Genomic DNA, 72,089 nt, shown 5'->3' with positions numbered 1-72,089 from the left:
CCAAAACAGAAGATAATATAGCATGGAGCAATCAAAAATTATAGATACGTTGGAGACGTATCAAGCATCCCGAAGCTTAATTCCTGCTCGTCCTCGAGTAGGTAAATGATAAAAACAGAATTTTTGATGCGGAGTGCTACTAGGCATAATTTCAATGTAATTCTTCTTAATTGTGGTATGAATATTCAGATCCAAAAGATTCAAGATAAAAGTTCATATTGACATAAAAATAATAATACTTCAAGCATACTAACTAAGCAATTATGTCTTCTCAAAATAACATGGCCAAAGAAAGTTCATCCCTACAAAATCATATAGTCATGCTCCATTTTCGTCACACAAGAATGCTCTCATCATGCACAACCCCGATGACAAGCCAAGCAATTGTTTCATACTTTAGTAATCTCAAACTTATAAACCTTCACGCAATATATGAGCGCGAGCCATGGACATAGCACTATGGGTGGAATATAATATGATGATGGGGGTTATGTGGAGAAGACAAAAAAGGAGAAAGTCTCACATCAACGAGGCTAATCAATGAGCTATGGAGATGCCCATTGATTGATGTTAATGCAAGGAGTAGGGATTGCCATGCAACGGATGCACTAGAGCTATAAATGTATGAAAGCTCAACAAAAGAAACTAAGTGGGCGTGCATCCAACTTGCTTGCTCACGAAGACCTAGGGCACTTGAGGAGGCCCATTGTTGGAATATACAAGCCAAGTTATATAATGAAAAATTCCCACTAGTATATGAAAGTGATAAAACAAGAGACTCTCTATCATGAAGATTATGGTGCTACTTTGAAGCACAAGTGTGGCAAAGGATAGTAACATTGTCCCTTCTCTCTTTTTCTCTTTTTTTGGGCCTTCTCTTTTTTTATGGCCTTTCTCTTTTTTTCCTTTTTTTATATTTTTTTAATTCCTCACTTGGAACAATGCTCTAGAAAATGATGATCATCACACTTCTATTTATTTACAACTCAATGATTACAACTCGATACTAGAACAAAGTATGACTCTATATGAATGCCTCCGGCGGTGTACCGGGATATGCAATGAACCAAGAGTGACATGTATGAAAGAATTATGAATAGTGGCTTTGCCACAAATACTATGTCAACTACATGATCATGATAAGCAATATGACAATGATGAACGTGTCATGATAAATGGAATGGTGGAAAGTTGCATGGCAATATATCTCGGAATGGCTATGGAAATGCCATAATAGGTAGGTACGGTGGCTGTTTTGAGGAAGATATAAGGAGGTTTATGTGTGAAAGAGCGTATCATATCACGGGGTTTGGATGCACCGGCGAAGTTTGCACCAACTCTCAATGTGAGAAACGGCAATGCACGGTACCGAAGAGGCTAGCAATGATGGAAGGGTGAGAGTGCGTATAATCCATGGACTCAACATTAGTCATAAAGAACTCACATACTTATTGCAAAAACCTACAAGTCATCAAAAACCAAGCACTATGCGCATGCTCCTAGGGGGATAGATTGGTAGGAAAAGACCATCGCTCGTCCCCGACCGCCACTCATAAGGAGGACAATCAAAGAACACCTCATGTTTCAAATTTGTTACATAACGTTTACCATACATGCATTCTACGGGTCTTGCAAACTTCAACACAAGCATTTCTCAAATTCACAACTACTCAACTAGCACGACTTTGATATTATTACCTCCATATCTCAAAACAATCATCAAGCATCAAACTTCCCTTAGTATTCAAAATGAAAGCTGAATAAAACTATTGCTTATTGATGATTTGGTGCGGCATACAAGAGTATATATGAGGGTACAAACTGACTTGGGGTAGGGGTACAAAACTAATTTGGACTAGAAGTCGTATACCATAATGACTACTCTAACATCCCCCCGCAGTATCAACGGCAGGCTCGACGACATTGAGACTGAAACAGATATCTTGAAACGGCTTAGTAGGCAGTGCCTTGGTGAAAATCTCAGCAACCTTTTCACGAACAAAATGAATATCAATCTCAATATGCTTTGTGCGTCGGTGTTGAACTAGATTGCTGGTCATGTAGACTGCTGATATGTTGTCACAGTAGACAATAGTGGCCTGCTCAATAGGCCTGTGTAGCTCGGAGAGTAACTGCCGAATCCAGATTGTATCTGCAACGGCATGTGCCACAGCGCGATACTCAGCCTCGGCCGACGAACGTGAGACTGTAACCTGTCTTTTCGAAGACCAAGAAATCAAATTGTTACCAAGAAAAACACAAAAACCGGAAGTGGACCTTCGAGTGTCAAGACAACCAGCCCAGTCTGCATCAGAGTATGCGGTAAGCGAGTTTGGAGAAGAATTATTGAGGTGGAGACCATTATTGAGAGTTCCTTTTAAATACCGAAGAATGCGTTTAACATGATTATAGTGAGGAACCCGGGGATCATGCATATAGAGACATGCTTGTTGAACAGCAAAAGAGATTTCAGGACGAGTAATGGTGAGATATTGGAGAGCACCTGTTAGGCTACGATAGAGAGTAGGATCGGAAAAGGGTTCACCGGTAGCCGAAAGTTTAAAACTAGTATCGACAGGAGTGCGAGATGATTGACAGTCAAGCATACCAACACGATTAAGAAGATCAAGAATATACTGGCGTTGGGAAAGAAAAAGGCTGGTGGAATCTCGAACAACAGCAATGCCTAAGAAATGATGAAGGAGTCCTAGGTCAGTCATAGAAAATTCAGATCTAAGAAGAGAGACAATATGATCTAAGAACTTTTGAGAGGAGGCGGTAAGAATGATATCATCTACATAGAGAAGTAAATAGGCAGTATCAGAAGTCTGATGATACACAAAAAGAGAGGTGTCGGAGAGAGATGGAGTGAAGCCTATTGTTTGAATGAAGGAGGAGAAGCGTTGAAACCAAGCTCGTGGGGCCTGTTTAAGACCGTAGAGAGATTTCTGAAGAAGACATACATGAGTTGGAAAGGATGGATTTTCAAAACCCAGAGGTTGCTGGCAGTAGACAGTTTCTTGAAGGGAACCATGGAGGAAAGCATTTTTAACATCAAGTTGGTGAATGGGCCATGAAGAGGAGACAGCAACACTAAGAACGGTGCGAATGGTGCTAGGTTTAACAACAGGAGAGAAGGTTTCTTCGTAATCAATTCCTTGTTGCTGAGAAAAGCCACGACAAACCCACCTGGCTTTATATCGTGAGAGGCTCCCATCGGAGTGGAACTTTTGGCGGAAAATCCGTTTGCCAGAAACAATATTTGTATTGGGAGGACGAGGAACAAGTTGCCAGGTGTTGTTTTGAAGTAAAGCATTATATTCTTCTTGCATGGCAGCGGCCCAATTGGGATCAAGTAGAGCAGTTTTGTAATTCTTTGGAAGAGAAGTGAGAGATACGGAGGTATGAAGGTTTAGGCGGTCTTGGGGTTGATGAAATCCTGATTTGGCCCTAGTACGCATGCGATGATCATTAATCGGGGCTGCTGTAGGAATAGCACGAGGGGGTAAGGTGGGTACTGGTGAGTCCGGCGCAGCGGAAGAGTCGGACGAAGGAGTAGGGCTGGGTGGTGGAGTGGGAGTAGGGGCCGGGGGTGTTGGGGAGGGAGCAGGGGTCGGGGGTGTTGGGGACGTCTTGGGTGGGGTGAGTGTATGGTTGGGATTGGCTATGGTGGGTGTTAATGGTGGTGGTGAAAAGTTGTGTTCGGCAGGTAGGGGAGTATATAGTTGGAAAGGACGGGGAGAGGGGGTGTTTGCGAAGCTAGGGGTGTTGGATGGTGTAGTAGTGCGTTGTGAGAAAGGAAAAATGTGCTCAGCAAACGTGACATGACGAGAGACATGAACGTGTCCGGTGTGAAGGTCGAGACAGCGATAGCCTTTGTGCTTGTCAGAGAAGCCGAGAAAAGCACATGGGATAGAGCGTGGTGACAATTTATTTGCAGAAGTGGCGTAGGCATTGGGAAAACAGAGATAGCCGAAAACACGAACCGCGGAGTAGTCGGGGTGAAAAAGAAAGAGGGAATAATAGGGAGTAGTGTTGGGTTCAGTTTTAGATGGTCGAATATTTAGAAGGAAGGTGGCCATGTGTAGGGCTTCAGCCCAAAACTTGGGAGGCATAGATGATTGAATGAGGAGAGTGCGAACTATATCATTGAGGGTGCGAAGAGAGCGTTCTGCTTTACCATTTTGAGGGGAGGTGTAGGGACATGAGAACCTAAGCAGGATGCCATGTTGTAAGAAGAAAGTACGATTTTTAATGTTATCAAACTCGCGACCATTGTCACATTGGATAAAGCGAATTGGGAGGAAGAAGTGAATAGACACATAGCGTTGAAAATTAAGGAAAAGAGAATGGACCTCGGATTTGTTGCGTAGAGGAAAAGTCCAGACAAAGTGGGTGAAATCATCTAGGATAACAAGGTAGTATTTAAAACCTGAAACACTTGCAATGGGAGAGGTTCATAAATCACAATGTATTAATTCAAAGGGATAAGTGCTACAAGAACTAGAGGAACTAAAGGGAAGACGCACATGTTTGCCTAATTGACAAGACTCGCAAAACACAGAATTATGAGAGTCCCTATTATGGTAAATTCACTAAGCATAGAAGCAAAGACGGCGGGGTTGGGATGGCCCAAGCGATGATGCCAGAGATCGACGGAGGCCAGCATGGATGTTGGAGGGGTGGCAGCAGGAACTCCATTAAGAGAATAAAGATCACCGGAGCTATTGAAGCGAGCGATCTCGGCCTTGGTCAGGTAATCCTTCACAGATAAACCAAAAGGGTCAAATTCAGCCGAAACTAGATTGTCGCAAGTAAATTGGCGAACAGAGATAAGATTTTTAATGAGGGCGGGTGCAACTAGAACATCGCGAAGTAAAAGAGGTTTGGTGGAAGAGGGAAGTTGAGCCTGACCAACACAATATATAGGAATAGATGATCCATCTCCAAGGATAATGGAAGGGAAAGGAGATTTAGTGCAAGAAGATAACCAATTACTAGATGCAGACATATGACTAGAGGCCCCTGAATCAAAGATCCAATCCGTACCTGAGTTTCCTTGTGCAGCAAAGTTATTCATGGCCTGGAGAAAGGCAGCTTGATCCCAGCTCGGCGTCGCAGGTGAGGGTGGCGTCGGAAGCAGTGCCGGCGGATACGATGGTGAAGGCAGTAGGGCCGGCTGGGGAGTGTAGTAGGCATTGGCCAGCTGTGGTGGGGGTGGCGTCGGGAGCACGGCCGGCTGAGGTGTGTAGTAGGCGCCGCCTTCGGTGCTGTAATGACCATAAGGAGCATACGTCGGGGCGGCGTGATAGGCATTGGCCGGCTGTCGGGGGTTGAGAACCCCGGGAGCACCAGTAGGCGGCCGAAGGCCGGGTTGCCAGGCACCTGAGTATGCCGGCGGAGCACCGAGGGTGGACGGAGCGGACCAGGGCATGGGCCATGCTTGAACAAGCCCCGTCCAAGGATCATGAGGAGGCCGCCATGCAACCGCAGATGGAGCACTGGTGGGTGGTGCAGGACTCGGTGCTGGTGATGTCGTAGGCGGAACCGAACGAGTCGACGGCGGCCTGTAGATAGGGTTTTTGCCGCGGTAGTTCGGACTAGGACTCCAGCCTGGGGGCGGTTGAACAGATGACGATGCGGACGGCCCGGCGGCAGGAGCCGGCCTGTAAGGCGGCGCTGGTGTAGACGGCAGAGGAGGATGAGCCGCAGCATGAAAGACCTTGGGGCGAGAGTCCTTGCGAGCTTGTGTTTCCGCCGCGAGTTGTAGCAAGGAACGAACTTCAGCAAAGGTAGGAAGGGGCCGTATCATCGGTATGAACGAGGCTTGCTTGTCAAAGTCTTCGCTGAGGCCGACGACGACGATATTGATTAGCTGTGAGTCGCTAACTGTATCGCCGAGTTCGCGGAGCTCATCACCAATGGTCTTAACGCGCTGGCAGAACAGGTTCACCGGGGCGTCTCCTTGCACCATATTGCGAAGCTCGGTGTGGAGAGCGTTTTTCCGAGCGTCGGTGTTGCTTTGGAAGAGCTGACGGAGGGAGTGCCAGATGTTGGTAGCGGTGGCGCCGTCGTGATCGAGCATATTGAAGATCTCGATGGTGATGCAGGTGTAGAATGACTGGACGATCGCGAGATCGTCTTTCAACCATTGCGGATCGTCGGCGCAGGGAGGACAGTTGGCGGCGACATGCGAGCGCAGGTTGCAGCGGCCGAGGTGGAGATCGAAGAGATGTCACCAATGGTAGTAGTTGTGGGCGGCGAGATCAAGAACTATGGGGATGTAGGGGCTGACGTCGGAGATTGTGTCAGCAAGAGATATTGGTGCGGCGAGGATGGGTGCAGGGTAGTTTTGTGGAGCTATGGTGAGGGCCGAGAGAGAAGTGGCCGCGGCGTTGGCAGCCTTGGCGATGAGTGCGGCCCGGCGCTCGAAGTAGCCGGGCGGCGGCGGCGGCGGTGGCGTTGGCGGAGCCATACCCTAAACCCTGGGACCGGTATCTGATACCATGAAAGCTGAATAAAACTGTTGCTTATTGATGATTTGGTGCGGCATACAAGAGTATATATGAGGGTACAAACCGACTTGGGGTAGGGGTACAAAACTGACTTGGACTAGAAGTCGTATACCATAATTACTACTCTAACACAAAACACTCATAAGAAAGTTTTTACTAAACTTGAATACCTAGCATATTAGGATTATTTAAGCAAATTACCATGCTATTTAAGACTCTCAAAATAATCTAAGTGAAGCATGAGAGACCAATAGTTTCTATAAAACAAATCCACCACCGTGCTCTAAAAGATATAAGTGAAGTACTAGAGCAAAACTATATAACTCAAAAGATATAAGTGAAGCACATAGAGTATTCTAATAATTTCCAAATCATGCATGGCTCTCTCAAAAGGTGTGTACAGAAAGCATGATTGTGGTGAACTAAAAATCAAAGACTCAAATCATACAAGACGCTCCAAGCAAAACACATATCATGTGGTGAATAAAAATATAGCTCCAAGTAAAGTTACCGATGGAAGTAGATGAAAGAGGGGATGCCTTCCGGGGCATCCCCAAGCTTTGACTTTTTGGTGTCCTTAGATTATCTTGGGGGTGCCATGGGCATACCCAAGCTTAGGCTCTTGCCACTCCTTGTTCCATAATCCATCAAATCTTTCACCCAAAACTTGAAAACTTCACAACACAAAACTTAACAGAAAATCTCTTGAGCTCCGTTAGCGAAAGAAAACAAAACACCACTTCAAGGTACTGTAATGAACTCATTCTTTATTTATATTGGTGTTAAACCTACTGTATTCCAACTTCTCTATGATTTATAAACTATTTTATTAGCCATAGATTCATCAAAATAAGCACACAACACACGAAAAACAGAATCTGTCAAAAACAGAACAGTCTGTAGTAATCTTTAACTAACGCAAACTTCTGGAACTCCAAAAAATTAGCCAAAACAGGACGACCTAGACAATTTGTTTATTGATCAGAAGCAATTGGAATCAGTATTGTATCACGTTCTGGTGATTTTTAACAATTGTTTTCGTGAACAGAAAGTTTCTGGAAATTTCTGCAAGATCAAATAAGTATCATCCAAGAAGATCCTATAGGTTTAACTTGGCACAAACACTAATTAAAACATAAAAAAACATCTAACCAGAGGCTAGAACAAATATTTATTCCTAAACAGAAGCAAAAGCAACAAAACTAAAAATAAAATTGGGTTGCCTCCCAACAAGCGCTATCGTTTAACGCCCCTAGCTAGGCATTGATAATTTTAATGATGCTCGCATAAAAGACAAGAATTGAAACGCGAAGAGAGCATCATGAAACACGTGACAAACACATCTAAGTCTAACATACTTCCTATGCATAGGCATCTTATAGAAAAACGAATTATCATAGCAAGCAAAAACTAGCATATGCAAGGAAGCGGAAAGGAACAATAGCAATCTCAACATAACGAGAGGTAATTTAGCAACATGAAAATTTCTATAACCATATTTTCCTCTATCATAATAATTACATGTAGGATCATAAGAAAATTCAACAATATAGCTATCACATAACATATTCTAAACACGATCCACATGCATGCGAAGTTGACACTCTTCCAAAATAGTGGGATTATCATTAACTAAAGTCATGACCTCTCCAAGCCCACTTTTATCAAAAATTTCATAAGATTGATCAAAATCCAAATATGTGGGATCTAAAGTTTACACTCTTCCAAACCCACTTTCAATATTATTGCAAACACTATTATCAATCTCATATTCATCATGGGGCCTAAATAAATTTTCAAGATCATAATAAGAATCACCCCAATCATGATCATTGCAACAAGTAGTAGACATAGCAAAACTAGCATCCCCAAGCTTAGGGTTTTGCATATTATTAGCATGATTTACATCAAGAGAATTCATAGTAAAATCATTGCAATCATGCTTTTTATTCAAGGAGCTATCGCGAATCTCTTCATAAATTTCTTCATCATAATTTTCAGATTCACGAACTTCAAGCAAAACATCATAAAGATAATCTAGTGCACTCAACTCACTAGCAATAGGTTCATCATAATTGGATCTCTTAAAGAGATTAGCAAGGGGATGAGGATCCATAAACTTTTAGAAAGCGAAGATGCAAGCAAAAAGAAGGCACATGGTAACACAAGATCGAACGGAAGGAGGGCGAAGAAAAGGCAAAGGGTGAAGTGGGGGAGAGCAAAACGAGAGGCAAATGGCAAATAATGTAATGCGGGAGATAAGGGTTTGTGATGGGTACTTGGTATGTTGACTTTTGCGTAGACCTCCTCGGCAACGGCGCCAGAAATCCTTCTTGCTACCTCTTGAGCACTGCGTTGGTTTTCCCTTGAAGAGGAAAGGGTGATGCAACAAAGTAGTGTAAGTATTTCCCTCAGTTTTGAGAACCAAGGTATCAATCGAGTAGGAGGCTACGCGCGAGTCCCTCGTACCTACACAAAACAAATAAATCCTCGCAACCAACGCGATAAGGGGTTGTCAATCCCTTCACGGTCACTTACGAGAGTGAGATCTGATAGATATGATAGGATAATATTTTTGGTATTTTTGTGATAAAGATGCAAAGTAAAATAAAAGCAAAGTAAAAAGCAAAGGAAATAACTAAGTGTTGGAAGATTAATATGATGAAGATAGACCCGGGGGCCATAGGTTTCACTAGTGGCTTCTCTCAAGAGCATAAGTATTTTACGGTGGGTGAACGAATTACTGTTGAGCAATTGAAAGAATTGAGCATAGTTATGAGAATATCTAGGTATGATCATGTATATAGGCATCACGTCCGAGACAAGTAGACCGACTCCTGCTTGCATCTACTACTATTACTCCACTCATCGACCGCTATCCAACATGCATCTAGAGTATTAAGTTCATGAAAACAGAGTAACGCCTTAAGCAAGATGACATGATGTAGAGGGATAAATTAATGCAATATGATAAAAAACCCATCTTGTTATCCTCGATGGCAACAATACAATACGTGCCTTGCTGCCCCTACTGTCACTGGGAAAGGACACCGCAAGATTGAACCCAAAGCTAAGCACTTCTCCCATTGCAAGAAAGATCAATCTAGTAGGCCAAACCAAACTGATAATTCAAATAGACTTGCAAAGATAACCAATCATACATAAAAGAATTCAGAGAAGATTCAAATATTGTTCATAGATAATCTTGATCACAAACCCACAATTCATCGGTCTCAACAAACACACCGCAAAAAGAAGATTACATCGAATAGATCTCCACGAGAGAGGGGGAGAACATTGTATTGAGATCCAAAAAGAGAGAAGAAGCCATCTAGCTACTAACTATGGACCCGAAGGTCTGAAGTAAACTAATCACACTTCATCGGAGAGGCTATGGTGTTGATGTGGAAGCCCTCCGTGATGGATGCCCCCTCCGGCGGAGCTCCGGAACAGGCCCCAAGATGGGATCTCGTGGGTACAGAAGGTTGCGGCGGTGGAATTAGGTTTTTTGGCTCCTCATCTGATCGTTTGGGGGTACGTAGGTATATATAGAAGGAAGGAGTACGTCGGTGGAGCAACAGGGGGCCCACGAGGGTGGAGGGCGCGCCCTGGGGGGTAGGCGCGCCCCCCTACCTCGTGGCCTCCTAGAAGCTTCTCTTATGTAGGGTCCAAGTCTCCTGGATCTTGTTCGTTCCAAAAATCACGCTCCCGAAGGTTTCCTTCCGTTTGGACTCCGTTTCATATTCTTTTTCTGCGAAACTCTGAAATAGGCAAAAAACAGCAATTCTGGGCTGGGCCTCCGGTTAATAGGTTAGTCCCAAAAATAATATAAAAGTGAATAATAAAGCCCAATAATGTCCAAAACAGAAGATAATATAGCATGGTGCAATCAAAAATTATAGATACGTTGGAGACGTATCATGGCGCCGGCGCGCAAACCCCTGGGGCTGACGAGGGTGCGGTGGCCAGATCTGCAGCAGTGCAGGCCGGCGACGAGCCGGCTGCACCGCCTCGAGGAATCAGCGCCGACCTGGCCCTCTTGGGGACCCCGGTCTGCGGCTTCTTCAGGGAGGGGTGAGGGAGTCCTGGATTAGGGGGTCCCCGGACAGCCGGACTATATACTTCTGCCGGACTGTTGGACTATGAAGATACAAGACTCAAGACTTCGTGTCGTGTCCGGATGGGATTCTCCTTGGCGTGGAAGGCAAGCTTGGAAATACGGATATGTAGATCTCCTCCCTTGTAACCGACTCTGTGTAACCCTAGCCCCCTCCGGTGTCTATATAAACCGGAGGGTTTTAGTCCATAGGACAACAACAATCATACCATAGGCTAGCTTCTAGGTTTTAGCCACTATGATCTCGTGGTGGATCAACTCTTGTAATACTCATATCATCAAGATCAATCAAGCAGGAAGTAGGGTATTACCTCCATCGAGAGGGCCCGAACCTGGGTAAACATCGTGTCCCCCGCCTCCTATTACCATCCGCCGTAGACGCACAATTCGGGACCCCCTACCCGAGATCCGCCGGTTTTGGCACCGACATTGGTGCTTTCATTGAGAGTTCCACTGTGCCGTCATCGTAAGGCTAGATGGCTCCTTTGATCATCGGCAAGATGCGATCCAGGGTGAGGTTTTCCTCCCCGGACATATCTTCGTATTCGGCGGCTTCGTACTACGGGCCAACTTGCTTGGCCATCTGGTGCAGATCGAGAGCTATGCCCCTGGCCATCAGGTCAGGTTTGGAAACTTGAACTATATTGCCGACATCCGTGGAGACTTGATCTTCGACGGATTCGAGCCCATGTCAGGTGCGCCGCACAATCACGACGAGCATGATTTAGCTCTGCCGTCGGACAGTGTTCGGGAGATCGCACTTGCAACTACTCCGGCCCTCAATCCGGAACAAATTGCGCCATCTGAGGACGGGTGGATGGACTCCACCATGGAGGCCGCACACTCAGCGGCGATAGAACCGAATACTGACTTCACCTCCTCCAAGACCCGAGTTGCCGGACCATTGGATTCGTCCCCGGCCATGGGCTCCGAGCTGCCTGCGTCCGTGCCTATCGAATCCGATTGGGCACCAATCATGGAGTTTACCTCCGCGAATATCTTTCAGCACTCACCCTTTGGCGATGTGCTAAACTCGTTGAGGTCTCTCTCCCTATCAGGAGACCCTCAGCCGAACTATGTCCGGCTAGAATGGGATGCGGACGACGGAGAAATTCGCTCCCCACCCACCACCCACTTAGTAGCCACTGTCGACGATTTAACCGACATGCTCGACTTCGGCTCCGAAGACATCGACGGTATGGACGACGATGCAGGAGATGAACAAGAATCACCGCCCACAGGGCGCTGGACCGCCACCTCATCATATGACATATACATGGTGGACACCCCCAAAGAAGGGGATGGCGACAAGACAACGGAGGATAATCCCTCCAAGAAGCAATCCAAGCACCGGCGGCGCCGCTCTAAGTCTCGCCATAGCAAAAGCAGAGATACCAGCACAAGAGACAATAACGCTCCGGATAGTGCCGAAGATGATGATAATCCCCTCCAGCCAGACCTCGAGCAGGAGGAGGAACAAGCTAGCCCTCCGGAACAAGCAGCAGACGGAGAATCAGAGGATGACAATTACATGCCTCTCTCCGAAGACGAGGCGAGCCTCGGCGACGAAGAATTTATCTTGCCTGAGGATCCCGTCGAGCAGGAGCGCTTCAAGCGCCGGCTTATAGCCACAGCAAACAGCCTGAAGAAAAAGCAACAACAACTTCAAGCTGATCAAGATCTGCTAGCAGATAGATGGACTGAAGTCCTGGCGGCCGAAGACTATGAACTCGAGCGCCCAACCAAGAGTTACCCAAAGCGCAGGTTGCTACCCCAACTCGAGGAGGAAGCATTGAAACCTACATCACCAGTGTATGATGCGGCTGATCGGCCACCTCGTGGCCGAGACAGAGAGGCTTATCAGCCCGAAGTACAGCCCGCACCCCGCCGCCATTCAAACAAAAATACCAAGGCCCGGGGTAACACGCGGAACCTGCGAGACGAATTGGAAAACAAAGAAAAACATGCAAGATCGATCTACGGATCACGGGGGCGCGCCCCAACGCGGGACGATGACCGTCACGCCGGATATGCTAAAAGCTAATCCGGCCGGGCCGAATACAGCAGACAGGACTCGTATGAACTGCATCGTGATATATCCCGGCACAGAGGCGCCGCACACCCCCTATGCTTCACTGATGAAGTAATGGATCACGAATTCCCAAAAGGGTTTAAACCCGTAAACATTGAATCATATGATGGTACTACAAACCCCGCGGTATGGATAGAAGACTTCTTCCTCCACATTCACATGGCCCGCGGGGATGATTTACATGCCATCAAGTATCTCCCGCTAAAACTCAAAGGGCCGGCTCGGCATTGGCTCAATAGCTTGCTGGCAAACTCCATCGGAAGTTGGGAGAGCCTGGCAGACGCATTCCTGGACAACTTCCAGGGCACTTATGTGCGACCGCCGGACGCTGACGATTTAAGTCATATAACTCAGCAGACAAGGGAATCGGCCAGGAAATTCTGGACCCGGTTCCTAACTAAGAAGAACCAAATTGTCGACTGTCCGAATGCAGAGGCCTTAGCGGCATTTAAGCATAATATCCGCGACGAATGGCTCGCCCGGCACCTCGGCCAAGAGAAGCCAAAATCCATGGCAGCCCTCACGACACTTATGACCCGCTTTTGGGCGGGCGAGGATAGCTGGTTGGCTCGTAGTAACAATACAGCAAGCAAACCTGGCATAGCAGAAGCCAGGGATAGCAACGGCAAACCACGACGCAACAAACACAAGCGCCGCAAATATGGTGAAAACGCCGAAAATACGGCAGTTAATGCCGGGTTCAGGGGCTCAAAGTCCGATCAGCGGAAAGGGCCACCCAAAAATAACAATCCGGGTCCATCCAGTCTGGACCGCATACTCGATCGCCAATGCCAAATTCATGGCACCCCAGGAACGCCAGCCACCCACACCAACAGAGAATGCCGGGTCTTCAAACAAACCGGCAGGGTAGGCGCCAAAGATGGAGAAGGGGGGTCTCAAAGCGATGATGGCGACGAAGAGCCCAGATCACCGAACACAGGAGGGCAAAAGAAATTTCCCCCGCATATTCAATCGGTGAATGTGGTAAATACCACCCAAATTACCAACTCAGACCAGATATGCACTCTTAGGGATGCCGACTTAATGGAACTAGTCGTCCCACAATATAAACTAGGGCCGGTCACCTTCAACCGCAGGGATCGTCTGGTTAACGCCAATCAGGGCAGTCCAGTCGCACTAGTCCTCGACCCAATAATTGGCGGGTTCCACCTCACTCGAGTCCTTATGGACGAAGGCAGCAGTCTAAATCTGCTTTACCAGGACACAGTGCGCAAGATGGGCATCGATCATTCGGCGATCAAACCCACTAAAGCCACTTTCAGAGGCATTATACCAGGTGTGGAAGCCAGCTGTACAGGCTCCATTGCCCTTGAGGTAGTCTTCGGATCACCAGAAAATTACCGTACCGAAGAGTTAATCTTCGAAATCGTCCCTTTCCGCAGTGATTATCAGGCACTGCTAGGACGAACCACGTTCGCTCGATTCAACGCGGTGCCACATTATGCCTACCGTAAGCTCAAGATGCCCGGTCCACGCGGCATCATCACGGTTAGTGGCAAGGCCGAACCTTCCCTCAGCACCAACAAATACACCACTGCCTTAGCAGTAGAAGCAACGAGTAGCACCTTGCAGCCGAACCTCGAGCTGACGTCCAGGCTCCCGGACACCGACAAGGGACTCCAAACTACTTCACGGAAGGATAGCCCGGCTCGTCCAGAGCTCAATTAAACACTCCGGCGAAGACCAGGACAGGCCACATTCAGCGGCTCAACCGCTCTCCGGCACGCAAATATTTCTTACATTTCCTTCGCAGGTTCACCTTCGCGCCGACCAGGACGGGCTATACGGAGACAGCTTGAACGCGCAAGGGAATCCTTAGACATTCCCCGCAATGACCATCCGGCTATATTACGGATCCGCACTCGGCCTCTTCCCCCCTGGTCTCAGCAGGTTCCGCAATCATATTCCTTTTTTTTATCACATTACTTGTACTCATACGCATAGACGTACTATTCAAATACAACATATGGATTCATATGACGTTTACCTGCTGTTATTTCCTATTGACATTCTTTTGTCAAATGGCATCCGTACATAGCGATATGCCTTAAAATATGCCAGGGGCTTCGTTTTACCCATAACACGGCAATAAAGTCCGAACACCTTCATGGAAGTTCGGCACCCTGAACCTATAGCATTATATGCATCAGCTCCGAATCATGTCTTGGGTCAATAGTTGGGTTTGCCCGGCTCCCATGTTTTGGTACCTTACGTTCCGCTATATCGGCTAAGGTAGCACTGGGAGAACTACTGCGATTGTGTCCCGGTTATTCCGGACGAGCACCTTAGTAGAGAAAGCCGAAAACTGACTGTCATGATACGGTGAGAGCTGGTAAGCTGTTCGAGAGGTCACAAAATCTTTAAGGATTTTTCCCGCATAATGCCATAACCAATGCATCATGTGATGAATCGGTTTTTCCTCCGATTAGGTGCTTATAGAGCCCCTAGTACGGTCTTCCGAACACCCGGGGTTGCGCCTACCTTTTTAAAGCTCCTATGGCTAAGTGAGAGTGATAAAGCCCTATAGTCTGATTGCCTGGTTTGTTGTGCTGAGCACCTCCTTCGAAGGACCCAAAACTGGGATAAAGAGTGCTCAGGTTTATCCCGAACACCCCCGTACTTCTTACGTGGGGGCAGAAGCCGACGACTGGCCAACTCTCATGTTTAACATATAAAATGGCCGCACGGGAGGGTAAACATTTATATAACAGGCAACAAATATATGACCTTGTTCAAACATTACAAAGGACAACATGATTGGCATTCATGGAAATATAATGTCCTTGGTGCATAGCTCCGCTGCAAGGTAGGATCCTTTTAGGACACTCTCATAATATAATTCGGGCTTGCGGTGCTCCTTCCCCTCTAGCGGTCCTTCAGTCATCAGCTTTTCAGCATCCATCTTCCCCCAGTGCACCTTTGCACGGGCGAAGGCCATTCGCGCACCTTCTATACAGACCGACCGCTTGATGACGTCAAGTCGAGGACAAGCGCTTACAAGCCGCTTCACGAGCCTGAAGTAGCTGCTTGGAATTGGCTCGGCAGGCCATAGCCGGATAACCAAATCCTTCATGGCTAGTTCCGCTGCCTTATGCAGTTCGATCAGCTGTTTCAGTTGATCGGTAAAAGGCACCGGATAATTCGGTGCCAAATACTGCGACCAGAAGAGCTTATCTGCAGTGTTCCTTTCTTCGACTCGGTAGAATTGGGCGGCATCTGATATGCTGCGGGGTAGCTCGGCAAATACCCCTGAGAAATCCGGATTCAAAATTAGAAACATAGTTTTCCCCTCAAATACTTGCTTTACATGGAAAAAGCCTTACCCGCCGCGATCTTTCTCGCCTCTTGGATCCCCTGCAGGGCGCTTTGGGTTTCCCCCCGGGCATCGCTCGTGGCCTGGGGCGCCTTGGTGAGTTCGGATTCTTTCTCCGTTAAACTCTACTCCAAGGTCTCGCATTTCCTCATGACCTCTTGCAGCTCCTGCTCAGCTTTAATAACCATGGCCTCGTGCTTCTCACGAAGAGCCTGCTCTGTGGCTGCCTTTTTCTCGGCCTCGACCACGACCTTCTTAAGGGCCTCGACTTTGGTCACAATCCCTAGCGCAAATCATGAAGCTTATTTCATACTAAAAATTCATTCGCAATAAACGCGAGCAAGACTTGTGCATACCTTGTTTATCTCTCAACTGCATTCTCAATTGGCCAAGTTCTTCTTTGGCCCGCTCTAGACTTTGATTCAGTCCGGAGATCTCCGCAGTATGAGAGGCAGCAGCCGCTACAGACGCCTGCTTATAACAGAAGAGAAATAGATGTCATTCAATGAGTCTTCCTACGATCATAAATTTGATCCTCTGTCCTGTTCTTTCTTTCACCGAACAGTGTATCAGGGGCTACTATCTATACTATGACACTCTTCGAAAACTCATAAAACATACCTCAAAGCCTCTTATGAGGCTGATACAGGCTTCGTTCAGTCCACTCTCAGCTGACTGAATCTTCTCAATCACCGCACCCATAAGGGCACGGCGTTCATCAACGATGGAGGCACTCTTCAGCGCAACCAACAAAGCATCCGACACCTCTGGCTGGACAGAGGTCGCCGATGGAGCAGGCACGCCCCCTCCAGCCGAGGGAAGCTGCCTGCTTGATTCTGGAGCTGTATAGATCTCCGGAATCGCATCCGGTTGGGAGCCGAACTCAGGATGGCCCCCGCCATCAGCTCCCATGGGAATCTTTTCCCCCATGTGTCCGGCCCCTGAGGTTTGACCTCCAGGCGCCGCCTTCACGGTCTTTTCCTCTCCTCCTCGGCCGGGGTCCTTCTGGGACGAAGCCTTGGTGTTATGCACCTGTTTGGAGGAAGGGGCCTTTGGGGGCGTCCCGCTCTCCATAGCATCTGAGCTCAGCGAATCCTCTGATGAGGATTGTTTGGTACGGGACCTCGCCGGACTACAAAAAATATGGCTTAGGTTAAACTACTATGCCATGATGAGTCTGGACGCCTAAAACGTACTCGGATTTTATATACTTACGAGTTCACCAGGGGCTGGGCCCTGGGATCCCATGTCGGGCCGCTGTCGGCGGTGGCAGTGGACTCCTCCGGAAGAGGAGCCTTTCCCCTTTTGGGCAGCTCGGCCTCCAAGTGTACAGAGGCCGTCCTCTTCCTTCTTCCCCCCGCAGGGGATTCATCTTCCTCCTCCTACTCCTCCTCTCCGGAGGCGGAATGGGCATCAGAGCCTTCGGACATTGTGTCCGAAGTGCCGCGGCGACGAAGGCCGCCCCGGGTCTTTTTGGCCTCCTTCTCGGCCGTCTACTTCAGCACCTTGTAAGGCGCCGGGACCAGCATCTTCGTCAGAAGGGGGACGGCTGGTTCTTCGGGCGGGGTCGGACAATGGATCTGCTCCGCCTTCCTCTTCCAGCCCTGGGAGAGTTGTATAAAACACGTTAAGCACTTCCTTTGGGTTACACGGATAGAAAAGCTTGATGACTTATCGAACTTGTAGGGCGGGACAGTTGGTACCCGCGGTCCTCGGCGGAGTCCGGCCATGATTTGCTGGACTTGAAAAGCACCTTCCAAATGTCCTTGTGCGAGGAGCCGAAAAGCTCTCGCAAGGTTTGATGCCTATCCGGGTCGAATTCCCATAGATTGCAAGTCCGGTGTTGACAAGGTAGGATCCGGCGAACTAACATCACCTGGACTACATTGACAAGTTCAATGTTCTTGTCTCCCATATCTTTGACGCGCGTCTGGAGCACCGACAGTTCGTCGGACGAGGACCAGTCCAGGCCTTTCTTGACCCAGGATGTAAGCCGCAGGGGGGCACCGGATCGAAACTCGGGAGAGGCGGCCCATTCCGTGCCACGCGGCTCAGTGATATAAAACCACTGTTGTTGCCACTCCTTGACAGAATCATTAAAGGTTCCCGTTGGCCATATGACGTTGGGCATCTTGCTCACCATAGCGCCCCCGCACTAGGCATGCTCGCCGCCCACCACCTTGGGCTTCACATTAAAAATCTTCAGCCATAAACCGAAGTGCGGCGAGATGCGGAGAAAAGCCTCGCACACGACAATGAATGTCGAGATGTTAAGGAAGGAATTAGGGGACAGATCGTGAAGATCGATCCCATAATAATACATGATGCCGCGAACGAACGGGTGGAGGGGATACCCTAGCCCGCGGAAAAAGTGAGGGAGGAATACAACCCTCTCGTGGGGTTCTGGAGTAGGGACGATCTGTCCCGCCGTCGGGAGACGGTGGCTGATTTTCTTGGCCAGGTACCGACCTCCCGAAGCTTTTTGATATCCTTCTCTCGGACGGTAGAGGCCATCCACTTGCCTCCTGCTCCGGATCTGGCCATCTTCGGAAGACCTTTTTTTGGGCAGAGAAGATGAACACTTGGGCGCTGGAGCTTGGGCGGAGGGGAATGAATCGGGAAGTAGAAAGCGTGGGTGCGAAAGGGAGTCCTTATCCCCTTATAAAGGCAGCAGGGATTCTGCGCCTCCCCACTTGCCTGGTAAAACCGCTTATTCCCAAAGCGCCGTAATTGATGGTGCGGTTGGGTTACCCACACCCGTATTGATGAGAATCCCGTGATAAGGGGACACGATCTCTGCTTCGACAAGACGTGCCAGGAAAACCGCCTCGCGATATGTGCAGTGGCTGGTTGTGAAAAACGGTTTGGATAACGACCGGGACGTGGTGTGATGTCATGCTGCAAAATGTGTTAGCAGATTAGATTTGTGGAAATATTATTCTCTCTATGGTGGTATGCGGAATTTGTTTTGCAGAGCCGGACACTATCCTTGTGTTCAAAATCTTCTATGGAGTATTCAGAGGAGGAACACGCCTTGCAATGCCGAAGACAATCTGCGCGCCGGACTCGTCATCATTGAAGCCTGGCTCAGGGGCTACTGAGGGAGTCCTGGATTAGGGGGTCCCCGGACAGCCGGACTATATACTTCTGCCGGACTGTTGGACTATGAAGATACAAGACTCAAGACTTCGTCCCGTGTCTGGATGGGATTCTCCTTGGCATGGAAGGCAAGCTTGGCAATACGGATATGTAGATCTCCTCCCTTGTAACCGACTCTGTGTAACCCTAGCCCCCTCTGGTGTCTATATAAACCGGAGGGTTTTAGTCCGTAGGACAACAACAATCATACCATAGGCTGGCTTCTAGGGTTTAGCCTCTACGATCTCGTGGTGGATCAACTCTTGTAATACTCATATCATCAAGATCAATCAAGCAGGAAGTAGGGTATTACCTCCATCGAGAGGGCCCGAACCTGGGTTAACATCGTGTCCCCCGCCTCCTGTTACCATCCGCCGTAGACGCACAGTTCGGGACCCCCTACCCGAGATCCGCCGGTTTTGACACCGACAAGGGGGTGCCCCTCGACCTCGTGGTGACCCCAGCAGCGAGTGGGGACTCCCTCATCGGGTGATCGCCACCATCATCGTCGTCAGGGACGGAGCGGAGGAGTTCGCTCACGTGCGGAGGAGAAATCTCCCCTGCCTCCTCCCGGGTCGCCTCCGAGCTCAACCTCTCCTTCTCGCCGGAATCACTGAAGGACAATACCACCGGGGCCTTAGCGGGCACCGGTGGCACGAGCCCGAGCTCGTTAAAGACGGGCATGGTGGCGGTGACCACTGCCCCAACTGGGCGGCGGTACAGTGGAAGACGGGTGTCCGGCGGGTACCCCTGATCCTCCCCGACCAGGAGGCGGACGGCCGCGTCCAGATCCTCGTCGGACAAGGGGCCCGAGCGCAAGCGGAGGTCGTCCCCCTCGTCCTCTAGCTTCCACAAGGGACGCGAGCGCTCCTGGAGCGGGGCCTGGCACTGCGACAGGAACTCCTTGACTATCATGGCCCCCGTCAGCTTCTCCGCCTTTGGTCATCAGGCTTCAGGTCGGCAGCCATCTTCTCCAGCACATGCTTCGCCCGGGGGTCGGCGAGCTTCACGCTGAACCATCCCTCATGAGGCCAAGGCATCCCCGTCAGTAGCGCCAGCCGAGGATAGGAGCACTTGGTATCCATGAGGACCCACTTATTCCTGAAGCCCTCGGCTTTCTTCCTGGCCCTTGAGATCGCATTGGACCCATTGGCCGCGGCGAAGTTGGCGCATCCCGAGCACTGCCCCTCCTTGTTCCGGAGGTAGAATAAGTGGTGCAGCAGCGCCACGGACGACATCACCCCCACGAATGCCTCGCAGTAGAAGGAAAAGATTGACAGGAGGAGAACGGAATTCGAATGAAGATGGAGGGCGTAGAGATTGTAGTGGCTAAGCACGGCATAGAAGAAATCGAAAAAAGGAGGCACCAGCCCCACGAAGACACTGTTCAAGAAGAAGGGGAGAAAGGTATTGCCCGGAGCCTCCGGCTTGGCGGAGCCGTCCCGGAGCATGGCCTATGTCCCCTCGTCGTCCTCGCCCGCCGTCATTCGGCGCACGGTGGCGAGCTTCTCCTCCAAGATCATGGGCACGCTCAAGGCCGGCTCGTACCAGGCGGGTAAGTGCGAGGCCTTCGCCTTGTCAGACGCCATCGGGTGCGAGCTCAGGGAGGATTTCCAACGGATTGGGAGTCTCTTGGGGCGAGAAGGAGAAAAGAGATCTGGAGCAAGGCGAAGGAAGGCAATGAAAGCTCTGCGGCACGCGCTCGCCTTTTGTCAGTCGAGGATGGTTGCCGAGGCAGCATGGGGGAGCAGAGGCGCCCACGTCCCATCAATCAACACGCGTCGACCAAGGCTGCAGGCAGTTGGGGCCCGCGGCGCTCCGCACTTGTCCTTTGGCTTCGCATCGAAGCCAAGTTCGAGCTTGCCTTGGGCCCGGGGGCTACTGTCGGCGTTCTGGGAACGGGGGTACCCAGCCTTGCCTGGCTGTGACCCACGGCGTGGCCACCAATGGTCCGGTATGGCCCAGCTTCGGCAGCAACAACTCAAGACCCTCGCGAGGAGGACGACACCAAGACCTCCCTAGGGGCGGCCTCGCTAGGATGGCTCCTGAGGAGCGAAGATATCTATGCAGGGGGCACCTCACGAGGTTCACGTGACGTGAGCCGTGACGACCAAGGCCAAGCGGGCGCCAGCGGGCGCAGTGTACCAGTTTCCTCTTTGGTGCTAAAGAGGCAACGCAGGCGAGGAGTCCCGAGGCATCAGGCAAAGGTGTCCATATCGGTGCAACAAGACCAAGACCAGCAGGACTGCAGGACGGAGGTCATCGCGGAGCCCACGACAGCATCACCACCACAGCCTTTGGCAAGCGAAGACTACTTCTGTCAGGTTAACTTGTACTAGTTGTCTCCCTTTAAAATTAGCCGTTGTGGGATCCCTTCCCGCCTACATTTGGGAAGAGGACCGGGCCTCTATAAATAGGACTAGCCACCACCATAGGAAGCAACTGACCTTGGATTGGATCCATTCCACCAAGGCCATCTCACCAGCTCATCGAGCTCAAGAACACCTCTCCTCCTGAGGCTGTTCACCTATTGTACTAGTTCGTCCTTAGCCCTCGAGGCAATCCACCACCACCACACTAGAGTAGGGTATTACACCACACGGTGGCCCGAACCAATATAAACCTTTGTGTCTCGTGTTCTTCGAGTTCATTGAGCTAGGCTGTGGAATCGTTGGGTAGGCAGGCTGGGGAGAAAGAGTCCTTCGTGCGCACCCTAGAGTTCGAACCTCTCAAGGGTCCGCGGAACCCTCAATCCGATAGGTTAATCCAGAAGAACTTTTTGCGATGATGCAGAACAACAGAAATGGGCAGCCAGATGAGGGTGTGTGCGATATACCGCATACAGTTCACTAGGATGAACTGTGTGTGATTAGGCAACACAATGGAAACGGTTCAACTGAACAAGATGTGTGTGATACGCGGCAAACAGGTCCGTAATCAGAAATGTGTGTGAAGACCAATAATAACACAGACGATTGCTGCTAATAAGCCGTGTGATTTGCTCTGTCTACAGAAGAATAACATGTATATATAACTGAATTAAACATCTAATTACATAAGTGACTATACAGATCATTCGCAAACACCTCAATAAATTGCATGCATTCTAAAGTAGGAGAAATGATCATCTAGTCATCTACTTCTTGTGACGCTCCCACCACTGCTCTGTGGCTCGATCCCTCGTCTTGGGCAGGAAAAAGACACTTCCTCATGTCAACGATCTGCCTATATATCTCGTAGCTTGTGTACGCGTCCTTGGCCGCGTACTTGACGTGTTGTTCATCCAGTCTATCATGCCAAACACTATGCCAGGCGATCTTGTCCTTCTTGCTCTCATCCTTCATCTTCATGTAGTAGGGGTCGATGATGGCCGAGGCGACGTCAACAAGGGAGTTCAGTTTGTTGTTGTCGATGCCCCAGACCTTGTAGTGGTGCTGGATGTTAACAAGATTCGGGCATTTCAAGCCCGAAACTTTGAGTGCTTTTAGATCGTTGGTGGTGTCCACCGTAGCGAAACTGTAGTCGGAGCTATTGATAAACCTGGAGAAATGCTCGCAAGGCCTTGTGGCTAGGTGGTAGTGGTAGACGAGGACGTCATGTCGCACGCACAACTGGGCGACGACAACCTTCTGATCGTGCCCGGCACGACCGATGGTGTACTCGAGGTCAAAGCCGACCACTTGGTACTTGTCCTTGGCAAGGAACTGCTCCACCAAGACCGGATCTTCATGTACAACACCGAGAGGGCCTTCCCCCTCACATGGGTTTCCACTATGTGATGCATGGTGAACTGCGTGCCGTTGTCGTCGTCGGTCGCTGGGAGCGCCATTGGAACCGCTGGATGTCCTCTCTGTATGTGTTGTCGTGGGTGTGCTTATTGTGTCGTGTGACGCGAGAGATGAAGGTAAATGGCCGTAGGAATAAAAGGGACCGGGCGGCCTGGATTCTTGGCGCGTCCGCATGGCAGTTTTTGCAGCGGGTAACTGCATCGTCGCGCCGTGCCCGGCGCAACCGCACGCACACGAATGTGCGTGATTGTGTGCCGACCCAAACACTGGCAGCACGCGTGGAGGGATGAGGGAGAGCACCCGGCGGGACGGGAGAGCAGAGCGCGCCGCGGCCGCCTCAACCGCAAGCAACCACACGCATAGAGCAGTTGAAAACGCAGGAAATGGTCACCTACAAGCCGGCCGACAGTTGCATCGCTGCGTAGAGAGCGGCGGTGTGCTACTACCTCCGTCTTGGTCCATAGTCCCCTTTATATTTTGTGCCGTACTTTGCCCTTAAATTTAACCAACAAAATGTTAATGCATGTTATAAAAATTATATAATTGAAAACTATGTTCAAATACGAATCCAACTCTATAATCTTTGGCGACATGCATTCGTATTTTATTAGTTAAATACTACTTATAAACCAGGACGGGGTAATAGTAGGTAATTAAACCACAAACATTTTTTTGTATTAACCGTATGTGTATGTGGCCTTTCATCCTCCTCTCGCACGTCTTGTCACCTCGTTGCCGCAGACGGCTTACAGCGCAAGCTTGCACAGCACGCGGGGGCTTTCTTTTGGACAAACTGTGGCTCGAAGTGGCGCCAATGAATCGTCGGTGAGCCCGTTCCCGCGCAACCTCATAGGCTCCCGCACAAGCTTCCCACCCGAATCGGTGAAATTCCCCAAAATCCTAATGCTTATCGGCGTGCTATATAAACCCTCACAGTCGGCGAGTCCTGCGTCGCATTTTCCCCTCCCTCCCTATAGCTTATCTTGTCTGCTTCTCCCACAATCGCCAATGGCACTGGTCGGTCGTCGTCGCTCAGCCACTCCTCCATCATCAAAGGACAGCTCCAGCTGGGAGGCTACACTGCGGCGGCGGCGCAGTCCCCGGCGTAGTGTAGTGTGCGTGGCGTCCCTGTTGGGTGTGTGCGGAACACCCACCGCAAGCTCCGCCACCGCTGCCCGTCGGCAGCTATTTCCGGCTGCTATTGCCGCCACACCATCGTCGAAAGCCAGGGCCATCGCCCGCTCCGCCACCACGGCCCGAAGGCGGGAGGTGGTGGTCGTGGCCGCCACCCCATCGTCGGCCGCCGTCGCCGCTAGCCCACCGTAGACCGTCGGCCGGGTTGGAAAAAGCGGTAGGTGTAAGCGAGGCGGTTGGCCTTCGCCTAGTGCCTAGGCGGCGCCTAAGCGCCCTAGGCGCGGCCTAGGCGGTAATATAGTTTTTACTCGTAGTGTACTTGTGATTATTATATGGGTGTTGATATTAGTTTAGGGCATATAAATAAGTTAATTACCGTCTACTGCCATTGGAATATAACCCGTTTGGCATATCAGTGCAGTATGTGGCATGATTTCTTGCTTGGGTAGGCAATTCCTTGCTTGCCCTACCTAGACCTCCATTTATGCCCTAGGCGAGGCGTTTGGCCATTGCCTAGCGCCTAGGCGTGCCTAAGCGCCTCCCAGGCACTGCCTTTTCCAACAGTGCGTCGGGGTCATCACCCGCTCCGCCACCGCGCCCGAAGCCGGGAGTAGGAGGTGGAGGCCCGCACGTGCGTCTACGACCTTGCACGCTACACCGAGTTCCTACGGGAGGAGGAGGAGCGCCTCGTCGAGCACACAAAGAGCCTTACCGCCGCCGTGGCCGCGACACACGCTGCCTCAGAGGCGAGGAATCAGGAGATCTACAAGGAGAACCACCGCTTCGAGAGGGGTCTTCTGGAGCGGCAGAGGGCGTTCGAGGTGAGCGTCGCTGAAGCTGCAGCACCGACAGGCACCGTATTGCAGTTGTCCAGCTCGTCGGTAGGCTCCTCCTCCTCTGCCTCTTACTAAGCATGCTCGATAGAGGAGAGGTTGTCGGAAGTACTACAAAGCCCCTCTGTAGTAGTATTTTAGTACGTGGTTGGCAACAATTGGGGAAAAGTTTGGTCGGTTCAGCTATCGAGTTGAACTGTTTGTATAAAGAACGACTGCTTAATCTATGGATGAAATATATGCTTAATTACTGAATTTTAGTTGCAAAAATTAGATAGTGCTAGTGATTTTTGCTGCATATTTTGACAAATCGCAGTGTCACAAGGTTGACAAATGGCAATGTTACTAGATCAACAAATGTCAATCTTTCCAGTTTGACAAATGGCAACATACCCAATATGACAGATGCAAATCATACCAAATTGTTTGTATGTGGTTGCACACGGGTCATCCTAAACAACCGTTTGCATTGAAGGGATGCACAAATCCTGCGCTGCGAATTTTCCCTTGACTTAAGGGGGAAAACCATAGCTCTCACTTTGCATATGGGTGTTCTATCTAAAACGTTTGCGATAAAGAGCTGCACAAATCCTGCTCGGCACATTTTCCCTTGGCTTCCTGGGGAAGCTGTCGGTTTGCATACAGGTGCTCTCACTAAAACTTTTGCCATGAGTGTTTTATATTTAAAAACCATTGACGTTATTTTCAAAAGAAAATCGTTTGATAAGGCTGAGCATTAAGAGAGAAAAACGCAAGTTCGTTCAAACCATATCTTTCATTCAGGCACATTGTGAAATTATATTCATATGATCGAGAATTTGAGATACAGTATTAAACCCCAAAAAACTATTTTCGATGGCGGCGGAGGCGGCGTGCCGCGCCGTCGTTGTCATTGTTGTCCTCCGGGACGCCGTTGTTGAAGTCTTCAAGGCACCACAGAATGTTCCCCACTTGTAAATCAACATCATTTCGTCGCGCGATCGACGGGCGGGGCGCGGGAGGGCGACAATTGGCACCACTGAGAGGTAGCGGTCGACGGCGGCGTCCCATGTCGCTGAGGGGTGCCTGCGCACCGGCACGGGCACGAAGGGTGCATCCAAACGCACGGGGAATGGCGCCGCGGTGGGTGGAGGGGCGCGCACGGGCACGGGCACTGGCGCTGGCATGTACATGACCTCACGCGGGTCCGCGGAGACCTCGCTGACGCCCGCGGCTTCCAGCTCTGCGATAGTGCTCGGCGACCAGCCCGTCAATGCTATGGGGATGGTCGCTGGCGCGGGTATGAGGAAGGGAGCTGGGACGGGAGCGGGGGCAGCAACCGCCGTGGCCAGCTCGTTCAAGGCCATGTTCGTGAGGCCCCATTCCTCCTTATTTTCTATCTCCTCTGGCTCGGAGTTGACTTAACCAAACTTTAATACTAGTGGCAGATGATCATTCTGAGCCATGGCATGGTGGAGGTCTGCGGGAGGGAGGGGAATGGGAGGCGAACAGTAAGGCCGCCCATATTAAACAGCGGCCTGGGCGCCATTAATGGAGAGGAAGGCGTGAGGCCATGGAAGTCAAAAGGCTTGCTTCCCAGTGAGCCTGCGCAACGTACAGCTCACACGCTTCCCTGTGAGCCTACGCATTGGAGGACAACTTGCACACCTCTCGGTCAGCCTGCGCACCGGACTGCGCTCGCACGCCTCCCGTTCAGTCAAGCAGCTGTCCGCACGACACCTCCTATAGCCATTAAAACCAAGACACGTGGTGTCATGTGAATGGTTAACAGAACACACACGATTTCAATTATACAAACATTTGAGCTATTAAAGTGGCAGCTATTTTTTTCAAAATTCCTTTGTTGGCTGTTATTCGAGTGCGCCTTCTCTCAAAATGGACACGAAAAATACCACAGCATGTCGGGTGCCATTCCATGATAGCATGCCAAGTTTCATGAATTTCAGACGAGTTTTGGATATACTAGAATTTTAAAAGAAAGTATCTCAACATTTTGCTGGCAATCAACAGTGCCCTAGTGTTTGAAATTCATTCTCATTTCTTGCATGGGACCTAAGCATGCACCCAAGGACACATATTTGATTTTTCAACCAATTTATATGCACTGGAGCATGTGCATTTAGTTCAAATTTGAATTATGCACGTAAAAGCATTAAAAAATCAATTAATGTATAAAAATGTCCAAACGAACCACGAAAAATTCCAAAATTTAACACAACACTCGTGTTGTTCTATATTGACACTAGAAAAAAATGGAAATCAAGAAGAGGCAACATATATCATTTCGTCCCCAAAGGTGAAACGTTCCCTACCGAACACATCAGGCTTGTTGTGAGAAGCTTATGCCCAAACCTGCCCCAAATGGGACAAAAACTTTACCACTGCATGTTGATGCCGCTCCATGATAGCATGCCAAGTTTCATGAATTTCAGACGAGTTTTGGATTTACTAGAACTTAAAAACCAGGTATCTCCATGTTTGCGGCCGAGTGGCGGTGGCAGGGTGTTTGAAATACATTCTCATTTCTTGCATGGGACCTAAGCATGAACCCAAGGACACAAATTTGATTTTTCAACCAATTTATATGCACTGGAGCATGTGCATGTAGTTCAAATTTTAATTATGCACATAAAAGCATTGAAAACTCAATTAATGTATAAAAATGCCCAATCAAACCCCGAAAAATTCCAAAATTTAACACAACACTCCTATTGTTCTATGTTGACACTAGAGAAAAAATTGAAATCAAGAAAAGGCAACGGATATTGTTTCGTCCCCAAAGGTGAAAGTTCCCTAACTGTCGGGGGGATGAACCCCGGGCAGGCAACGGAACCCGGATCCTTTTCAAAAACAACGGGGCCAGCAATGCCCCTCAAGCCGGCCCACGCTTGGCCGGGTCTCTCTACTCTGCCAAGCCCCTCGCCCCGGCCAAATTCTCCAACGGGCCGGACTCCTCAACTCGGCCCCAACAACCAGCTCAAAACAGCCGAGCCCGTCGCACCAAGACTTCCCCAACAAGCTAGCTCCACCGTTGGCGTGTTCTCCAACCCGGCCGCGGGTCCGCTCCCGTCCCATCCCAGCCGTACGACGGGACGAGTCTCCACCTACTGATGACAGAGGCACCAGTACCCCGCCCATGCCTCAGGTCAGCCGGGGCGTGGCAAGAGTGCCCCAGCTACTCGCTGACCAGGGCCGGCGTGGCAACAGTGCAACCAACGTCACCAATGACGCCAGCAAGCAGTGACCTGACGGAGCTCCACTGTAGCCGACTCAACGCGACCACTCCCTGATGATCGACGAGACGGCCAACAGTGTCCCCGTACCCAGCGGGCCCCGCGCCCGGAGAACCCGGCGAGCCCTGACCCCCGGTGGGTCCCAGCACCGGCTTCCCGGACGATGACAACCCGGCCCCACGGCCTTGTAACATTACCCTTGTACCCCTGGGGGGTTGACCTATAAAACCCCCCAGGAGCCCTCATGCATATGGGCGGACACAGAGAGAAACTGGTGATCAGATCATCAGTAGCACACACACCACAAGGAGGAGCAACCTAAGCCCTGGTATGTCTTCCTTCTTCCTCCATACAGCTCGAGGAGCAACTCTGTACTGTTACATATAAACCTCACTCGGCAGGACTAGGGGTGTTATCTCTCCGGAGAGCCCCGAACCTGGGTATGTCTTGCGTCCCGCGCTCGCTCATGCCGACCTCGCCTCTGGAGCGCACCAGTGCCTCGAGCCTCCTCCTATCTTTAGCCATCCCTTGCCATCTGTTGTGCGCCCACCACGAAAGTTGGTGCCCACCGCGGGGCAGCTCGAGGTCCTGGACGGGAGCATGCTTCATACGGGGCTCCTCTCCGGCTCCGACGAGCCCGTCACGCTGGCGGACAACGTCATCGACACGCTCGCCGCCTCCTTCGCTGCGCTGCGCATCTCCGACGCGCCTGCGATTGACGAGTACCCCAGCGAGGTACTTGACTTTTCCGACTCCCCCCTTTCCCTCGGCGGCGCCACTCCCGCCGGGGCAGTGGACCTCTGCATGGAGGTCTTCGTCACCGACACCGGCGCCGCTTCCTCGTCCAGCGCGGCGAGGAAGGCCGCCGAAGCCAGGGCCGCAGCGGAGTGGGCCAGCCCACCAAACCCACTGCGCGCCACGATGCAGAGCCTTCGTGTACTCATAGGCACCGACATCGACGCCTCCGACATCGCTGAGGCCCGGACTCGCCTCGACGAGTACCGCCAGCGCCTGCTGGACCTCACCTAGACGCTCGCCGCCACGCAGCGCCGCCTCGACTCCGCTCAGATGTAGCGCAACGCCGCGTATGGCTTCACGCCGGACGCGCCTGAGCCGAGCCGGGTCGCCGACGTGCGGGCCTGGGGCGGCGCGATCAGGTGCGCCTTCGGCGTCATCCCTCCCGTCTACGAGACTCCCGTGAAGAACATGTGCGCCGCCTACGCGGCTGCGGTCGGCCTGGATCAGCTCGCAGGAGAAGAGCTGTAGGACCGCCTCAAAAGGGTGAACGACCTCCTCGTCGCGGCCAACTCATAGTAGGACCGCCTCCACCAACTCGCCAAGCCGGCGGGAACCGGCTCCGCCCGCGTCGCCGGACCCGGCGACCACCAGAACACGGCGTCTTCACCACCTGGCGAGGCGCACTCTGGCCGCAGCTGGACCCGACGCAACCCCGCCCCAACGACTGCCGGCGGCTTGGGCAACGAGCCGGTCTCGGAGGTCCGACGCCGACTCAACCCCTGCTCCAACCCGGCCGACGTCCAACTGCAGCCGACCTGGCCACCCGCGGCGCGGTCACTGACCTGCTGGGCCCGCACGCCATCGACGACACCGACGCCTGCCACCGCCTCGACCGGCTCGCCCTCTTCCAGGAGCTGGAGGAGACCGGCCCCATCGGGCCGGCGTGCTTCGGATCGCGCATCCGGGGTGAGCCCTTTACTAAAGGGTTCACGCTCCCCCGTGACACCCCCAAGTACAACGGCACCATGAAGCCGGAGGACTAGCTCACCGACTACACCACCGCCATCGGCATCGCCAGTGGTAACCACTACCTCGCCGTGCGCTACGTGCCTCTCACGCTCCTGGGGTCGGCCCGCACCTGGTTGAACAGTCTGCCGGCGGGCAGCATCAACGCGTGGGTCGACTTCGAGCATGCCTTCGTGCGCAACTTCACCGGCACTTACAAACGACCTGGCCGCCCCACTCAGCTCGCCATGTGTGTGCAGGGACCGTAGGAAACAGGCTGCGATTACCTCGCATGCTGGACCGATCTCCGGAACAGCTGCGAGGGCGTCCACGAAGTCCAAGTGATCCAATACTTCGTCAACGGGTGCCGGGATGGCACCCTCCTCAAGCACAAGCTCTTGTACTCTGAGCCGGCCACCATGGCCGTGCTCATGGTGATGGCGGACAAGTACGCCAACGCCGACTCCGCCATGAAGATCCAGGTGGCGCTGGATGAAGCCGGCAAAGCAAAGCCGATTCCCCCTCCGAAGCCGGCCGGCGAAGGAAGCCGGCAGCAGCAAAACCAGCAAAACAACAAGCGCAAGGCTGATCAGCCGGCCCAGCGCTACGACAACCGGCTCATCGCGGCCGCCGAGCAAGCGCCTGCAACCGACCCGGCCGCCAAGCGTCGGCAGACCGGCAAGACGACGTGGCAACCCGCCATGAGCTTCGAGGAGATGCTCGACGCCCCCTGCAAGCATCACAGCGGCGCAAGGCCTTCCACGCACATGCTTCGACAGTGCGCCATCACCAAGCGCCTCCTGAGGGGCGACATCCCGCCTCCTCCGGCCCCGGCTCCGGGAGCGGGGCAGCCGCCTCCGCCTCCACCCCGCCACCGGCTAGCGGCGCGATGCGCGACGACGTCTACTGGGCCCAGAACGCGACCTATGTCGTCTTCACCAGCCTCGGTGAGGACAAACGCAGCGAGCGCCTCCTTCGGCGGGAGGTGAACACCGTCATCCCGGCCAGGCTGGAATACATGCACTGGTCGGAGCGCCCCATCACGTGCACTCGGGAGGACCACCCGGCCGTCATGCCGAACCCGGGTGGTTACGCCCTCGTCCTCAACCCCACCATCGTTGCACCTTGGTGCACGTGCAAGTTCTCCCGGGTTCTCATCGACGGCGGCAGCAGCATCAACATCCTCTACCACGGTACCACGACCAAGCTCGGCCTCGAGGCCAAAGACCTGGAGCCGACCCGGACGATCTTCCACGGCATTGTCCCCGGCCTCTCCTGCTCTCCCATCGGCCGGGTGCGACTCGACGTCCTGTTCGGCAACATCGACCACTTTCGATGCGAGCCGCTCTGGTTCGAGGTGGTGGACCTGACCAGCGCGTACCATGCGTTGCTGGGCCAGCCCGCGCTCGCCAAATTCATGGCGGTCCCCCACTACGCCTACCTGAAGATGAAGCTGCCGGGTCCGAAGGGCCTCATCACCATCACCGACGACTACCGCAAGTCCATAGAGTGCGCCCAAGACGGCGCCAAGCTGGCCGAGTCACTGGTCGTAGCCGAGGAGCGGTGCCAACTCGACCGGATCGTTGCCTTGGCCCAAGAGGCGTCGGTCGCGCCGATCCCGGACGAGGAGCCGGCCGACGAGGCCTCGTTCAAGCCCTCCAAGGAGACCAAGAAAGTGAAGCTGAACCCGGAAGACCCCAGCTACACCAAGTACGTTGTTGTGGGCACCCGCCTCGACAGCAAATAGGAAGGCGAGCTCGTCGACTTCCTCCGTGAGAATCGGGATATTTTCGCATGGACCCCAAAGGACATGCCGGGTATCTCAAGGAAGTACGCGGAGCACAAAATCCACGTCCGCAAGGACGCCAAGCCTTTCCGTCAACCGCTACGACGTTTTTCCGAAGAGAAGAGAAGAACCATTGGTGAAGAGGTCGCCAAGCTCTTGGCGGCCGGCTTCATCATAGAAGTGTTTCACCCCGAGTGGCTGGCCAACCCAGTCCTCGTCCTGAAGAAGAACAAGACCTGGTGAATGTGTATCGACTACACCAGCTTGAACAAGGCCTGCCCCAAGGATCCGTTCGCCCTCCCGCGGAACGACCAAGTCATCGACTCCGCTGCCGGGTGCGAGCTCTTGTCCTTCCTGGATGCTTACTCCGGCTATCACCAGATCAAGCTGGACCCGGCTGACGCCCTGAAGACGTCCTTCATCACGCCCTTCGGGGCATATTGCTACATCACCATGTCATTCAGCTTGAAGAACGCCGGCGCCACCTTCCAGCGCTGCATGCAGAAATGCTTGATGCCGCAACTCGGTCGCAATATCCACGTCTATGTGGACGACATCGTGGTGAAGAGCAAGCAGCACCTCACGCTCCTCGACGACCTGAAGGAGACCTTTGCCAACCTGCGCGATTACAAGGTCAAGCTCAACCCGTAAAAGTGCGTTTTCGGTGTCCCGGCCGGAAAACTACTCAGCTTCCTCGTCTCGCAGGGCGGCATTGAGGCAAACCCGAAGAAGATCAAGGCCATCGAGCACATGCGCAAGCCGACTCAGCTGCGCAATGTCCAGAAGTTCACCGGCTGCTTGGCCTCGGCCATCTGGTTTCTCAGCCGGCTGGGCGAGAGGGCCTTGCCCTTGTATCAGCTGATGAAGAAGACGACACCGTTCGAATGGAACGACCAGGCCAACGAGGATTTCCGGGACCTCAAGCGCATGCTCTCTACCGCACCCGTCCTAGCCGCACCAGCCGAGAAGGAGCCGCTGTTGCTCTACATAGCCGCAACCTCGCGGTCGGTCAGCACGGTGATGGTGGCCGAGTGACCAAAGAAGGGCAAGATCCAAGCCGTCCAGCGTCCTGTCTACTACCTGAACGAGGTGCTCCCCGCCTCCAAGCAGAACTACCCACACTACCAGAAGATGTGTTACGGCGTATACTTCACCGCCAAGAAATTGAAGCAGTACTTCTAGGAGCATGTTGTTACCGTGGTCAGCACGGCCCCTCTCGGTGAAATCATCGGGTGCCGGGATGCCTCTGGCCAGGTCGCCAAGTGGGCGCTCGAGCTAGCGGGCCACACCATCCTCTACGAGCCCCGCACTACGATCAAGTCCCAAGCTCTGGCCGACTTCCTCGTCGACTGGACCAAGACCCAGTACCTGCCGCCGCCACCGGACTCGACGCACTGGCGCATGCACTTCGACGGCTCGAAGATGCGTCTTGGCCTAAGGGCCAGCATTGTGCTGTCCTCCCCGAAGGGCGACCGGCTCAAATACACGCTCCAGATCCATTTCGCCACCTCCAACAACGTCGCCGAGTATGAAGCCCTTGTGCATGGCCTCCTGCTTGCCAAGGAACTCGACATCCGGTGTATCTTGTGCTATGGCGACTCGGACATGGTGGTGCAGCGGTGCTCCGGTGAGTGGGACGCCCGCGACCCCAACATGGCGAGCTACCGCTTCCTTGTTCAGAAGCTATCCGGATTCTTCGCGGGCTGCTAGTTCCTCCATGTCCCACAAAAATGAGGCGGCCGACACGCTTGCCAAGATTGCCTCATCCCGGCAGTCCATCCCGTCCGGCGTCTCCCTCGAGCATCTGCACAAACCGTCTGACAAGCCCTCTCCGGACTCCGAGTGAATCTATGTCCCCGACGACCAGGTCGTGCCTCAACCCGGCCCGGGGACTGCTCATTCCGGCCTTGGGACTATCGAACCCAACCCGGGGACTACTCAACCCGGCCCAGGGGCTGCAGCCGCCGACCCGGCAGCTGTCGTTCTCGACCCGGGGGCTGCTGAACCCGGCTCGGGGGATGCCGCCCTAGAACCCACCATGGTGGCCGTCTTTGCAGTGGTGACGGTGCCATCATGGGCCCTGCCCATCTCAGAGTTCCGGGAGAACGGGGTCCTCCCCATGGACGAGACCGAAGCCCGGCAAGTGCAGCGCTGGGCGTCCGCCTACAGCATCATCAACAACGAGCTCATCAAGGGCAGCTCCACCGGCATGTTCCAACGCTGCATCGAGCAAGACAAGGGCATTGAGATCCTCCTCGACATACACCAGGGCGAGTGTGGGCACCATGCTGCCTCGCGGTCCCTGGTGGCCAAGGTTTTCCGCCATGGTTTCTACTGGCCCATGGCCCTCGAAGATGCCGAGTCGCTCGTCCTCAAGTGCGAGGGATGCCCGCGCTTCAGCAAGCGTAGCCACCAGCTGGCGTCGGCACTCCGGACCATCCCGATCACCTGGCCCTTCACGGTCTGGGGACTCAAATTGGTGGGCCCTTCAAGACCGCTCGAGGCCGCATGACGCATCTGCTGGTGGCGGTGGACAAGTTCACCAAATGGATCGAAGCGAAGCCAATCAAGAAACTGGACGGGCCGACGGTCGTCCGATTCATCAAGGACATCGCGGTGCGTTATGGCATGCCGAACAGCATCATCACGGACAATGGCACCAACTTCGCCAAGGGCGCGCTCGCGCAGTACTGCTCCGTCTCCGGCATCCGCCTCGACCTGGCTTCCATAGCACACCTGCAGTCCAAAAGCCAGGTCGAGCGGGCCAACGGCCTCATCCTATCCGGCATCAAGCCACGGCTCGTCGAGCCGCTCATCCGTTCGCCAGGCAGCTGGCTCGACGAGCTGTCGGCCGTCCTTTGGAGTCTCCGAACAACACCAAACCGGTCGACCGGGTTCCCCCCATTCTTCCTCGTCTACGGAGCAGAAGCTGTCATCCCGACCGACGTGGAGTTTGACTCACCACACGTCACAATGTACACTGAAGCCGAAGCCAAAGAAGCCCGCGAAGACGGTGTCGACCTGCTCGAAGAAGCACGTCTCCTAGCGCTCAGCCGCTCAGCCATCTACCAGCAAGGCCTGAGGCACTACAACAGCAAGAAGATCAAGCCCCTTGCTTTTCGGGAAGGAGACCTCGTCCTCCGACTCGTCCAAGAGCAGACCGGCCAACACAAGCTGTCCTCCCCATGGGAGGGCCCCTTCATCATCAGCAAGGCCTTGTGCGATCGCAACGCCTACTACCTCATCGAGGCCTGCAAGTCAAACAAGCGCAAGAGGGACACCGTCGGCAAAGAGACAATCTGGCCGTGGAACGCAGAACTCCTCCGCCCGTTTTACTGTTAACCATGCGCACGTATGTATCGCTGCCTTTTGTAATCATCTGAAAACTATGGGGTCCCCGAGCGACGCTCGGGGACTGCCTTTTCTGACCAAGCTATTGTTTATCCTGCATTTGTGCACTATTTACCTCTTTATCGAACCCGGCCGCCGGTCCGACTCGCTCAACCCGGGGGCTCGGGGGCTGGCTGGCTTGGTCACTACCCACCGCCTTACTTAGCGGTTCCTGACGTGTTGGGATCGCCGCGGCCTCCCGCTTCGCCCTAGGCCACAGAACCAGCTTCGGCTGTCGACCGGCAAGCGTGCAAGGCCAGAGCACCAGCATGCCACGAACAATAAGTCAAGGACCGCCGGGTCACCCAACCCGGCCACGCCACTTTAAGTTGCCGCACGACCGGTTGATCGCCAACCGGCTTTGCCGGATTGCCGCCAGCCGTCCCAGTGTGTGTTTCACTTGCGCTCAACTTTTTGAACGCCTAAGTACTGCGCGCTCCCCTCAAAGGCCGAACTCCTTGTCACGGACCAGAGCCTCGGCCGTCAAACTTGCGGGGGGAAGCCCAAGGGGGGAAAGTCGGAAGAAAACGGCTCAACAGACGAAAAGCAAAAGCGCAGGCATCCACGAATCTCATACGTACTGCCGGGTTGATCGACCCGGCCCTGTCACTTGTAACACCATCGCACGACTGGCTGCTCGCCAACCGGCTTCGCCGAATTGCCGCCAGCCGGCCCAGTGGGTGTTTCGCTCGTGCTCAACGTTTCGACAGCTTAAGTACTGCGCGCTCCTCTCAAAGGCCGAACTCCTTGTCACAGACCGGAGCCTCGGCCGTCAGACTCGCGGGGGGGGGGAGCTCGAGAGGGGAAAACCGCAAGAAAATGGCTCGAAAGACAAAAAAGGAAGAGTGCAAACATTCACGAAATTTATACATCACCAGTTCAAATTCAAACAGGCCTAAGGCCAGAATTCAATACACCAGGAAACCCCCAGTGGGTGGGTGGACCTGCTACCTAACAGAAATTTTCACTAAGTCGAAAATAGGCAGGCTCAAGCATCTCCCTCGGTGGCCTCCGGGTCCGCTGAGGTGCCGGTGTCCCCCTCCTCGGCGTCCGCGTCGCGGTAGACGTCCGTCTCCTCAGAGCTGTCCTCTGGGTCGTCTAGAAGCAGGCCGTAGTCGTCAGCAGGCACGACTCCGCCATCGCTGCTCGAGGCAGGCCGGAACTCGTCGTGGAAGGCGAACCCGGCGATGTAGCTGGCCCGAGCAGCGATCTGGCCTGCCTCCGCCTGCAGCTGACTCTCCGAGCCGACTCGCTGGCCCATCAGCGCGTCCAGCGACAGGTCCGGATGCCAAGACCTCGCGAACCTAAGCGCCATCTCGGCACCAGCATGGGCGGCACAAACGCACCAGTCATGGAGCCGATCCGGCCCCGCCTCCAATCACCACGCCAACCGCATGAAGCTGTTCGGCGCAACGGAACCCGGCCAGAGGGCCGCTGTCATCGCCGCGCCGGCCTCAGAGAGCCGCCCCATCTGCTCGCTCAAAACTCGCAGACGGGCCTCGGCGGCGGTCACAATCTCCGGGAAGGTCCAGGCCACCCGCGGGTCAGTCCCGGAGCCGACGATCCCCTGCGGGTCGCGCTGAAAGCGGACCGCCTCCTCCGCCAGCTGGCGTGTCTCCTAGAAGGCCCCTGTCAAGAAGAAAAGCAAGTCAGAAGAAAGTCACCAAGGACAAGAAGCCGGGGTCCCAACTCAGCAAAAAACCCAAGGAAAGCACTTACTGGAGAAGGACTCTTCCAGGTGCTGCGTTTCGAGCAACATACCGCGCCGCTCCCGGGCGATGGTGCGGTCGCGCTCCTGAAGCGTCTTCTCCAGCTCGGCGACCTTGGCAAGGGCCGCCTTCAGCTCGGCGTCCTTGTCCTCGGCTGCCTTCGCAGCCTCCTCGCGGTGCCAGGTTTCCCCCTGGCGGGTCTCCTCTACAGCGGCTACCAGCGCCTTCAGACGCTCCACCTCGGCCTGGAGCTGATCTTTGTCGACGACCAGCTTGCCGCGTTGCTGGTCTGCCTCGACAAGGGCCTACTGCGCATCCACAACCTTGGCGCCTTCCGCCTTGAGGTGCTCCACCTCGGCCTCAAGACGGCCCTTGTCGCCAGCCAGCTACTCCCAGAGCCGGCCGGCTTCATCTAGCGCCTGCTGGGCTCCTGTCACCTCTGCCCTCGCCCTCGCCACATCGGCCCCAAGGTGCCCGGCATCGGCAACGAGCCGGTCGTAGTGGAAGCCGGCCCGAATCAGCCGGGTCCTCCAGGACAGCACCTCGGCTGAAGAAGAAAGATTCAGTAACAAAGTACTATTTTAAGATTCGACCCAACTGCCACGCAGTTGGCCCGAATCTCGGGGACTACACCCAGTGGGTGCGCTAGCGCGCCCTCACTAAAAAAGAGCACACAAAATAAAATACCTGCCGTGGAGCAGAGCTCCTCCTCCTTGGCGGCGAGCTGCTCCTTGAGCCGCCGGTGCGTCTCCAGGAGCCGGTTGAAGACGCTGACCCGATAGGAGTCCAGTTGCTGCAGAAGGCAATGATCAACACAAGACAGGCCCGAATCTTGGGGGCTACACCCAGTGGGTGCCCTGGCGCGCCCCCACGAAGAAGAAAAGCAAGGGAAACACGAGCACGGCACGCTCTAGCTCCTGTGTCTACTCCACCTCGGCCTGGGCGAAGGCCTGGATCCGGTCCGTCCGCCCTCGCAGGCGCCGGGTCACGGCGGCCATCGCCGCCTCCTCCTGGGTCAGAGGCCCGAAGAAGACCTCGCTGGTCCCGCTCCGCGTCGGCTGCGACCCGGCGGCCCGACGACCCCCTGGCCTAAGCACCAGAGCGTGCTGCCCGCTGGCCGCGCCCCCTGCGGCCGGCGCCTTCTCCGGCACCATCACCGGTTCGGTGGCCGCAGTGGCCTGGGGCTCCACCGCCAACGGTGCCTCGCTCGTCGGCGCCTGGGGCGTTCCCTCCGGCGCCATCCGCGGTGCCTCCTCCAAGATGGCATCGCCGCCGCCTCCATCGGCCCCCGTCCGCTCAACCACATCGGTCCATGGCGGGGTGTCGTCCCCGACGACCATGACCTCCCGGTCGAGGTCCATCACATCCGCACGGCCGCCTTGGCCACGCCTCCCCTCCAGCAACGGCACGAAGACCGTCGCCGCCGCCACCGTCCCTGCCAGCATCTCCGGCCACGCCGGCTCCTCGCCTGCCCGCGCCCACGTCGCCCCAGTATCAACCCAGGCTTGTGTCGACGCCGCCTCCAACTGCGCCTCGACCCAATTCCGGTCCTGCCAGGCCAGGCCTTCGGTGTCGGCCGGGTCCAGGCCTAGATCCGGGTCCGCCCGCTCCTCCTTCTGCTCCTCGTCCCGGTCGACGGTGCCGGACCGGCTCCTCCGGAACGCGGCAACCTCATTGGATTCCGCGTCCGCGGCCGCCGGCACTAGCTAGATCGGCAATCTAAAACCCAAGACAAGATAAATACGAGCCAAGCAGAGCCGCTCGGCCACTCGGTTCACGCGAAAAAGGAACTCACCTCGGCACCACCAGAACGGCGGGCCTCGCCGCCCTCTCATGCGGAGCGCCATGCCTCCTCTTGGCGGGCGGCTTCGCTCCCCCGGTCGGGTTCGCCGCGTGCTTTACGGCCGGGGCCCGTGGCGCGACATTGTCCTTCCCGTGCGGCCCGCTCGCCGCCGGTGCCCCCCGGGATGACCCGACTCCGGCCGCACCGCCTCCTCCTCCACTTGGCGCCGCTGCGACAACAACTCGCGTCAGCCTCCCAAGACCGTCCCGCGACTGGTGACTCAAGAAGTGAAGACAAGACTTACCCGCTCGGCGCCCTGCGCCCGCGTCGACGGCCGCCTCCTCCCCTCCGCCGTGGGCCTTGGGCTCCTCCGAGGGAACGCACACCACCTGCGCCCACACCCGGTCGTAAGGATGCCGGATGGCGTTCAGAAGCACCTCCCGCATCGCGTCAGGGCGAATAAGAAGATGAGTAGCAGGAAAGTATGGAGACCAAGGACTCACCATCGGTGCCGGGTTCACGCGGCTGTACGGGGGTTTCCCGAACTCCCAGTCGTCCCGCAGGTTAGCCTTGGAAATGTCATTAACCCGGCGCGCGACTTGGTCCGCCCCCAGCCACAAGTTCGCCATGCGGTTGGGGTCCTGAAGGCCGGTCATCTGATTGATGAGGTGGCTGCGCTGCTGCAGCGGCAGCACTCGGCGGACGATGAAGGCGGTCATGAGGTCGGTGCCAGTGAGCCCCTCCCGCTCCTTCATCACCGACACCCGCTCGCACAAGTTGAGCACCTCCTGCGACGGGTGCTTGGGGTAGTACCCACAATTCTGGTTCTCCCTCGACGGCAAGTTGACGAAGGGCGGCAAGTCGATACGGTTCGCCGAGGTTGCGGACGTAGAAGAAAGAATTCTGCCACTTCTTGGCAGAATCCTCCAGCGGCATCTTCGGTCAGTCAGCGCCCGACCGCTTGGAGATGATGCCGACCCCACACTCGGACATCTCTCCAGCCCTCGGCCCCTGTTGCTTCAAGGAGAAGAAGCACACCAAGAGGTCGATCGAAGGCTCGGCCGCCAGGTACCCCTCGCAGAGGGTGACCAAGCCCGACAGCTGCACGATGGCGTCGGCGTCAAGATGATGGGGCTGGAGCCCGAAGAACTCCAAGAAGTCGCGAAAGAAGACGCTCACGGGAAGCCCGAACCCACGCTTGAAGTGCAGCAAGAAGACCATGCGCTCTGTGCCTTCAGGCCACGGCTCCCGCTCGCCCTGCGGCAAGCGCGTGACAACCTACGTCGCCCCCGGCAGGCGCCAGGTGGTACGGAGATAGGCGATTTCATCGAGGGTGACGGTCGAGCCCATCCATGAGCCCGACAGCAGCGCCATCGACAAAGGTGCGGGAGAAAGAAGAAGAAGATGACGACGAAGCTCTGCTCAAAGCAACGGGCGCCGCAGCGCGCGGCAGTTGCAAGAAGCAGAGGAAGGAAGAAGAAGGCAGGGGCCGTGAGCGAGAATGATTTCTGCCGCCCCCTCTCGCCCCAATTTATAAGCCACGGTTTAAAACGTGGGGGAGTGGGATCGTTTGTGTCCGCCTTTCCCACTTCCCCGCAATAACTGCGCATGTACGTGCACAATAACTGCCTCGAGAATGGCAACCGACTTGCAGACGCTGCAATAAATCCACGCGCATGGGCCGAGGGCGTGCGGCCGCGGGCCCCCGCGCGTCGCCCTGGCCCGTCGCGCGTGTGGCCGGTCAAGCCCCTCCGGCTTCCAGGCGCCATCTGGCGCCCGCGCGAAGTCCAAAAGATTACCCCAAGATTCGACGGACTCCTTGGTTTCCCACCTCTGACGGGGTGGCGCGATCCGCCTTCCGGAAGCCGGCACATAGTGGGTGTTGCCGGACCCGGCGGCCATAAAATTCGCCTCCTCAGGGAAGGGAAACTGCGAAGGCCCTCCCATCCGAAGACGGTGGACCTTCACAGCTTCGGGGACTACTATTGGGGGGATGAACCCCAGGCAGGCAACGGAACCCGGATCCTTTTCAAAAACAATGGGGCCAACAATGCCCCTCAAGCCGGCCCACGCTTGGCCGGGTCGCTCGACCCGGCCAAGCCCCTCGACCCGGCCAAATTCTCCAACCTGGCCGGACTCCTCAACTTGGCCCCAACAACCAGCTCAAAACAGCCGAGCCCGGCGCACCAAGACTTCCCCAACAAGCCAGCTCCACCCTTGGCGTGTTCTCCAACCAGGCCGCGGGTTAGCTCCCGTCACATCCCAGCTGTACGATGGGACGAGTCTCCACCTACCGATGACAGAGGAAACAGTACCCCGCCCATGCCTCAGGTCAGCCGGGGTGTAACGCCCACGATGCGGCTATATCTCCCATGTGTCGAGGCACGACTTAGAGGCATAACCGCATAGTGGTTTTGTCGCAAGAAGGGTCATCTTCACACAATCCCATGTAATGAACAAGAATGGGATAAAGAGTTGGCTTACAATCGCCACTTCACACAATACATGAATATCATCATACATCATCCAAAATACAATCATATAGACCGACTACGGTCAAAATCCAGATGAAAATAAGACAACCCCAAATGCTAGATCCCCGATCGTCCCAACTGGGCTCCACTACTGATCATCAGGAAAAGACACATAGTAACGACCACGTTCCTCATCGAACTCCCACTTGAGATCGACGCCATCGTCTGCACTGGCATCGTCGGCACCTGCAACTGTTTTGGTAGTATCTGTGAGTCACGGGGACTCAGCAATCTCACACCCGCGAGATCAAGACTATTTAAGCTTATAGGACAAAGAGGTGCAAAGAGGTGGAGCTGCAGCGGCAAAAGCATATATGGTGGCTAACTTGCGCAAATGAGAGCGAGAAGAGAGGCAAAGGAGCGGACGTCATCTAGCAATGACCAAGAAGAGGTCCTGAACACCTACTTACGTCAATCATAACACAGACCGTGTTCACTTCCCGGACTCCGCCGAGAAGAGACCATCACGGCTACACACGCACTTGGTGTATTTTAATTGGTTCAAATGACAAGTTATCTACAACCGGACATTAACAAATTCCCATCTGCCTCATAACCGCGGGCACGGCTTTCGAAAGATATTACCCTGCAGGGGTGTCCCAACTTAGCCCATCATAAGCTCTCACGGTCAACGAAGGATAAACCTTCTCCCGGAAAGACCCGATCAGTCTCGGAATCCCGGTTTACAAGACATCTCGACAATGGTAAAACAAGACCAGCAAAGCCACCCGAATGTGCCGACAAATCCCGATAGGAGCTGCACATATCTCGTTCTCAGGGCACACCGGATGAGACATCCTACGAGTAAAACCAGACCTCGAGTTTCCAGGAGGTGGCCCCGCAGTCTGCTCAGTTTGGACCAACACTCGAAGGAGCACTGCCCCGGGGGGGTTAAAATAAGATGACCCTCGGGCTCGCGAAAACCCGGGGGAAAAGGCTTAGGTAGCAACTGGTAAAACCAAGGTTGGGCCATGCTGGAGGAGTTTTATTCAAGGCGAACTGTCAAGGGGGTCCCATAAATCACCCGACCGTGTAAGGAACGCAAACTCAAGGAACATAATCCCGGTATAACAGTAACTAGGGCGGCAAGAGTGGAACAAAACACCAGGCATAAGGCCGAGCCTTCCACCCTTTACCAAAATATATAGATGCATTAATTAAATAAGAGATATTGTGATATCCCAACATATCCATGTTCCGACATGGAACAAACTTCAACTTCACCTGCAACTAGCAACGCTATAAGAGGGGCTGAGCAAAAGCGGTAACATAGCCAAACAACGGTTTGCTAGGAAAGGATGGTTAGGGGGCTGACATGGCTAAAATAAGAGACATGATATAGCAAGTGATAGGTAGCGGAGCATGGCAATAGAGCGAACAACTAGCATAGCAAAGATAGAAGTGATTTCGAGGGGTGGTCATCTTGCCTGCAAGATTCTCAGAGTTGTCGAAAGCTTGATCCTCGTAAGCGTACTCGACAGGTTCCTCGTTCACGAACTCGTCTCCCGGCTCTACCCAAGACAAGAACACAAACAAATGGAACCACAATCAACAACGAGAAATGCGCAAGCAACATGATGCAAGACATGTATGATATGCAAGTTATGATATGCGATGCATATGCGTGCTCCGGAAGGAAAATGACGAACATGGCAGTAACTTGGCAAACCAAGCATGCCACTGGAAAGATGAGATGATTTCGGTCGAAATCGATATAAAGATCACCGGAATCGGATGCACGGTTTGCAAATGGCAAGCAAAATAAGAATGACACTAATCTGCGATAAACAGCAAGATAGCACTTAAAATGCAACAAGTAGCAATGCTACAGCACCCCAACATAGCAAAAAAGCACATGGCAATAATCTACAGGAGATGCTTGACAAAAGATGAACACTGAGCTATGGCTAGTTCACAACATATCAAGCTCAAACAAGCATGGCAAAAGTGCAAAAGATTACAGGTTCACAGACTTCGTGAAAAACTGGACATGGCAGAAATCAGCATCAGGTAGCAATGTTCAGAGCACGAAATCAATATGCTACAGAAACTTAACATAGCAAAACAAGGCATGGTAGTGTTATACTAGATGCACATGACAAAAGTCCCTTACTGACCATAAGACAAAAAGGACCAAAAGATATGGTGGCAAGCATGTAAACATAGCAAGTTTCGTTATCAGGTTTTCAGACTTAGCAGAAAACAGAGCATGGCAGAAATATTAATATGTAGGCCTCTTTGTGAGCTTGAAGCACTCACTACAGAGCAATGCATGACAAACCAAGCATACCTACAACAAGATGGCATGTTTAAGAAGCTATCCATGGCAAGAACAATTACATAGAATGCATGGATCAACTACAATAAGCTTGGCAAAAATGCATGTCATGTTAAGAATCTGCCAGAAATATTTTATAGCAAAAGTAGAGCAAGATTGAGTCATGCTATGGCACTCTAAAATTGCAAACAATTGCAGGAATGGATCAATTAAAACTATAGATACACAACATTCTTACTGAACATCTCCAAATTATGCATGGATCTCTCTGTAGCATCAAGTTTACATGGCAACAAAATTACAGCAGACAAAGACTTAGAGAAATCACTAAGTCCCTGAAATCAGAAATATTACGGGGCCTACTTTGCATGCTTGTGCTAGTCACCACAAAGACCACAAAAATACATGGACTATACCACTGGAAAGATGGCATGGCGTACTTCAAAACACATGTAGAGCTCATGCTCAAAAGATGCACAGATTAAATGATACAAAAAATGACAAATCTCCAAGTTCTGACAAGAACCAGAGATTAACAGCAACTAGCCCTCTTCCAACGAAGATTTGGGCATCAAGATGACCTCTAATGAAAATGGTGCAACTGAACAAAACGAAGAGCATCACGAGACTAACAATTTGACATATTACACGTGCAAATCGGAGCTACATGCACGAAGTTATCGCATCTCGAACAGGAGCACTTGCTGATAAAAATCTGGGACTTGGGAAAAAAAACGGTCGCGAGGGAGAGGTCAACGCACGTATAGTGTTTGAGCGGATCCGGATCGGGCCGAAGCCGGTGGAGCTCGCCGGAGCTGCGGGGAAGGCGCGGCGGCCGGGGAAGAAGAGGAAGGAGGCGGCGCCTCGGGCCGGAGGAGGAGAGGCGCGGGCGCGGCGGCGGTCGGCGGCGGCCGGGGCGCGCGGCGGCGAGGCGCCGGCGACGGGCGGCGGGGAGGCGGAGCGGCGGCGGGCGCGCGGCGCGCGGGCGGCGGACGGCGCGGGCCTGGAGGGCCGGCGACGGGCCTGCGGGCCGGCGGCGGGGCGAGACGGAGGTGGGCCACGTGGCGCTCGCCGGTTGGCTGGGCGGCGCGGCGGACGTGTCCGGCGCGGGCGGACGCGTCCGGCGCGGCGCGGAGGGAGAGGGTTAGGGTTTCGTCTGAGATTTCGTTTTTCGGGATGCCCACTCATTTATAGGTAGAGGGAGCTAGGAGACTCCAAATGAGGTGCGGTTTTCGCCCACACGATCGTGATCGAACGACCTAGAGCATGGAAGAGAGTTTGGTGGGCTTTGGGCTGGTTTTGGAGGGGGGTTTTGCTGGACACTCAAATGGACTTTGCGGATGCCCGGTTAACCGTTGGAGTACCAAACGACCTCCGAATGGAAACTTGACCGGTAGTCTCCGGGTGGTTTACTAAGGCCACTTGACAAGCCTCGGTCCATTCCGAGAAAGTTTGACACACGCACATGAAAGAAAACTAGAGGGGTGCACCGGAGGAGATAGGAGCGCCGGATTGGAAAACGGACAACGGGGAAAATGCTCGGATGCATGAGACAAACACGTATGCGAATGCAATGCACATGATGACATGATATGAAAATGCAAGACATGACCAAAATACAAAACGAAAAACAAAACCCGACAACGGAGGGAAAAACATATCACATAGCCGAAAATGGCAAGAGTCGGAGTTACAAGCGGCGACCTGATGGAGCGCCGACGTAGCCGACTCAACCCCGGCCACTCCCTGACGATCGACGAGACGACCAACAGTGCTCCCGTACACAGCGGGCCCCGTGCCCAGAGAACCCGGCGAGCCCTGGCCCCCAGCGGGTCCCAGCACCGGCTTCCTCGATGATGACAACCTGGCCCCACGGCCTTGTAACATTACCCTTGTACCCTTGGGGCGTTCACTATCGGAGTCCTGGGAACGGGGGGTTCCCAGACTTGCCTGCCTGCAGCCCACGGCGTGGCTCCACCAGCGGCCCTGTACGGCCCATCTTCACCAACAAACACTCAAGACCCTCGCGAGAGGCCAAGCCTCACGAGGCGGACGACATAAGACCTCCTCGGGGGTAGCCTCACCAGGCTGGCTCGCGAGGGGCGGAGAGATCAAGGCAAGGGGCACCTCGTGAGGTTCCTATGACGTAAGCCATGATGACCGAGGCCAGGCGGGCGCCAGCGCGCGCAGTGTCCTCGTTTCCTCTTTGGTGCTAAAGAGGCAAGCGCAGGCGAGGAGTCCCGAGGCATCAGGCAAAGGTTTCCATATTGGTGCAACGAGACCAAGACCAGCAGGACGGCAGGACGAAGGTCACCGTGGAGCCCAAGATGGCGTCACCACCAGAGCCTTTGGCAGGCGAAGACCACCTTTAGTCAGCATAACTTGTACTAGTTGTCTCCCTTCAAATTTGGCCATTGTGGGATCCCTTCCCGCCTAACATTTGGGAAGAGGACTAGGGCCCCTATAAATAGGACTAGCCACCACAGTAGGAGGCAACTGATCACGGATCATTCAGATCGATTCAACACACACACACAAGCTCACCAAGCACCAGAGCACCTCTCCTCAGGAGGCTGTTCTTCCCTTTGTAACCGTTCATCCTAAGCCCAAGAGGCAATCCACCACACCACACTGGAGTAGGGTATTACACCACATCGGTGGCCCGAACCAGTAAACTCTCGTGTCTCTCATTCTTTGGGTTCGTCGAGCTAGGCCTTGCAATCATTGTGAGAGCGAGCAAGGGAGAGAGAGATCTTCGTGTGCAGCCCAGTGTTCGAACCTCAAGGGTTTGCTGGAACCCGTAATCCGACATTGACCTATAAAACCCCCCAGGAGCCCTCATGCATAAGGGCGGACACAGAGAGAAACCAGCGATCAGATCATCAGTAGCACACACACACCACAAGGAGGAGCAGCCTAAGCCCTGGCATGTCTTCCTTCTTCCTCCATACAGCTCGAGGAGCAACTCTGTACTGTTACATATAAACAACACTCGGCAGGACAAGGGATGTTATCTCTCCGGAGAGCCCCGAACCTGGGTATGTCTTGCCTCCCGCGCTCGCTCATGCCGACCTCGCCTCTGGAGCCCACCAGTGCCCTCGAGCCTCCTCCTATCTTTAACCATCCCTTGGTATCTGTCGTGCGCCCACCACGACACTACCGAAAACATCAGGCTTGTTGTGAGAAGCTCTGGTTTGTGAGAAGCTTATGCCCAAACCTGCCCCAAATGGGACAAAAAATTTACCACGGCATGTTGATGCCACTCCATGAAAGCATGCCAAGTTTCATGAATTTCAGACGAGTTTTAGATTTACTATACTTTAAAAACCAGGTATCCCAATGTTTGCGGCCGACGGTGGCAGGGTGTTTGAAATTCATTCTCATTTCTTGCATGGGACCTACGTATGCACCCAAGGACTCATATTTGATTTTTCAACCAATTTATATGCACTAGAGCATGTGCATGTAGTTCAAATTTGAATTATGCACATAAAATGCCTAGAAAACCCAATTATTGTATGAAAATGTTCAAATGAACCCCAAAAAATTCCAAAATTTAACACAACACTCCTTTTGTTCTATGTTGACAATAGAAACTTTTTGAAATCATCAAGTGGCAACAGATATCGTTTCGTCCCCAAAGGTGGCACGTTCCCAACCGAAACCATCACGCTTGTTTTGAGAAGCTCTAGTTTGTGAGAAGCTTATACCCAAACCTGCCCCAAATGGGACAAATAATTTACCAAGGCATGTTGATGCCGCTCCATGATAGCATGCCAAGTTTCATGAATTTCAGACGAGTTTTGATTTACTAGAATTACAAAAGCAAGTACCTCAACGTTTGCTGGAGAGCCATGGCGCCGTGGTGTTCGAAATTCATCCCCATTTCTTGCATGGGACATAAGCATAAACCCATGGACACATATATGATTTTACAACCCATGCTGGTGCAGCGGAGCATGTGCATGTAGTTTAATTTTGAATTGTGCACCTGAAATGGCTAGAAAACCAATTTAATGTATAAAATGTCCAAACAAACCCTGAATAATTCCAATTTTTTATGACACACATGTAGTTGCATGTTCACTGCAGGTAAAAGTTCTAGAAATTCAAACACCGTTCATGGCCGCTATGATCCCATTTTGTAATTCAAATCAAGATGAAAAATCAAGTAGATCCCACACAGTTTATTATCACCAACCGTGTGAGATGCAGTACAAAATATCCTGGAGCACCATCGATGTATAGTACGCCTATGGCTTACGCGAGAAGGTGCGGCGGCTACAGTCCACAGCCAGCGTGTCAAGTACACTAGCTCGCTCCCCAAATATCATTTCATTGTTCAATCCTCGCCGGTGAAAGATGGGGACGTGGACCCATGTCATGAGGGCAACTTCGGTGGCCCACTCCGGCGAGAGCGCGGCCGCAGCCGCCATGCGTGTGCTAACAAGGTGCATGAGTGTGGCCGCAATCTACGACTGGGCAGCCAGGGCAGCCCAAATGGCCGTTGTTGCTTCTCAGGTGGCGGCAACAACATCTGCCTCGGGGATAGCAACTAGAGAGAGTGGCACAACAGCTGTTTGTTCCACAGCGGCGGCCTTAGCCGTGATGGAGGCCGCCCACGTCCAGCTCATGGCAATCACAAAAAGCGTTTGAGCAGCCGTTCATTCCTCCGCCGCATACCTTGCCACGACAGAGCCCGTCCAAGCCCAGATCACGGCCGCCCATGCCTAGCCCGTGGCGGCCTTTTCCAAAGAGATGGCGGACGCTATGGCGAGATGCTTGCCGAGCATGGTGCGATGGATGCCATGGAGCCCCTTCCCCAAGAGACCGTCGGGCACGAGCTGGACATGGAGGCGGCGGCGGATATCGACGAGCACCAGCCGTAGTAGTACTCTTTGTTTTGTTGAATGAAGAGCGCTGGTCTTTAATTTGTTAGAATAATGTTTAGGTCAGCTAGCTCTGTTTAATTGCTGAACTTGCTCGATTAAGAAGTGTGGGTGTGTTGTAGTCTCCTTTGTGTACCCAAATTATTCAATGATGTGGATGACCACTTTAACCAGGGAAATTCTGTAGGGGAACATAGCATGAGATTTCAAGAAAATTCCTATGCTCACGCAAGATCTATCAAGGAGATGCATAGCAACGAGAGGGGGAGAGTGTGTCCACGTACCCTCATAGACCGAAAGCGAAAGCATTTGACAACGTGGTTGATGTAGTTGAACTTCTTCTCGTTCCGACCGATCAAGTACCGAACGTACGGCACCTCCTAGTTCTGCACACGTTCAGCTCGATGACGTCCCTTGAACTCTTGATCCAGCAAAGTGTCAAGGGAGAGTTCCGTCAGCACGACGGCGTGGTGACGGTGATGGTGAAGTGATCCGCGCAGGGCTTCGCCTAAGCACTACGTGAATATGACCGGAGGCATAAACTGTGTAGGGGGGCGCCGCACACAGCGGAATCAATCTTGTGTGTTCTAGCGGTGCCTCCCCCTCCTATATGTAAGTTGGAGGGGAGGAGAGGTAGCCACGGGGGCACCCCAAGTAGGAGGAATCCTACTTGGGCGCCTCCCAATTCGGCCTCCCCCCTTCCATATTCATCCGGAGGGGGAAGGAAGGAGGAGGGAGGAGAGAAGGAAGGGGGATACCGAATCCCTCCCCTTCCTTTCCCTCTTCTCCTCTTTCCTTCCCCCTTATTTTGGCCTACATGGGGCGCACCAGCCCCCTAGGGGCTTGTCTGTCCCCTTCTTGGCCTATTAGGCCCATGTAGTTGCCGGGGGATGCCCGGAACCCCTTCCGGTGACCCGATACATACCCGGTACCCTCGGAACACTTCCGGTGTCCTAATACTATCGTCCTATATATGAATCTTTACCTCTCGACCATTTCGAGACTCCTCGTCATGTCCATGATCTCATCCGGGACTCCGAACAACATTCGGTCACCAAATCACATAACTCATATAATACAAAATCGTCATCGAACGTTAAGCGTGCGGACCCTACGGGTTCGAGAACTATGTAGACTTGACCGAGACACCTCTCCGGTCAGTAACCAATGGCAGAACCTGGATGCTCATATTGGCTCCTACATATTCTACGAAGATCTTTATCAGACGTACAGCAATGACAACATACGTTATTCCCTTTGTCATCGGTATGTTACTTGTCCGAGATTCGGTCGTCAGTATCTTCATACCTAGTTCAATCTTGTTACCAGCAAGTCTCTTTACTCGTTCCATAATACATCATCCCACAACTAACTCATTAGTCACATTTGTTGCGAGGCTTATTATGATGTGCACTACCGAGAGGGCCCACAGATACCTCTCCGATACTCGGAGTGAAAAATCCTAATCTCGATCTATGCCAACCCAACAAACACCTTTGGAGATACCTGTAGAGCATCTTTATAATCATCCAGTTATGTTGTGACGTTTGATAGCACACAAGGTATTCCTCTGGTATCCGGGAGTTACATAATCTCATTGTCAAAGGAATATGTATATGACATGAAGAAAGCAATAGCAATAAACTTAACGATCATTATGATAAGCTAATGGATGGGTCTTGTCCATCACATCATTCTCCTAATTATGTGATCCCGTTCATCAAATGACAACACATGGCTATGGTTAGGAAACTTAACCATCTTTGATTAATGAGCTAGTCTAGTAGAGGCTTACTACGGACACAGTGTTTTGTCTATGTATCCACACATGTATCAAGTTTCCGGTTAATACAATTCTAGCATGAATAATAAACATTTATCATGATATAAGGAAATATAAAATAACAAATTTATTATTACCTCTTGGGCATATTTCCTTCAGTCTCCCACTTGCACTAGAGTCAATAATCTAGTTCACATCGCCATGTGATTAACACCAATAGTTCACATCGTCATATGATTAACACCTATAGTTCACATCGCCATGTGATCAACACCCAAAGGGTTTACTAGAGTCAATAATCTAGTTCACATCGCCATGTGATTAAGACCCAAAGAGTACTAAGGTGTGATCATGTTTTGCTTGTGAGAGAAGTTTAGTCAATGGGTCTGTGACATTTAGATCCGTATGTATTTTGCAAATTTCTATGTCTACAATGCTCCGCATGGAGCTACTCTAGCTAATTGCTCCCACTTTCAATATGTATCCAGATTAAGACTCAGAGTCATCCGGATCAGTGTCAAAGCTTGCATCGACGTAACCCTTTATGACGATCTCTTTGTCACCTCCATAACCGAGAAATATTTCCTTAGTCCTCTTAGGTAACTAAGGATAACTTTGACCGCTGTCCAGTGATCCATTCCTGGATCACTATCGTACCCCTTTGCCAAACTCTTGGCAAGGTACACAATAGGTCTGGTACACAGCATAGCATACTTTATAGAACCTATGACTAAGGCATAAGGAATGACTTTCATTCTCTTTCTATTTTCTGCCGTGGTCGGGTTTTCAGTCTTACTCAACTTTACACCTTGCAACACATGCAAGAAATCCTTCTTTGACTGTTCCATTTTGAACTACTTCAAAATCTTGTCAAGGTATGCACTCATTGAAAAATCTTACCAAGCGTCTTGATCTATCTCTATAGATCTTGATGCCCAATATGTAAGCAGATTCACCGAGGTCTTTCTTTGACAAACTCCTTTCAAACACTCCTTTATGCTTTCCAGAAAATTCTACATAATTTATGGTCAACAATATGTCATTCACATATACTTATCAGAAAGGCTGTAGTGCTCTCACTCACTTTCTTGTCAATACATGCTTCACCGCAAGTCTATATAAAACTATATGCCTTGATCAACTCATCAAAGGATATATTCCAACTCTAAGATGCTTGCACCAGTCCATAGATGGATCGCTGGAGCTTGCACACTCTGCCAGCACCTTTAGGATTGACAAAACCTTCTGGTTGCATCATATACAACTCTTATTTAATAAATCCATTTAAGGAATGCATTTTTTGACATCCATTTGCCAGATTTCAATAAATGCAGCAATTGCTAACATGATTCGGACAGACTTTAAGCATCGCTGCGAGTGAGAAAATCTCATCATGGTCAACTCCTTGAACTTGTCAAAAACCTTTCACAACAAGTCGAGCTTTGTAGACAGTAACATTACCATCAGTGTCAGTCTTTTTCTTGAAGATCCATTTATTCTCTATGGCTTGCCGATCATCGAGCAAGTCAACCAAAGTCCCTAGTTTGTTCTCATACATGGATCCCATCTCACATTTCATGGCCTCGAGCCATTTTGCGGAATCTGGGCTCATCATCGCTTCCTCATAGTTCGTAGGTTCGTCATGGTCTAGTAACATGACTTCCAGGACAGGATTACCGTACCACTCTGGTGCGGAAGGTGCTCTCGTTGACCTACGAGGTTCTGTAGTAACTTGATCTGAATTTCATGATCATTATCATTAGCTTCCTCTCTAGTTGGTGTAGGCATCGTGGGAACGGTTTTCTATGATGAGCTACTTTCCAATTAGAGAGAAGGTACAGTTATCTCATCAAGTTCTACTTTCCTCCCACTCACTTCTTTCGAGAGAAACTCCTTCTCTAGAAAGGTTCCATTCTCGGCAACAAAAATCTTACCTTCGGATCGGTGGTAGAAGGTGTACCCAATTGTTTCTTTAGGGTATCCTATGAAGATGCACTTCTCCGATTTGGGTTCGAGCTTATCAGGATGAAGCCTTTTGACATAAGTGTCGCAACCCCAAACTTTTAAGAAACGACATCTTAGGTTTCTTGCCAAACCATATTTCATACGGTGTCGTCTCAACGGATTTAGATGGTGCCCTATTTAACGTGAATGCAGTTGTGCCTAATGCATAACCCCAAAACGATAGTGGTAAATCGGTAAGAGACATCATAGATTGCACCATATCTAATAAAGTACGGTTACAACATTTGGACACACCATTACGCTTTGGTGTTCCAGGTGGCGTGAGTTGTGAAACTATTCCACATTGTTTTAAATGAAGGCCAAACTCGTAACTCAAATATTCGCCTCCGCGATCAGATGGTAGATTTTTTTCTTCTTACGACGATTCTCCACTTCACTTTGAAATTGTTTGAACTTTTCAAATGTTTCAGACTTGTGTTTCATCAAGTAGATATACCCATATCTGCTCAACTCATCTGTGAAGGTCAGAAAATAACGATACCCGCCACAAGCCTCAATACTAATCGAACCGCATATATCGGTATGTATTATTTCCAATAAGTCATTAGCTCGCTCCATTGTTCCTGAGAACGGTTTAGTCGTCTTGGGGCATGGTTCGCAAGTATCAAATGATTCATAATCAAGTGATTCCAAAAGTCCATCCGCATGGAGTTTCTTCATGCGCTTTACACTAATATGACCTAAACGGCAGTGCCACAAAAATGTTGCACTATCATTATCAACTTTGCATCTTTTGGCATCAATATTATGAATATGTCTATCACTACGATCGAGATTCTATAAACCATTTACATTGGGTGTATGACCATAGAAGGTTTTATTCATGCAAACAGAACAACAATTATTCTCCGACTTAAATGAATAACAGTATCACAATAAACATGATCCAATCATATTCATGCTCAACGCAAACACCAAATAACATTTATTTAGGTCCAACACTAATCTCGAAGGTAGAGGGAGTGTGCGATGGTGATCTTATCAACCTTGGAATCACTTCCAACACACATCTTCACCTCGCCTTTAACTAGTTTTTGTTCATTTTGTAACTCCTGTTTCGAGTTACTAATCTTAGCAACTAAACCGGTATCATATACCCAGGGGATACTATGAAAACTAGTAAAGTACACATCAATAACATGTATATCAAATATACCTTTGTTCACTTTGCCATCCTTCTTATCCGCCAAGTATTTGTGGCAGTTCTGCTTCCAGTGACCATTTCCTTTGCAGTAGAAGCACTTAGATTCAGGCTTGGGTCTAGCTTTGGGTTTCTTCATGGGAGCGGCAACTTGTTTGCTATTCTTCTTGAAGTTCCCTTTCTATCCCTTTGCCCTATTCTCCTCCATATTGTAGGCAAAGTACTTGTCAGAGGTATCATACCTCTTGACTCGGGCATGAGACTTAAATACCAATTTTGAGTTCTTGGAACATCTCATATGCTCTGTGTCATTCAAAACGTTTTTGAAGTCCCGGTTCTAAGACGTAAAGCATGGTGCACTAAACTATCAAGTAGTCATCATAACGAGCTTGTCAAACGTCCATAACGTCTGCACCTGCTCCTGCAATAGGTCTGTCACCTAGCGGTGCATCAAGGACATAATTGTTCTCTGCAACAATGAGGATAATCCTCAGATCATGGACCCAGTCCGCATCATTGCTACTATCATCTTTCAACTTAGTTTTCTCTAGGAACATATCAAAAACATAGGGGATCTACAACGCGAGCTATTAATCTACAACATAGATATGCAAATACTATCAGGACTAAGTTCATGATAAATTAAGTTCAGTTTAAGAACTACCACTTAGATAGACATCCCTCAAGTCATCTAAATGATACTTGATCCAAATCAACTAAACCATATCCGATCATCACGTGAGATGGAGTAGTCATTAATGGTGAACATCTCTATGTTGATCATATCTACTATATGATTCACGTTCAACCGTTCCGTTTCCAGTGTTTCGAGGCCTTGTCTGTACATGCTAGGCTCGTCAAGTTTAACCCGAGTATTCCGCATGTCCAAAACTGCCTTGCACCCATTGTATGTGAACGAAGAGCTTATCACACCCGATCATCACGTGGTGTCTCAGCACGACGAACTATCGCAACGGTGCATACTCAGGGAGAACACTTATACCTTGAAATTTTAGTAAGGGACCATCTTATAATGCTACCGTTGTACTAAGCAAAATAAGATGCATAAAAGATAAACATCACATGCAATCAAAATACGTGACATGATATGGCCATCATCATCTTGTGCCTTTGATCTCCATCTCGAAAGCACCGTCATGATCTCCATCGTCACCGGTTTGACACCTTGATCTCCATCGTAGCATTGTGGTCGTCTCGCCAACTATTGCTTCTACAACTATCGCTAGCGCATAGTGATAAAGTAAAGCAATTACATGGCGCTTGCAGTTCATACAATAAAGCGACAACCATAAGGCTCTTGCCAGTTGCCGATAACTTTTATAAAACATGATCACCTCATACAACAACGTATATCACATCATGTCTTGACCATATCACATCACAACATGCCCTGCAAAAACAAGTTAGACGCCCTCTACTTTGTTGTTGCAAGTTTTACGTGGCTGCTACGGGCTTCTAGTAAGAACCGTTCTTACCTACACATCAAAACCACAATGGTGATTTATCAAGTTTGTTGTATTAACCTCCAACAAGGACCGGCTGCAGTCAAATTAGATTCAACTAAAGTTGGAGAAATAGACACCCGCCAGCTACCTTTATGCAAAACTAGTTGCATGTCTGTCGGTGGAACCGGTCTCATGAACGTAGTCATGTAAGGTTGGCGCAGGCCGCTTCATCCAACAATACCGCTGAATCAAAATAAGACATTGGTGGTAAGCAGTATGACGATCACCGCCCACAACTCTTTGTGTTCTACTCGTGCATATCATCTACGCATAGACCTAGCTCGGATGCCACTGTAGGGGAACGTAGCATGCAATTTCAAAAAAATTCCTACGCTCATGCAACATCTATCTAGGAGATGCATAGCAATGAGAGGGGTGAGTGTGTCCATGTACCCTTGTAGACCGAAAGCGAAAGCGTTTGACAACGCGGTTGATGTAGTCGAACTTCTTCTCGTTCTGACCGATCAAGTACCGTACGTACAACACCTCCGAGCTCTGCACACGTTCAGCTCGATGACGTCCCTCGAACTCTTGATCCAACAAAGTGTTGAGGGAGAGTTCCGTCAGCACGACGGCGTGGTGATGGTGATGGTGAAGTGATCCGTGCAGGGCTTCGCCTAAGCAGTACGTGAATATGACCGGAGGCGTAAACTGTGTAGGGGGCGCCGCACAAGGCTAGGAATCAATCTTGTGTGTTCCAGCTGTGCCTCCCCTCATATATATAGGTTGGAGGGGGGAGAGGCAGCCAAGGGGGCGCCCCAAGTAGGAGGAATCCTACTTGGGCGCCTCCCAATTCGGCCTTCCCCCCTTCCATATTCATCCGGAGGGGGAAGGAAGGAGGAGGGAGGAGAGAAGGAAGGGGAGGCCGAAACCCTCCCCTTCCTTTCCCTCTTCTCCTCTTTTCTTCCCCCTTATTTTGGCCTACATGGGGCGCACCAGCCCCCTAGAGGCTGGTCTGTCCCCTTCTTGGCCCATTAGGCCCATGTAGTTGCTGGGGGGATGCCCGGAACCCCTTCCGGTGACCCGATACGTACCCGGTACCCTCGGAACACTTCCGATGTCTGAATACTATCGTCCTATATATGAATCTTTACCTCTCGACCATTTTGAGACTCCTTGTCATGTACGTGATCTCATCCGGGACTCTGAACAACATTCGGTCACCAAATCACATAACTCATATAATACAAAATCGTCATCAAACGTTAAGCATGCGGACCCTACGAGTTCGAGAACTATGTAGACATGACTGAGATACCTCTCCGGTCAATAACCAATAGCGGAACCTACATGCTCATATTGGTTCATACATATTCTACGAAGATCTTTATCGGTCGTACCGCAATGACAACATACGTTATTCCCTTTGTCATCGATATGTTACTTGCCCGAGATCGATCGTCGGTATCTTCATACCTAGTTCAATCTCTTTACCAGCAAGTCTCTTTACTTGTTTTGTAATACATCATCCCGCAACTAACTCATTAGTCACATTGCTTGCAAAGCTTATTATGATGTGCATTACCGAGAGGGCCCAGAGATACCTCTCCGATACTCGGAGTGACAAATCCTAATCTCGATCTATGCCAACCCAACAAACACCTTCGGCGATACCTGTATACCATCTTTATAATCACCCAGTTACGTTGTGACGTTTGATAGCACAAAAGGTATTCCTCCGGTATCCGGGAGTTGCATAATCTCATAGTCAAAGGAATATGTATATGACATGAAGAAAGCAATAGCAATAAAACTTAACGATCATTATGCTAAGCTAACGGATGGGTCTTGTCCATCACATCATTCTCCTAATGATGTGATCCCGTTCATCAAATGACAACACATGTCTATGGTTAGGAAACTTAACCATCTTTGATTAACGAGCTAGTCTAGTAGAGGCTTACTAGGGGCACGGTGTTTTGTCTATGTATCCACACATGTATCAAGTTTCTGGTTAATACAATTCTAGCATGAATAATAAAAATTTATCATGATATACGGAAATATAAAATAACAACTTTATTATTGCCTCTAGGGCTTATTTCCTTCAAATTCGAACCAAATTGTTTGGCGTTCAAACTCATCACACACGGGTTAAGGTATCTGAATCTTTTGTGATGTTCACATATCGTACACAGTTCTGAATAAGGGACCGTGTCTAATGAGACTTTGCGCGCCATTTTTTTCGCTGAAGTGATTCAAAATTTTCGGCTTCCGCAGAAAGATCTACCTCCCCGCCCCCTCCCCCTTACCAAAAGCCACATTTCCCCTGTTTCCGCCATCCTTTCCAAGTTGAAACCTTCACTCCTTGCTTGCAGCGCCGCCTCCTCGTCGGCGACCCTCCTTCATGCTGCTCGGCCTCATTTATCCAGGCAGGTAATTGAATTTGTATTCTTTAGGCTGCAATTTTGTATTATCTTCCATGTGAGAAATAAATCGAATTTATCTTTACAAAATACTTGAGAAACGAATACAATTGCTATATTTCCAAGTTGTCAAGCATGCTTGGTTTGGTTATACATTGTGCAATGTGGTGGTCAGTTAACATTTGGCTCATTTGTTGTGGTGGTTAGTTCACAGTTTGCTTCAATTCTTCAATGCGATGTTCAATAGTTGTGTGTGCATTCTATTATTGTCACTACTGGAATCAGGATCTTTGCCGTCAGCTAGCTGACGACAAAGAACGTCTTTGCCATAAGCTTACAGAAAACTAACGGCAAAGAATGAGCTGACGGCAAAGAACATGTTTGTTGTCAGCCTCCTCTTTGTCGTCTGCTAGCTGACGGCATAGAAGCTTTGCCTTCAACTAGCAGACGGCAAAGAGGGTGGGTGGCCCACTAACGAGAAGAACTTAACGGCCACTTTCTTTGCCGTCCGCTAGCAGACGACAAAGATTTTTTGCCGTCCGCTAGCGGATGGCAAAGAAAGTGGCCCACCTAACCGTCGTTCCCCCTGGCCCCACCCCACTACCTAGGCTCTTTGCTGTCTACTAGCAGACGGCAAAGAGATTTGACCTATCAAAAAAGGTCAGCGCCCGCGCCCGCGCCATCCTCTTTCTCTTCCCTCTGTCTCTCTCCCCTCACCGTGTTGTCCCAGTGCCCGAGTTGGCCCCGCCGCCGACCCCCACCGCCCCCGAACCCCACCGCCCCCGACCCCAAGGTCGCCCGCCGCCCCGGCACCCCGCCACCCGGCGCTCAGGCCGCCCGTCGCCCCGGTGCCCCGCCACCCGGCGCCTCTCCGTCCAGCCGCCCCCACCGCCCGCCGCCGCTCCGCCCCCTGGTGAGGTTCTGCCCTTTATTTTTATTATTTTTTTCTTGATGTTTTACTTGATTTAGTTGCTTTAGGTTAGTTGATTTAGTTGCTTTAGGTTAGTACATTTAGTTGCTTTACGTTAGTTGATTTAGGTTAGTTCATTTAGTTGCTTTAGGTTAATTAGTACATTTAGTTGCTTCAGGTTAGTAGATTTAGTTGCTTTAATTAGGTTAGCTTTTTTAGGTTAGTAGATTGTAGGTTAGTTTTTTATATTAAGAAGAAAAGAAGAAAATGTAGAAGTGAAGAGGAAAAAGGAAAATGAAGAAGAAAAAAAGAAAAAGAAGAAAAGAGGAAGAACGAAAAGAAGGAAGAAGAAGAAAAGGAAAGATCGAGGGGAAAAGGAGTTTAGTTTAGGTTAATTTAGTTTAGTTTAGGTAGCTAGGTTTGTTTCTAGGTTAGTTAGGTTAGGTTAGTTATCTTTAGACTAGGTTAGTTATGTTAGGTTAGTTATCTTTAGAATAAGTAGAAGGTGTTAGTTAGGTTAGTTTGATTTTCTAGGTTAGTTTGATTTTCTAGGTTAGTTAGGTTAGTTATCTTTAGACTAGTTTAGTTAGGTTAGTTTCTAGGTTAGTTAGGTTAATTAGTTTGAGGGGCTTTGGTGATGTCATTTTGTTCTCCAAGAGATGATACTTGGCAAGATAACCAAATATGGCATTTTTTACATGCTAGAATTTTCTTGGAATTTATAGAGAATATTTCCTATGTAAATATTCCAAAAGCAAGAACTATCAGAAAATGGTTTTTGATGGATTTGACCAATATTCTGAACATGACCGTGTGTTGAAACTCTTATATATGGACAGTATATGTCCAATGAGCTGCCCTAAATTTTCTTAAATATTTTTGAAACACTAAAATAATTTTAACCTATTGAAGACCACTAAGAAAAAGCCTTTAATTAGTTAGTTAGTTATTTTTTAGGTTAATTACTTAGTTAATTTGTTAGTTAATTTTTTTAGGTGTTGCTTTCACCCACCAAATTTTTTATTATGTTTATGTTGTACTTATTTCGTTTACTCTTGTCATTGCAGGTGTTGACAGATGGTGGGTGCGGGTCGAGAGCGCTCCCAGCCTCCTTCTTCCTCGGCGCGTGCTGGGAGGGGTGGCTATATTCCACCCAGCAGCTTTGGAGAGCGCTCATAGACAGCATGGGGACACCGGCGGGCCCTTCTTCTTCAGCCGGAGAGGTCAGGGGAAGACGAAGAGGGGTGCACCTAGAGGTGGACGTGGCAGCGGGAGAGGTAGGAAGGCTGTTGTGCCTTCCTTGCCGCCACCCCCCAGCTGATTCTCTGGACCAACAAAGTGCTCCGTCTCAGGTGGAGCCATCAGACTTGGACCCGTCTTGGACTCGGGTCCATAAGCCTCGGGCTAACGAGCCTTGGGTCGCCGAGCCTTCGTCCTAGGAGAATTGGGCCCCAGAGTCTTCGTCCCACGAGACTCTGGTCCTAGAGTGTTCGTCCCAGGTGACTCCAGAGGCTAGTGGCCATGCTGATGGCGAGGAGACCTGGTCTGATGATAGTTTTAGCGATAGCGAGCTGGTTGAGCAGGGCAAGAAGGCCTACCAGTGTGGTGGTACGAAGCTCCCAGCCGTGCCGGCGACCCGCGATCAAAGGTGGTTGATTCCGCCTAACGGGGAGAAGTAAGTGCATTTACTCTGTTTTAACCTTTGTCCTCATGTTTCTTCAAATTAATATCTAATGTGTTGGCCTTGTCATACTGCAGGGGTTGGATACACCCCGATGGTGTCCGCAGGCCCAACCAGGTCCTTGGTGTGATTTGTTGGCAGCACTTCCCGGGGTGGGTCACGTTGCCCGGGGAGGGTCATGCTCCACATCTAGCAATGAGCTTGGAGCTGTACACGGCCGCCCCGGCCCCGCCAGAGGAGAGGGTCGACGGTGTCGTGTGCGGGATGGTGGCCGACGTTGTGAGGCAGCGGTTTTGGGTAATTTCTCCTTTACAGAATTAAAAATCAACATTACCTAGTGATTGTACTAATCAGTGTTGTCTTGTTCGATTGCGCGCAAACCTTCTACAGGGTTGCTGAGGAACACGAGGCGGAGGCGGCTAGGGTTCTCTAAGCCGACTGCAAGCGCCTACTTCAGAACTCACGGCACGAGGCTAGGGTGCAGGCTGTTCGAGACTACTACGCCTCGACTAACATTAGGAGGGCCAAGAAGAAGTGCCGCCGCAAGTATCTGAGTAAGGAGAAGTACATGAATGTAATTACCTATTCTTAAGGCCTTGTACTTAGTTTCCTTGATTTCATTTGTAGGCGTAGCGCTGAAATTTCTCTTTGCCAAACTTAGGTGCCCCCGAGATGGTGTGCAGATATGATGGACTGTTGGGGGGCGTTGGTGGATGAGTGGTGCTCTCCCCAATGGCTAGCCGAACACAACAAGGCTAGGGATAAGCGTTCCCAAATGCGAGGTGTGCCACACCATCAAGGGAGCTCCAACCTGTTTGAGTACGGGGATCACTGGGTATGTGGTTTCAGCCCTTAACGATTCATGCAATTTCATTCTTCCTGCTAGCTTCAGCCCTAACTAATATGTTGTTCCTCTCTTTTAGGCGAAACACAACAAGAAGGAAGTGCCCTTGCTGTATGACCTCTATGCCATGGCCCATATGGCCCCGTTCAAGAAGGTCAAGTCATTCTCTGAGGATGACCTCGATCATCCAGAGAGCTTCACCAACATCTCCTCCCACAATAAGCTCGTGAGGTACAGAGACTTTGGGAACGCGAAGAAAGGGGATGACTTCAACCCAAGCCAGAGACCTTTTGATACAGAGCTCGTGATGCTATATGGTGAGGGGAGGAAACATGGCTCGGTAGCCATTGGGGATGGACTGATACGTTGTCCTAGAAGTCTCCCGGAGATCAAGAAGCACCACGCGAGGTCTCTTCCTGAGATACCGCCTCGACCACGACTAGTGGACCTCGCCATCGAGGCTAGGGCCCATGAGCTTTAGGCGGAGGCAAACGGGCAGGCCAAGGAGAGGGAGACCGAGCTGGAGCAGAGGACGGCTAGGATGCTGGAGGAGGAGAGGAACCGAAATGACGCGTCTCACCTGGCCCTATATGAGCTCCTCGTGGTAAGTTTCTCCTGCTTATTAGCCAGATCATGCATGTAATGTTCATTTCATTACTAACTAATATGACTGACTCGTGAAAACAAAATGTGCAAGTCCGTGTGCGAGAAAAACGGTCAGACCCCTCCGCCGATGCCTCGGATTGGTGTAGTGCACACGGTGAGTTTCATTTGAATGGTCATTAGTTACTAGTATTCACATTTCAGTTGAATCATGCTAACGAGGAATTGCAAATGATCTTTGCTGCAGCATGCCTCCCGACAAGCATCGACCGATCCTTCTCCGTCTCGCACTGGCGCAACCCCGACCCCGACCGGTCCTTCTCCGTCTGTCACTGGTGTAAACCCGACTGGCCCTTCACCTCCGTGATGACGGTAAGCTTTCTCTATTGTTTTGCCTACCAAATGCATAAAGACCTAGACTTAGCTTTATTTCCTCCAAAATGGTTACCATAATGACCTAGACTTAGCCAATCTTCCTACAAAATGACATAATTAGCTTACTTAGCTCCAAAATGATCTATACTTAACTAAATTAGCTCTAGTATGCTTAGTTACCTAGGTTAGCTAAATAAAGACCTATGCTTAGCTTACTTATGTCAAAAATGGCATAATATGCTTAGTTAACTCAAAAATGGCATAATTAGTTAAGTTAGCTCCAAAATGACCCATTTTACCTAGGTTTGTTCCAAAATGACCCATTTTAGCTAGGTTAGCTCCAAAATGATCCATTTTACCTACGATAGCTCAAAAATGGCATAATTACTTATGTTAGCACAAAAATGACTTATACTTACCTTAATTTCCTCCAAATTGACATAATAAGCTTAGTTAGCTAAAAATGGAATAATTACCTATGTAAGCTCTAAAATGACACAAATAAGGAATAAGAAGAAGGAAAACAAGGAAGAGGAGAAAAAGAAATAATAGAAGAAGAAAGAGAAGAAAAAAGAAAGAATAAAAGAAGAAGAATGATAAGGAAAAGGGTAAAAATCTTCTTCTTCTAGTCTTCTTCTTCTCTTCTTCTTCTTCTTCTTCTTCTTCTTCTTCTTCTTATTCTTCTTCTTCTTCTTCTTCTTCTAGTCTTCTTCTTCTTCCAGTCTTCTTCTTCTTCTCCAAAATGACCTAAGTTAGCTCTAATATGATTAGTTAACTAGGTTAGCTCAATAATGACCTATACTTAGCTGCTTTATATAAAAAATGGCATAATATGCTTAGTTCACTCAAAAAAGGCATAATTAGCTAGGTTAGCTCCATTTTACCTAAGTATGCTTACTTCTTCTTCTTCTTCTTCTTCATTTTCTTCTTCTTCTTCTTCTAGTTTTCTTCTTCTAACTTTCTTGTTTCCCATTTTGCAGATTTCATTTACTTCATGGAAGCTTGCATGGATGGAGTGTTCCCTTTCTGCTGTTCTTTTGTATCGCTGAACAATGTGGAACTAGTTATATGGATGGATGGATAGGTGTTGGATGAACAATGTGATGAAACTATGTGTTGGTTATGTTTGGATGGAACTATGTGTTGGTTATGTATGTATGATGAAACTTGTGTGTTGGATATGTCATATGTCTGCTGTGAAATTTGTGTGTTCAAACTTGTGTGTTGAAATTGAATGAATATAAGAAAAAACAGGGGCTACAGGCTCTTTGCCGTCTGCTGGCAGACGGCAAAGCTGCCACGTGGCAGCTACCTATGCAACCTGGGGTACTGGCTGGCCTATTTGGTTAGTTTGCCCTCTGTTGGCAGACGGCAAAGAACGTTTCACCTTTGCCGTCTGCCAACGGACGTCATAGCATGACACGTGGCAGCACCTGGGGGTTGGCCTATTTTGCTACTTTGTTGTTTGCTGGCAGATGGCAAAGGTGCAATGGTCTTTGTCGTCTGCCCGTGGACGGCAAAGCATGCCGTTAACCACCTAATGGACCTAACCTGGCACTTGTGTCGTCCAGGCTCTTTGCCGTCCGCTGGAGGACGACAAAGAGCCCTTCACCGTAGCCTATTCAGCCGGACCTGTTGCCATGTGCTGGCGGACTGCAAAGGTCTTTGCCGTCAGCTAGGCATGCCTTTGCCGTCAGCCATGGCAGACGGCAAAGTGCCTGATTCCTGTAGTGTGTATACCATGTGAGAAGTAAATCGAATTTGGTTGTACTAAATACATGAGAAACAAATACAATTGCTATATTTCCAAGTTGTTAAGCATGCTTGGTTTGGTTAACTGTCTGATCCTCTATTAGGAGTATGTTATATTGTGCAATGTGCTGCTCAGTTAATGGCTTCATTTGTTGTGGTGTTTAGTTAACTGTTTGGTGCAATTCTGCAATGCGATGTTGAATTGTTGTGGGAACATTCTGTTATTGTATACCATGTGAGGAATAAATTGAATTTGGTTGTACTAAATACATGAGAAACAAATACAATTGCTATATTTCCAAGTTGTTAAGCATGCTTGGTTTGATTAACTGTCTGATATTCTATTAGGAGTATGTTATATTGTGCAATGTGGTGCTCAGTTAACGTTTGCTTCATTTGTTGTGGTGTTTAGTTAACTGTTTGGTTCAATTCTGCAATGCGATGTTCAATTGTTGTGGGTGCATTCTGTTATTGTATACCATGTGAGGAATAAATTGAATTTGGCCGTACTAAATACACGAGAAACAAATACAATTGCTATATTTCCAAGTTGTTATGCATGCTTGGTTTGGTTAACTGTCCGATCTTCTATTAGGAGTATGTTATATTGTTCAATGTGGTGCTCAGTTAATGTTTAGTTCATTTGTTGTGGTGTTTAGTTAACTGGTTGGTTCAATTCTACAATGCGATGTTCAATTGTCGTGGGTAGAATTTTGTATTGTTGTGCATGTGAGGAATAAATCGAATTTGGCTGCACTTAATACATGAGAAACATATACAAGTGTTATATTTCCTAGTTCTTAATCATGCTTGGTTTGGATAAATGGGTTTTCCATGTGTGTTGGGGAAATTACCACTGGGCGTAAACCGGCCAGGAGAGGCCGGGTTAACCCCATAAGTAGTTCATTTGTATCTGAAGTCCATGAAGACAGACGGTGACGCTTCATGAAGGCCCAGGGCCCAAAGCCGGTTTAAGGCCTATAGACATAAACCGGCATTGATATGTAAACTTGTGTTGTAAGATAGAAGTAGCAGAGACCGAGCCAAACACGATTATGAGCCGGCCTCGGGATTCTGTAAACCGGCGGGCGTCAACCCATGTATATAAGGGGACGACCCGGCGGCGGTTCAAGAAGGACAGACAACAACTCGAGACTCAGGCAAAGCGTATTCGCTCCCTGGTCATCGAAACCCCATCAATTCCATCACAACTAGACGTAGGCTTTTACCTTCATCGTAAGGGGCCGAACTAGTATAAAACTCTCTTGCGTCCCTTGTCCGCTTTAACCCCTTTAAGCTAACCCGTAGTGATGGCTCCATGACTAAGTCCTTTCTCTAGGACATCTGCCGTGACAAAACCACGACAGTTGGCGCCCACTGTGGGGCTATCGCACGATGGTTTCAAGTTCTTGGAGGGCAACTTCGAAGGACTCAAGGGTTACGCTGTGGGCCGGATGACCAAGAGTCATCCCGGCAAGCTCTACATCGACGATGCAGGCTGGGGCCCCGAGGCCAGCTCAATCGAGTACGGGTACCGGGTCCCCTTTGGAGGCATACACGTTTTCATTGGCAAGATCGGTGAACCGGGCCCTGAGCCGGACATCTGCACCGACCTCGTCGAAACGGCTCAGCGTGCGAGATCTGCCCGGGTCAAGCCTGTCATCAGGCATGCCTTCGTGGGAGTTATCCATGGAGGGGAATCTGAGGATAGATCGGAATCTGGTGGTGAGGCCGTCGTTTATTCCGGCGACGAGTCATCGACCGGAGAGACCGAGTCGTTATATCAGTTACAAGATGGCCGGATTGGGGGCTGTTCCAATGGCGACAGTATTCCGGACCCCTTTGATCTGCCAAACCGGGTTGCGATCTTCATGGCCGGCACGCAACCGGCGCTCCACTCTTCGACCGCAGCGGCGATGATTTCCGGATCGGCGGCGGCGGCAGCGGCCGGGGCAGGAGGCCCTGTGCGACCGCCAGCTCAGGTTCTATCTGATTTGTTTGATGCGTTGGCGACACTAATGGCGGAGGTTAACCCGGCAGATCAGGATGCACACAATGCGGAAATCGCGAAAGTGAAAGATCAGATCACCTAGGCCAAAGCCGACTTAGCAGCTGAGGATACCAGGATAGCCACGGAGCGGGCCGCTTTGGATGCACAAGCTTACCGGATTATGCTGGATCAGAGTGCGTCGAATGAAGTCCTGAAGAGGAGGCACCGATCTCGCCTGCCGCCGGTTTATGACGCTAGAAATCTCTTTAACACTCCAGGAGCAGGGACCAGTAATCTACCGGTGGTAAACCGGGCGGAGGAACCTGGAGCAGGGGCGCCGGTTCAGCCATGTTTGGTGGATCCACCTCGTCAGAACAACATTGTAGTAACGCATGTCCCCACGCCACCGAGTCATTATTCTAACCCAATGGACAACATTGTCGCTGCCGCTTCACGGCTGGCGGCCATCCCGATCGAAGGCGATTCTCCGGCAGCGGTCGAGACGCGTCGGGTTAAGGAGCTTCTTCAGACAGCCTTGGTTCAACAGGAGGCTTATTCATATAGTCGCGATCGGATTCATTCTACTCCCCGCCCAAGCCGGAGTTACAGCAGGCGTATGGATGAACCGGCAGTGTCAAGCAATGCGCGGAACCGTGATCCGCCCCGTGGCAATAACCCGGCGGGTGGTGCTGGTGATGCTCAGGAGGTGGTGGACCGGGCTTGGGCACGCAGAGAGGCCGAGTTAGCGGCGCAGCATGAAGCCGGTCAGCTTACTCCGATTCGTCCAACCACATCGGTGGAACCAGGAGTTACCTCTAGTTCTTTGGGACTGCCGTGTCTCGTCCCGGCGTTATGTAATGTGCGCTTGCCTAAGGATTTCAAGGGCCCGCGCAAGGTGCCGAATTACACCGCCGGTTTGTCCCCTGAAACATGGGTCGAAAGCTATGAGATGGCCATGGAGATGCTGGATGTGGATGATGTGGCATGTGCGAAATACTTTACCATGATGCTAGAAGGGACAGCCCGCACTTGGTTAAAGAGCTTATCGGCTAATTCTATCAGGTCATGGGCCGAGGTGAGAGCCTGGTTCATTCAGAATTTCAAGGATACATGCAAACAGCCCATGTCAATTATGGACTTAGCTGCCTGTGTCCAGGAGGAAGGAGAGTCAACAACCCATTGGGTGCGCCAGGTTTCGGAGATTTTGCATTCATCAGACCGCATCAACGCTGACACCGCAGTTTTAACATTGGAAGGCAATTGCCGGTTTGAACCCCTGAAGTTGAAGTTGGGACGGCTCAAACGTCATTGTAATGACATGGGAACCCTCATGGCTGCACTGTTGAAGTATGCCGACTCTGATAGTACCAAGGATCCCGAGTCTAACGATGATAAGACAGGGAAGGGAAAGAAGGGCGGCAACGCCAAGGGGTAGCACCACAACCCGGAGGGTCATGGAAATGGCGGCAAGCGTAAGGCGGACCACGGTTTAGATTTTGTGGCTAACACTAATACACATGACAAGGGTCAGCAGCGTAAGGGTAAACTGCCCCAGCGCGGTGGAAGGCCAAATCCTAATCCGGACCATTTGTCTTATCTGTTGAACCAGCCCTGTCCAAAGCATGGGACGAAGGAGGAACCGTCCACGCACCTCTGGAAAGATTGTTACATCATGCAGGAGTTCAAAAATTCTGATTCTTTCCGGTATGATCATGGATCAGGAGGCGGTTCGGGCCCCGGCTCTCATGGGCCGGGCTATGGCGGAGGAAATTCCGGTTCAGGCTTTCACGGTAATCAGGGTGGACATAACAATCAAAGTAATCAAGGTAACCAAGGTGTCTATAATCATCAGGGCAATTAGCAGCAGCAGCAGTCGGGTTACCAGAGCAACCCGAAGTAGTTGAATAGCGGACAGTATCATGTCTTGACCACTAGCTTGGACAAGCGCGATCAGAAGCTTCATAAAAGGGTGGTGAATGCCGTTGAACCGGCTATGCCCCGTTATTTGCACTGGTCCGAGCAGCCAATTGTGTGGAGTAGAGAAGATCATCCACCCCGGGTTGACAATCCGGGTCATCTGGCTCTGGTGGTGGCACCTCAGGTGGGAGGTTATAAGTTCACTAAGGTACTCATGGATGGAGGGAGTAGTATCAATATCCTTTATTATGAAACTTTCCGTCGCATGGGGCTAACAGATAAAAATCTTAAACCGTCCAATACGGTGTTCCATGGTGTGGTGCCTGGTAAGTCGGCATATCCTGTTAGTAAGATAGCTCTGGAGGTGGCTTTTGGAGATGAGCATGACTCGAGATCAGAAACCTTGACCTTTAAAGTGGTGAAAATCAGGAGCCCGTATCATGCCCTATTTGGACGGCCAGCTTATGCTAAGTTTATGGCACGGCCTTGTTATGTCTATCTGCAGCTCAAGATGCCGGGTCACAAGGGAACTATAACCGTGCATGGGAGCCGCAAGATTGCTCTGGAATGTGAAGAAGGTGATGCGGCTTATGCTGAGTCGGTTTGTGCAACAGAAGAGTTGAAGTTTTACAAGGACAATGTTGATCCAGCGGATATGACTTCATTGAAGAAACCAACTACAGAGCATGATCTGGCCCTGAAGTTTAAATCGGCTGATGAGACTAAGCTTGTTGACTTCGTGCCTGGCGATTCGTCCAAGCAGTTTAGCATCAGCGCTAACTTGGATCCGAAATAGGAAGGCGCGCTCATCGAGTTCATCCGTGAGAATCGGGACATCTTTGCATGGCAACCTTCTGACATGCCAGGTGTACCGAGAGAACTCGCTGAGCACACTCTCAATGTTGATCCTAAGTATAAACCGGTCAAGCAGTTTCTCCGCCGGTTCAATGAAGAAAGACGCAAAGCTATTGGAGAAGAAGTAGCCAGGCTCTTGGCGGCTGGATTTATCGTTGAAGTATTCCATCCTGAGTGGTTGGCTAATCTGGTGCTGGTCCTCAAGAAGAATGGCACTTGGCGTATGTGTGTGGACTACACAGATCTCAACAAAGCTTGTCCAGCAGATCCTTTTGCCCTCCCCCGTATTGATCAAATTATTGATGCTACGGCGGGTTGCGAGCGTTTAAGCTTTTTGGATGCATATTCTGGTTATCATCAGATCAAAATGGCAATTAAGGACCAGGAGAAGACAGCCTTCATAGCTCCCTTTGGAGCCTTCTGCTATGTGTCCATGCCCTTTGGGCTCAAGAGTGCCCAGGCGACTTATCAACGGTGTGTGCAGAATTGTCTTCATAAACAGATCGGCCGCAATGTTCATGCCTATGTGGATGATACTGTGGTAAAATCAAGGAAGAAGGAGACATTAATTGATGACTTGAAGGAAACCTTTGATAACCTGCGGGTTTATAAAATGATGCTTAATCCGGCCAAGTGTGTCTTTGGTGTACCTGCAGGCAAGCTCTTGGGCTTTTTGGTGTCTAACAGGGGCATTGAAGCTAATCCGGAAAATATCAAAGCCATCACCTCCTTGGCTAAACCGAAGTGTATCAATGATGTTCAACGCCTGGCAGGCCGGATTGCCGCGTTGAGCCGGTTTGTCAGTCGCCTTGGCGAGATGGCCATCCCTTTGTATCAGATGCTGAAGAAAACAGATAACTTCGTCTGGAGTGACGCCGCTAATGAAGCATTTGAGGACTTAAAGCGGTAGCTGGCTAATCCGCTGATTCTCGCCGCTCCAGTGGATAAGGAACCATTGTTGCTATATGTGGCAGCTAATGCTCGGGCTGTTAGTGTGGCTATTGTGGTGGAGCGCAAGGAGGCAGGAAAGGAATATCCGGTTTAGCGGCCAGTTTACTATATCAGTGAGGTACTTATTGAGTCCAAGCAGAGGTACCCGCATTGGCAAAAATTGGTGTATGGGGTTTTTATGGCAAGCCGGAAGCTTAAGCAGTATTTCCAAGGTCATCCCATCACGGTGGTCAGCTCTGCTCCTTTGGGGGATATAATCCAGAACAGGGAAGCAACTGGCCGGATTGCTAAGTGGGCTATCGAGCTCGGGCCTCACGGGTTGAGATACATACCCCGAACGGCGATCAAATCTCAGGCACTTGTGGATTTCATCAATGATTGGACAGAATTACAAGCGCCAGAGGAGAAGCCGGATCATACTTATTGGACTATTCATTTTGATGGGTCCAGGCAATTGGAGGGCTCGGGGGCTGGAGTCGTATTAACTTCCCCACGAGGTGATAAGTTTTGTTATGTTCTCCGTTTAATGTTCCCTTGCACTAACAATGCAGCTGAATATGAGGCTTTACTCCATGGTCTTCGAATGGCTAAGGAGATGAATCTAAGCCGAGTAAGTGCTTCGGTGACTCGGATCTGGTGGCTCAACAAGTGTCCGGCACTTGGGATTCCAAGGACCCACTAATGGCAGCATATCGTCGTGAGCTGGATATTGTTGCAGGTCACTTTAAAGGTTATCAGGTGGATCATGTGGACCGGCGAAAGAATGAAGCGGCGGACGCTTTAAGCCGCCTGGGTTCCCAACGTAAACCGGTTCCACCTAATGTCTTCCTAGATGTTTTGCATAATCCGTCCGTCAAGCTCCCTGGTGAAGAGGATTTGGCTGTTCCTGATCCGGAGGCTCAGTTGGTGGCGGCCCTTCATGTTATCCCGGATTGGACGGTTCCATATCTGCCGTATATGAACCGGGGCGAGTTACCAGAGGATGAAACTCTGGCCAGGCAGATAATCCGGCGGTCCAAATCCATGACTATTATCAATGGAGAGTTACATCATTGCAGTGTGACAGGGGCGTTTCAACGTTGTGTGTCTCCCGAGGAAGGCCGTGAAATTTTGCGTGAGATCCACGAAGGAGATTGTGGTCACCACGCCGGTTCAAAATCTTTGGTGGCCAAGGCATTTCGTCACGGTTTTTATTGGTTGACAGCTCATGCTGATGCCGAGGACTTGGTCAAAAGATGTGATGGCTGTCAAAAATTCTCAAGACGCGCTCATGTACCAGCTCAAGAATTGAGAATGATTCCAATCACTTGGCCGTTTGCAACTTGGGGGCTGGATATGGTTGGGCCTTTCAAGAGGTCCAAGGACAAGAAGACCCACCTTTTGGTGGCGGTTGATAAGTTCACAAAGTGGGTGGAGGCAGAGCTAGTTAGTAAGTGTGACGCAGCCACGACAGTTCAATTCATCAAAAAGGTGATCTTCTGGTTTGGCTTTCCACACAGCATTATAACAGACAATGGTACCAATCTGTCAAAAGGTGCCATGAAGGAGTTCTGTCAACGTGAGCACATCCGACTTGACGTGTCATCAGTGGCTCACCCACAGTCTAATGCTCAAGCGGAGAGGGCCAATCAAGAGATCTTGAGAGGCATCAAACCCCGGCTTATGGTTCCTTTGCAACGGACGCCGGGTTGTTGGGTTGAGGAGTTACCTTCTGTGTTGTGGAGCATCAATACCACACCCAACAGATCGACAGGATACACACCATTTTTCATGGTTTATGGAGCGGAAGCAGTTCTTCCTAGTGACATCCGTCATGACTCGCCTCGTGTAGCAGCATATAATGAAGCTGACAACGAGAAGGCACGGCAGGGAGCTCTTGACCTATTAGATGAAGAACGTGACATGGCGGTAGTCCGTTCGGCGATTTATCAGCAAGATCTGCGTTGTTATCATAGCCGCCGGGTTAGAACCAGAACCTTTCAAGAAGGTGATTTGGTGCTTCGGCTCATCCAGGATCAGACAGATATGCACAAGCTATCCCCCCCTTGGGAAGGACCCTTTGTGGTCAGCAAGAATCTACACAACGGGTCGTACTACCTAATCGATGTTCGACAGCGCAAAGACTCACGTAAATCGGAGGAGGAGACCAACTGGCCGTGGAATATTGCTCATCTTCGGCCTTACTATACTTGAGCTATAGCCTCTGTTTATGTACATATTATGACAATGTATATATTATGATCAATATAATAAACCGGAACCTCAGCTAAGGCGGGGTATCTGTTGTTTTTCTTACATCATGTGTGGTTACATGGAGCTTACAAAGCGGCGTCCGGTTTACCCCTTGATTTAGCTTCTCAAAGCTTCATAGTAGATCACTTGGGGGCTTGGTCGTATCCGAACCATAGCTACACCTCTTGATCGGCGAAATGCCATAGCATCACTTGGGGTCTTGGTCGTATCTGAACCATAGATACACCTCTTGATCGGCGAAATGCCACAGCATCACTTGGGGGCTTGGTCGTATCCGAACCATAGCTACACCTCTTGATCGGCGAAATGCCACAGCATCACTTGGGGGCTTGGTCGTTGTATGGATGGAAAAGAAGGGCTACGGCTATCGTTGTACATGATAAATATCAAGGTTTGAATCAAAGAGCTATTGCACAACGACGAACACCGATGAACACTGAAACCCTAATGACAGATCTATGGCGGAAGGAAAGAAGGCTTACCGATGCCGATGGAAGAGCGGAGAGGCGCCGCGTGATGCAGCGGCCGGAGTTGAGGCAGAGGCGAAGGACGACGGTGGTGGCGGATCTCCAAAGGTCGGGCAGCGTAAGGAAGAGGACGAGGTGAAGAGGCACGAGGGGGAAAATGGAAAGACCCCCTGGCCCTATTTATAAGGGCAGAAAGATAAGCGTCAGGCGCAAAAATCGAGGAGCCTAAATTTTGGATATGAGGCGGAGCTGTCGCCTCGATTGTCGGAGGCTCGTTAATGACAGGTGACGTCACGGCGGTTTACCATGATCTTAGAAGATGATGTCACGGCGATTTACAAGATTATGTGAAGA

Source organism: Triticum aestivum, chromosome 3D (assembly GCF_018294505.1).
Source record: "Triticum aestivum cultivar Chinese Spring chromosome 3D, IWGSC CS RefSeq v2.1, whole genome shotgun sequence".
NCBI lineage: Eukaryota > Viridiplantae > Streptophyta > Magnoliopsida > Poales > Poaceae > Triticum > Triticum aestivum.
This window is presented reverse-complemented; position numbering follows the sequence as displayed.